Below are 72,089 nucleotides of genomic sequence, written 5' to 3'. Positions count from 1 at the left end.
AATAAAATCGTGAATGAAAGAGGAAAGATCACAACCAACACCAAAGACATACAAACAATTATAAGAACATATTATGACCAAATATATGCCAGCAAATTAGGTAATATGAAGAAATGGATGCATTCCTAGAGATGTATCAACTAACAAAACTGAACCAGGAAGAAATAGAAAACCTGAACAGACCTATAACCACTAAGGAAATTGAAGCAGTCAGCAAAAATCTCCCAACAAAAGCCCAGGGCCAGATGGCTTCCCAGGGGAATTCTACCAAACATTTAAGAAAAATTAATACCTATTCTTCTGAAACTGTTCCAAAAAAAATAGAAATGGAAGGAAAACTTCCAAACTCGTTTCAGGAGGCCACCATTACCTTGATCCCCAAACCAAAGACCCCATCAAAAAGGAGAATTACAGACCAATATCCTTGATGAACATGGATGCAAAAATTCTCACCAAAATACTAGCCAATAGGATCCAACAGTACATTAAAAGGATTATTCACCATGACCAAGTGGGATTTATCCCTGGGCTGCAAGGCTGGTTCAACATCCGCAAATCAATCAACGTGATACAATACATTAACAAAAGAAAGAACAAGAATCATATGATCCTCTCAATAGATGCAGAAAAAGCATTTGACAAAGTACAACATCCTTTCTTGATCAAAACTCTTCAGAGTATAGGGATCGAGGGTACATACCTCAATATCATAAAAGCCATCTATGAAAAACCTACAGCCAATATCATTCTCAATGGGGAAAAGCTGAGAGCTTTTCCCCTAAGGTCAGGAACGCGGCAGGGATGTCCACTCTCACCACTGCTATTCAACATTGTATTAGAAGTCCTAGCCACAGCAATCAGACAACAAAAAGAAATCAAAGGCATCCAAATCAGCAAAGAGGAAGTCAAACTCTCACTCTTTGCAGATGATATGATACTGTATGTAGAAAACCCAAAAGACTCCACCCCAAAACTGCTAGAACTCATACAGGAATTCAGTAAAGTAGCAGGATATAAAATCAATACACAGAAATCAGTGGCATTCCTATACACCAACAACAAGACAGAAGAGAGACAAATCAAGGAGTTGATCCCATTTACAATTGCACCCAAAACCATAAGATATGTAGGAATAAATTTAACCAAAGAGGCAAAGGATCTGTACTCAGAAAACTATAAAATACTCATGAAAGAAATTGAAGAAGACACAAAGAAATGGAAAGACATTCCATGCTCATGGATTGGAAGAACAAACATTGTGAAGATGTCAATGCTACCTAGAGCAATCTACACATTCAATGCAAACCCCATCAAAATACCATGCACTTTTTTCAAAGAAATGGAACAAATAATCCTAAAATTTGTATGGAACCAGAAGAGACCCTGAATAGCCAGAGGAATATTGAAAAAGAAAAACAAAGCTGGCGGCATCAGAATTCCGGACTTCCAGCTCTATTACAAAGCTGTCATCATCAAGACAGTATGTTACTGGCACAAAAACAGACACATCGATCAATGGAACAGAATCGAGAGCCCAGAAATGGACCCTCAACTCTATGGTCAACTCATCTTCGACAAAGCAGGAAAGAATGTCCAGTGGAAAAAAGACAGTCTCTTCAACAAATGGTGTTGGGGAAATTGGACAGCCACATGCAGAAGAATGAAACTGGACCATTTCCTTACACGACACACAAAAATAGACTCCAAATGGTTGAAAGACCTAAACGTGAGACAGGAGTCCATCAAAATCCTAAAGGAGAACACAGGTAGCAACCTCTTTGACCTCAGCCGCAGCTACTTCTTCCTAGAAACATCGCCAAAGGCAAGGGAAGCAAGGGCAAAAATGAACTATTGGGATTTCATCAAGATAAAAAGCTTTTGCACAGCAAAAGAAACAGTCCACAAAACCAAAAGACAACCGACAGAATGGGAGAAAATATTTGCAAGTGACATATCAGATAAAGGGCTAGTATCCAAAATCTATAAAGAACTTATCAAACTCAATACCCAAAGAACAACTAATCCAATCAAGAAATGGGCAGAAGACATGAACAGACATTTTTCCAAAGAAGACATCCAAATAGCCAACAGACACATGAAAAAGTGCTCAACATCACTCGGCATCAGGGAAATCCAAATCAAAACCTCAATGAGAAACCACTTCACACCTGTCAGAATGGCTAAAATTAACAAGTCAGGAAACGACAGATGTTGGCGGGGATGTGGAGATAGGGGAACCCTCCTACACTGTTGGTGGGATTGCAAGCTGGTGCAACCCCTCTGAAAAACAGTATGGAGGTTCCTGAAAAAGTTGAAAATAGAGCTACCATATGATCCAGCAATTACACTACTGGGTATTTACCCCAAAGATACAGATGTAGGGATCCGAAGGGGTACGTGCACCCCGATGTTTATAGCAGCAATGTCCACAATAGCCAAACTGTGGAAAGAGCCAAGATGTCCATCGACAGATGAATGGATAAAGAAGAAGTGGTATATATACACAATGGAATATTATGCAGCCATCAAAAGGAATGAGATCTTGCCATTTGCAATGACGTGGTTGGAACTGGAGGGTGTTATGCCTAGTGAAATAAGTCAATCAGAGAAAGACATGTATCATATGACCTCACTGATATGAGGAATTCTTAATCTCAGGAAACAAACTGAGTGTTGCTGGAGTGGTGGGGGGTGGGAGGGAAGAGGTGGCTGGGTGATAGACATTGGGGAGGGTATGTGCTATGGTGAGCGCTGTGAATTGTGCAAGACTGCTGAATCACAGATCTGTACTTCTGAAACAAATAATGCAACATATGTTAAGAGAAAAGAAAAAGAAGAAGATAACAGGAGGGGAAGAATGAAGAGGAGTAAGTCGGAGGGGTAGACAAACCATGAAAGACAATGGACCCTGAAAAACAAACTGAGGGTTCTAGAGGGGAGGGGGCTGGGGGGATGGGTTAGCCTGTGATGGGTATTAAAGAGGGCACATTCTGCTTGGACCACTGGGTGTTATTCACAAACAATGAATCATGTAACACTACATCAAGAACTAATGATGTAATGTATGGTGATTAACATAACAATAAAAAAATTTAAAAATATAATGAAAAAGGAAAAAAGAAAAAATTAGTATTGACTGTTTCATATATGCTAGACATCATGCAAAAATGTAAATTATCTCATTTAATATTTTTTAGAAAGAGTTATATGTGGTTGAAAGGTTTCTCCTTCTATTGTACAGATAGGAAAATTGCGACATGGAGAAGGAAAGCCTTGTACCTCAGGTTATACAGTTAGTGAGGAACAGACCTAAAGATATAATTCAAGTCCATCTGGCCTCAAGTCTTGATTTTGACCTTGGCCCCATATTACCTCCCATGTGAAAACTTACCAAGGCAATGAGCATGGTCCTCAGTTAACATCCATCTTTAAACAAAGGCTTTAAGAGGACTGATTCTCATTCTAAGTTGTGGAGACATTAACAAATAGGCTCAAAAAACACTTGGGAATTTGAAATACATCAACTTTTGCCTCTGAGAATTTCCCATATGCTCTCTCTGGAGAATTTTTTTTTTCCCCTCTGGAGAATTTAGAATTACTATTCCTACTTACCTTGTCAAATCAGTTAATAACATATTACTGTCCCTGTCCATTTCTAATTTGCCCTAAATTCACTATCAAAAGGTAATATCATATATCAAGCACTTACTATTTACAATCCTTTCATAGTTAATCTCAAAATAACCCTAGAAGTTGAATATATTTTCCCAACTCATAGAAAAACTGAGGTTTAGAATGATTTATTTCACTTTTCCAGGATAGTGTAACTAGTAAGCAGTAGAACCAAAAGCCAGTTTCTGCTCTTTCAGTTCCACAGTGTTATCTGCCTGATTTAAGAACTCTCCAAAATCAAAAATCCCTGAAAAATGTTGTACCATATTTGACTATAAGAAGAATACTAATCTTGGATTTCATATTAGGAGAGTTTTCTGAAAATTCAAGTACATGGAAGTCAGAATTTGATCAATCTATAATCTTAAGCAATGGGAATTGAATTAGTTATTGAAGAGTATCCCATTCATTTTTTTTTTATTTTTCATATGAAGAAACTGAGACCCAGGAAGGAAAAAAACATTTCCAACATTACACATTCAAATGGTGACAAATTAAAGATAAAAATTTAGGTCTGATGGTGACAAATTAAGGATACAAATTTAGGTTTCTTAAATCCCAACCTATTTATCTTTTACTGCATGGAATAGCTGATATTCTCACTTATTGCAGAGTAACCCAAACAAAAGACATTGTTCTGCTTGCCTAATCGGTCTATATAATTACTTCAGTGAGGCTCAGTTTTCCAAGTGAGACCTGTCTAAGGAAATGAGGATGTTGAGAGATCATAACCAAATACATCCTTTTGACTCTACAGGATTTTCTCATATAAAGGCAAATCACAAAAAGTAAATATTAATGATACCAGATTTTATTTTAAGCTTCCATTTTCCATACACATTTAGCCTGTCTCTCCATTTTGTTCCCAAACCAAGCAAGTAAATTAAGTGGAAAGGTGGTAAGACTCACTCCTTACATCTATCAAATCTCTTTGGTAGCCCAAAAATATGGTACTACTTTTTGCTTAATATTTTGGAAAGAAAGATTAGTTTTAAATACTTCTATTCAGTCCTTCCTTCATTCCATGAAACTATACTCCAGTGATCAGGGACCCAAAACAGAAATGTATTCCTGTAGAACACATGGAAGTCTAAAAATATATGCAGAACCAGCACATTGTAATAGCTTTGCTCTTTCTTTCATCTTTGGTCTGCTTTCTGACCACTGGACCACAGGAATGAGCACTAGTTTGCAACATATTTCTAGTAATCTCCAGAAATGTTTGAATATTTCTCTTTCCAGAGCACAGTTGTCCTGGCAAATGGTCTCAGATGCCTTAGAGAAAGGTTAGGATGAAGATATACACCCTTTATTCATGGTAATATCACAGACTATTCAAGGATACCTGATGATTCCTTCATTCAAAAAATTTTAGCTTTAGAAATTATTCACATATGGTGATTCGCTGAGGAACTATGACTTTCCTGAACTGAATTATGGTGATTTAACTCAGGCCTTTATTCACCAAATCTAGATTATTTATCATCATTATCATTATCATCATCATAAGTCTGCTTGAACTGTCATAATAAAATACTACAGACTGGGAAGGTTAAACAGACATTGATTTTTCCCACAGTCCTGAAAGCTGGAAGTCCAAGATCAAGGTAGCAACAAGGCTGGTTTCTGGTGAAGCCTCTTTTCTGGGCTTGTAGATGGTCCATCTTCTCACACTGTTCTCTCATGGTCTCTCCTCTGTGCACACATTTGAGAAAGAGAACTCTAATGTCCCTTCCTCTCCTTATAAGGACACCACTTCTATCACTTTAGGGTCTCTCCCTTATGATCTCAAGGAGTAACAGTTGTTCTAGTTCCCACTGTTCAAGATTTGAAAGTCTAGGTACAAGGCACGTGAGTAAAGAAACTTTTCAGATGACCTCAAACTCAGCCCATTTCTGCCTGCAACTTCGAGAGGCCCTAAAGTAGAAGTACACCTAAGAAATGCTCCCAAATTCCTGACCCACTGAAACCATCTGAAATGATAAAGTGATTGCTGGTATTTTCAGCTACTAAATATTGGGATGATTTTTTATATTGCAATAGTATCTGAAACATTGCAGCACTTTAGATATTGTATTATTATTCATGGATCAACTAATTGAACAATATAGAAAGCTAAGAAATAGAAGAACAGATATATAGATATTTTATATATGAAAGTAGAGGTGTTGCAGGGTAGTGGGAAATTCAATGATTTTCAATAAATGTGCTGGGAAAGTTTGTTCTTATGATAAAAAGGAAAGTATATTTCTACTTCACATCATACCTGAAAATTTATATCCTATATGGGTTAAAGATGTAAATGTAAGAAGCAAAACCTTAAAACTTTTTTTAATTATATTTTTTAAATCAGGACTGGGAAGGACTTTGAGAAGTATATGCACAGACCTTTCATTCTGAGTCCAGGTTCCTCATCTCTGCATAACAACTTAGGTGGTAAATCCTTGATCCCAACTGCATTCACACCAGTATCCAGGTGTCAGCTCCTCCAATTCTGGTCATTTTGAAGTATTTAATCCACTGTGTTGGATTTCTTTCTAATTAAAATATCTAGGTTACCTTTTATTTCCTTCATTAAAGAATAAACAAAACTTCATGGCTAGCACTTATTCAATACATATTAAATAAGTGGAAGCATTAATATTGCTAAATACACTAACTGGATCCAATTATAAATTGAAAGAAGGATGAAGGCAAAGAATACCAATTTCATATCCAATCTGTGTTGTGAGTTGACCTCTCAACAAGGTAATGCATAATGCCAGGGCCTTCAAAAATGATCTTTGTAATACAGTAATCAACCTCCAAAATTTTTATAGAGAAATTGTAAAGAGAGTAGTCACCTTTGACTTATTACTTAAGTCAAGAACACAAAGTTTACAGAGAATGAGAAAGGCAGTCATATGTAAAACAAAACATATTCCCAAAATGTTTAACATTTATTACAACTTTAAAAAATGTATACCCAGAGAGTTTAATTTAATATAGGTAGACTCTGACGCTCTACTGTGATATGAGAGACTTAAATATGTATTTCAACTCCCAGAAAAGGTCATTTGATCTAGATATACACAATGAGTTGAACAATTTAATTTTTCTGTCCAAAACTTAATTAGGATATACAAAATCAGCCATATGCTACCATCACAGTATAAAGCTAATAAAGTTCACTTCTCATAGATCTATCCTCAGCTATGAACATGTGCTGTGAAATTTCAAATTAATTAATTTGACCAGGACATTTATTTTTACTGTTAGATTAAGTTTTTTTAACAATGTGAATTTTTAATTTTAAAATTTCATTCTCTTGGACTAAAAGGGAACAAGTTCTATCAGGCAATATTTTTATGAAGCATGGAGCTACCATACCCCACAAACAAGAACTTGAAATAAAACAAAAAAATTGTTGCCCACTGAAGAATCTTAACACAGTATGATTACATGTATCAGGGATGAAATTTATACAATTATCTTATCCTCTAAGGGTTATAACATACTCCATTTAGATAAATATTAATTTATATAGCTGCTTCAGAATAAATAGGCTAACTAACCCAAAGGATATAATTTTTAAGATGTAATCACTGATAGTGAAAGTAGTCTTTGATTCTGTGAAAGAATGAATATCATATTCTGCATGAGCAATACAACCCTCTGCCAACTAAGGTCACATTTTTACTCCAAAGTTTCCATATGGCATTTTTTATTTCTGCATTTCTCAGGGTGTAGATTAAGGGGTTCAGCATGGGAGTTATGAATGTTAAAACCACAGTCATTAATTTATCAATGGGAAAGGTAGAATTAGGCCTTGCATACAAGAAGATACAGGGAACAAAGAATAAAATGACCATAGTTATATGGGATGCACAGGTGTGGAAGGCTTTGTGTTTCCCGTCCAAACCATGAGTCTTAAGGGAGTGTAATATGATCCCATAGGAAACTAGGAGAATGAAGAAGATGGCAGTGCAAATGGCTCCTCCATTAGCTATCACAGAAATTCCAATGAGGTAGGTATTGGTACAAGCAAGTTTCAATAAGGGATATATATCACACACAAAGTTGTCAATGACATTGGGGCCACAGAAAGGGAGATGATAAATAAAGAGAAATTGAACCAATGAGTGCAGAAAGCCTCCAGTCCAGGCCACCAGCAGCATAAGAACACATGCCCTCCGATTCATGATGATTAGATAATGAAGTGGTTTATAGATGGCTACATATCGGTCATAGGCCATCACCACCAGAAGAATGACTTCAGCACCCGCAAATAAGTGATCTAGAAAGACTTGACTCATACAAGCCTGGAAGGAAATAGTCTTCTTCTCATATAGCAAGTCTACAATCATCTTGGGAGCGATGACAGTAGAATAGATAGCATCTATAAATGATAAATAAGCTAGAAAAAAGTACATGGGAGAACCCAGTGACTGGCTGGCCATAATGGTTACCATGATAAGCAGATTGCCCGCTATTGTCGCAATGTAGATGAGTAAGAATGGGACAAATAGAACTTTTTGCCCTTCAGGGTCCTGTGTGAGCCCCAGGAGAACAAACTCTGTCACGTTGTTTCTATTTCCCATATATTCTTTGGAAGGCATTGAACGCAGGTGTCAGAGGCTGCAAGAAAAAGGGCCATAATGAATTTGAGAGGATCTCAAGCTTTACGTCAAAAACCGCTGCCTGGCTCAACCACATTTGCCCCACAGGGCCTCACACAGGGTGACTTTCTAGAAAATGAGAGTTTAGAATCTCCACCCACAGTTTCTGCTTTCATTTCCACAAATTTCTTGCATTGACTACAATGAGGAGACCAGTTTTCCACCTGGGAGGTACATGCGAGTGGGCATACCAAACAAGAAAGCAGCTTTCTCCAAAATCTTGCTCACAGAGACTTCATTTTCTACTTTATATGTCATTTCTTCTTTTCTTGAATGTTTTTTGGCCTTCGGAGATTGACCATGAAAACAATCTCATCTCTAATAGCCTTATTTACATAATAATACCTAGTGCATGGAGCATAAAATGATAACCTGACACTTAGATAACTGCCTTTCTGAGTTACTTCACTATGAGCTCCAAATATTGAAAAATATGTCACTGCAGCAGTGAATCAGACACACCATGAGTGCCCTTTAAGTGCTTGTTAAACTTTATTTAATTCAGCTGAATTTTAAACATGTAAGAAACCAACTGAGAAGAGGTAAGTATACTAAATTGTTCCCTTCGGTGCCTGGGTGGCTCAGTCAGTTAAGCGTCTGCCATCGGCCCAGGTCATGATTCCAGGGTCCTGGGATCCAGTCCCACATCCAGCTCCCTGCTCAGCAGGGAGTCTGCTTCTCCTTTTCCCACTCTCCCTACTTGTGCTCTCTCTCTCCCTCTCTTTCTCTTTCTCTCTAATAAATAAATAAAATCTTTAAAAAATAAAAATAAATTCTTCCCACTCATGAAAGTACAATGAAAACAACATTTTGTTTGAAAGTACACACACATATGCACACAAATGAAAATGGCATTTATTACAACCTAGGTTATAGAGGAGAAAAATTGATAGTACAAATCTAAGTAAATGGGTACTACATAGACATTTCCCCTACTTTCCAAAACTGTTTAGAATTGATTATTGCTGTAGCTCAATTCAGAATGCCAACATAAAGATTTTAGACAGAATCATGGTATAGTAGAAAGAATTCTATTCTAAAAATATCAAAATGTTAATTGATTTTGTTCAGTCATCTTGGGAAAATCATGTCCCAACTCATGTTCTTTTTGGAAAGGTTATAATCTTCCCAGATGTATGAATTTCTGAATTCTAGTCACTGAAAATTTTATCTTAAATGACATGAAGCACTTGCTGGTAGACCATCTTTATAATAATCAGGGTGAATTAGCAAGTGTTAAAGGTTATTTAATTATTAAATTGATAAATAGATTACACCAGATATTTTGTTCATATTGTTAGTTCTTGATTATCCAAGTCTGTATGGAGTACAAGATATTCCTTCTCACTTGAGGAAAATAAATTATACATGAGGTCTATCAAATACAATCCAGGGCCAGTTGTATACGTAATGTGTGCAACTTTGTTTTGGCAGAATTATTTTAAATGCGCTCCATTATAACATCTACATTTGTAAATCATCATTTGTGAAGGAAAGAAGATTATTTTATCCTTTCTGCTTCTAGACAAGCCAATTTGTACTCAAAAACAGAGGGAGAATAAAAATGTAAGAAAGAGAAAATAAAAGAAAACAGAAAAGGCAGATAGGAGTCAGCAAAGACCGTAAACTGAATGAAATAGGCTTTGAAATGATCGAGTTTGGTTTGGGGGAACTGAATTGGAAGTAGAGGAATTTCAGATTTCCTGAGCTTTCAATCCAGAGTTAGACCAGAGGGTAACCTAGGATCAATGCCAGGACTTGCCCTTCAGAATTTTTGTTTCCAGAAAACCAAAATCTGAACCTTAAGATATATCAGAAGAGACCAGCTGCTTAAAGGAATTCCATCTTTGGGCCTTCCAGCAGTTCATCACATACATATATAATTAAATATCTTCACTCACAGTTATGAAGCTATGTCTGCATTTTTAATGGCAAATACTCACAATGCATAGGGGTTGTGTGAGCATTCAAGAGAGAAGTTCCAGTATGAGGGTCCAAACCCCTTGCCCTGTACCACTCATTTATTTATAGCTGTGCTTTCCCCAGTCATCTGTTAGATCTGCCAAGAGAGCAAACACTTTTTAATAATGGTATCACCAAAATCTATATGTGTGTTATATGCCTTTTAAGGGATCAATAAATATTTGACTATTAAAAATGTGCTTATGAACATAATTATTACCAAATTATTATGAACATAATTATAGAAAACTAGTGATTTGACTCAGTGATACAAAATTCTATACTTTGCCAGTACAGTATTTTATTAAAAATAAATATATCTGTTTCCAATATTTGTGAGATACTTCAAATTTCTTAACACACTCAATGAGAACAAATAAATCACTAAGGAATGCTCCAAAAACTTAAATCGATGATAACTATCCCACAATGAGAATTTATCTTATTTTAATAAGATAAATTAAGATCTACACTATGCCAAATTCAACAACATAAGGCAGAAAAACAACCCAGGCATATGGTATGCAAGGTGTAAAACACTGGGAAAGACTTTCAGATTAGCAGGATACTGGAAATTATAGACTCTGAAATTGTGAATTTCAGTCCAGATCTTTTTGAAACATATGATCACAATGCATATCTGAATATGTTTCTATTTAATAGTCCGTATAGGTAAATCTGTTCCCCACATAAGCAAGTGCTTTTTTTAGTGATTGAAGCAGTGACCATAAAAATGATGCAGCAAAAATTTTGAGGTCCTATTAAACACCTAATCAGATCACCAGATAAAAAACAAAGATACATTTTAGGGGGCACCTGAGTGGATCAGTCAGGTAAGCATCTGCCTTCAGCTCAGGTCATCATCCCAGGGGAGACTCCCTGCTCAGTGGGGAGCCTGCTTCTCCCTCTCCCTCGCACCCTCCCCCGACACCTCCATGCCCCCTTGCTCTCCCCCAACCTTGTGCTTGCCCTCTTGTGCTCACACACTGGTGCTTGTGGGCTCATGTACTTTCTCTCAAATAAACAAATAAAATCTTTAAAAAAATTTTTTTTTAATTTTAAAAAGATACATCTTAAAAAACTATCACATTTTCCAAGTCAGTTACTTTATAGTGAAGGAAAAATGCTACCTCTAAAACCTGAATGTGGTTGAACAGATTTTGGGGACAAACACAGAGTAACAACAATGAGAGAGGGTGGATTGCCTATCCCAAATATAGACGTTGTGAGTTTCATTTTGTTTTGTTTTATAATTTTGCAGGGGTGGCCCTAGATGCCCACGGTGTACTTTATAAGAACTCAGGTTCTATATTCTGGTTTGGAATCTAAGCCTCAGAATCCATACTTACCAACTGTGTGACCTTGGGTAAACTACTCACATCATCTGCATAATGAAACATAATGGCATCTAACACATAGGATGGTTTTAAAGATTAAATACAATAATCCAATAAAGCTCTCCAAAAACTATCCGACAGGTAATAAGCACTAAATAAATTCAAGATATTATTTACCTTTGTTTCCCCATGTAACTTTAGTGCCACATCTCTATAATTAGTTTTACATGAGTTTACATGAGTCACTATCTTCTCTCATAACACAAAGGGACATTCCCTGAGGGATGGATGGATTGACTGGGTCATTGTCATATACAATTACAGAAGCTGTCCTTTCTTTATGATTCACATCACTGTGTGTAAATGCCCTCTCTCTTTCTCCACATCTCATTCTCCTCTTTGCAATGTAGCGTTAAATCTAAATTCAATCAAAGGGGTCTTTATTATAAATAAGAGGTCAACTGGGTGCATAATACAATGTGTCCATTTTATTCATAATATTTTAAGACCCAAAAAATAAGAAAGTATCCATGTAATTAACCCATAGACGGAAATTGATACTGGCATTTTCTTTAAGATTCTATAGATCTCATATCTAATAAAATTCGTGAATTCCATTTTCACAGACACTAAAATTCACTTTCTAATAAGGTATACATATTATAGGTCAATGAATCTAACAAGTAACTAAATTTCTCTGACCTCAACTTTCCACATTGTAAGTTTTAAATTTCCCTTTGTAATAAAGGTTATTAATTTAAATATCAAACTGTTATTTGAGGTATATACACACAAGAATAGAAAGCAGAGATTCAAACTGTCATTTGTACACCAATGTTCATAGCAGCATTATTCACAATAGCCAAAAGGTAGAAACAATCCAAATGTCCAAAAACTAATGAATGCATATAGTGTGGTATGTATAAGACAATGGAATAATATTCAACCTTAAAAAGGAAAGAAAGTCTGATACATGCTATAACATGGACAAAGCTTGAAGACACTATGCTAGGTGCAATAAGCCAGAAACTATAAAATAGTTTCCCTTTTATAAGGTATATATAGTCATAAATAAACAGTCATAATCGCAGTATAGCAATGTTTACCAGGGACCAGGGGAAGGAGGAAATGGGGTGTTATTGTTTAATGGGTACAGAGTTTGAGTTTGGAATGATGATAAAGGTCTGGAAATGGATGGTAGTGATGAATAGACAATAATTAATTATGTATATTTTAGCTTAATAAAAAAATACCAACAAAATAAAATGTCCACACAGGGCCAGACATTTAAAGATACTATATACGAAGTAACAATTTATAAAGGGCTATAGTAATCCTTACTACTATCCAACATATTAAGATACAAAATAAATAACTGTTGGATTCTTCAAATTATATAAAGCAATCTTAAAAAGTTATTTTGAAGATCATATATATGTCAAGTTTATTGCTATGAGGTGATTTATTTTTCTTAGTATATATTTAAGTAATTCTAATATAAAATATTGGAGAAAATTACTGCCACCATACTTATTCCAATAATATTTTATAAAATAGAGAAAATGCATGTACTTACTATCTTATTCCTGGAGTACCTGGCATAAAATATTTTAGATCAAATGGTAAACCTGTTCCTTAAGAAAGACACATGATTTATTACAAGTCTATTTTGCCCTATTCTCATAGCAGTGAAGAATTTTTCTGAATATGATACCTGGGTTTTCTGTGTCCTCTTTGGTCACTTGTTCCAAACCCACACTTCTGAAATTCTATCTTTGGTCCTGGGAGATAACGGCTTATTTGGATGAAGATAAATCAGGATTGCCACCACATCAACCCTGGTGGGATGCAGAAAAAATGTCAGGACACACTTTGTCACTGCAGCCAGAAATGCTTTGTCACATGAGGATTTTTCTCTCTCTGCCTGCACAAAGCATGAACTTCCATAAAAATCTAACAGTTTGGATTATGGAATTATCCAGAGTTGATTTCAAGAATGTACAGTTGATATGATTGACAAATCATTGAATTTGAAAGTCATCATTGACATATGTACCAAAAATCAAATGTAAAATTCCATTATTATGTGTAACTGACCAAATTAATTTAATAAACATTTAATACCATTTTGTGTCCATAATGCAGAGATCTGGGTAATCAAAGAAATGGATATTTTGGATTGTTTGGGATATTTCTGAAAGCATTCACATGACTGTTTTAATATGGTCCATGCCCAATATTATGTAATGGGTTTTTTTTTTCCCTCCTGACAGCAATATTAATCCCCAAGGAGAAACCTTCTTCCAGGTAAGGAAAGATATGATGGGGCACTAAATTAACAATGAACAACAAATTACTTTGCTGAATTATTAAAACAGTTTGTCCCCAAGGCTGTTTGTTCAAAATTAAACTCACTGAGGATTCATGCTCTTGAGAACTGAGGTTTTCCACATGACCCATATTTTCAGAGGCTTCTCCTGGCCAATCACTTCAGGAGAATTAAGTGGGGGAAAAAAACAGCAATCTAACAGCAAGGAGAACGTAACTTACTAATAGCAAAGATATAAGGTTGCATGAATAAGAATTCTTTATTTTCAATTAACCAGCGTATATTTGAAATTCTCAAGTTGAAGAGGGTACTGAAGTAAAAAGCCTAAGTCATTGTATATAAAAGACATATTTAATAAGAATAGCACAGGATTATTGGTAATCAATACACTAAAAGTTTCCATTTAACTCAGAGGGGGTAACACCCACATACAAAATTCCAGCTCAGAAGTTTTGCACAAAAGAAGAGAGTCTTTCTTAAAAAGAAATACAGAAACAGGTAATTAGGATGTATGATTTGAAAGCAATTATTGCAAAGTAATATAAGGAAAAAAAACATAAAGACTAAATCCAGAAATATTTGACATTTGATACTCAGATGTCTTTTATAAAACGTCATATCTGAATCTCTCTACAAATGTTCTGAAAAACATAACATTTCTTTATTTTTTTAATTTTATTTTATTATGTTATGTTAGTCACCATACAATACATCATTAGTTTTTGGTGTAGTGATCCACGATTCATTGTTTTCATATAACACCCAGTGCTCCATGCAGTACACGCCCTCCTTAGTACCCATCAGTGGGCTAACCCATCCCCTACACCCCTCCCCTCTAAAACCCTCAGTTTGTTTCTCAGAGTCCCTAGTCTCTCATGGTTCATATCTCACTCTGATTTCCCCCCTGCATTTTTCCCTTCCTTCTCCTGATGTCCTTCATGCTATTCCTTATGTTCCACGAATAAGTGAAACCCTATGATAATTCAGTTTCTTTGCTTGACTTATTCCACTTAGCATAATCTCATCCAGTCCCATCCAGGTTGATGTAAAAGTTAAGTATTCATCCTTTCTGATGGCTGAGTAATATTCCATTGTATATACGGACCACATCTTCTTTATCCATTCATCTGTTGAAGGGCATCTCGGCTCTCTCCACAGTTTGGCTATTGCAGACATTGCTGCTATGAACATTGGGGTGCATTTGGCCCTTCTTTTCACTACGTCTGTGTCTTTAGGATAAATACCCAGGAGTGCAATTGTTAGGTCATAGGGTAGGTCTATTTATAATTTTTTGAGGCACCTCCACACTGTTTTCCAAAGTGCGTGTACCAACTTGCATTCCCACCAACAGTGTAAGAGGGTTCCCCTTTCCCCACAACCTCTCCAACATTTGTTGTTTCTTGCCCTGTCCATTTTTGCCATTCTAACTGGTGGTAAGGGGGTATCTCAATGTGGTTTTGATTTGAATTTCCCTGATGGCTAATGATGATGATCATTTTTTCATGTGTCTGTTAGCCATTTGTATGTCTTCTTTAGAGAAGTGTCTGTTCATGTTTTCTGCCCATTTTTTGACTTGATTATTTGTTTTTTGGGTGTTGAGTTTGAGAAGTTCTTTATAGATCTTGGATACCAGTCCTTTATCTGTAGTGTCATTTGCAAATATCTTCTCCCATTCTGTGGATTGCCTCCTTGTTTTGTTGACTGTTTCCTTTGCTGTGCAGAAGCTTTTTATCTTGATGAAGTCCCAAAAGTTTATTTTTGCTTTTGTTTCACTAGCTTTTGGAGATGTATCTTGAAAGAAGTTGCTGTGGGAGATGTCAAGGAGATTGCCGCCTGTGTTCTCCTCTAGGATTTTGATGGATTCCTGTCTCACATTGAGGTCTTTTTTTCCATTTTGAGTTTATCTTTGTGAATGGTGTTAGAGAATGGTCGAGTTTCATTCTTCTGCATGTGGCTGTCCAATTTTCCCAGCACCATTTATTGAAGAGACTGTTTTTTTCTATTGCATATTTTTTCCTGCTTTGTCGAAGATTATTTGACCATAGCGTTGAGGGTCCATATCTGGATTCTCTATTCTGTTCCATTGGTCTATATGTCTGTTTTTGTGCCAGTACCATGCTGTCTTGGTGATCACTGCTTTGTAATATAGCTTGAAATCGGGCAACGTGATGCCCCCAGCTTTGTTTTTCTTTTTCAACATTTCCTTGGCGATTCGGGGTCTTTTCTGATTCCATACAAATTTTAGGATTGTTTGTTCTAGCACTTTGAAAAATGTCATTGGAATTTTGATTGGGATGGCATTGAAGGTAGAGATTGCCCTGGGTAGCATAAACATTTTAACAATGTTTATTCTTCTGATCCATGAGCATGGAATATTTTTCCATCTTTTTATGTCTTCTTCAATTTCTTTTATGAGTGTTCTGTGGTTCCTAGAGTATAGATACTTCACCTCTTCGGTTAGGTTTATTCCAAGGTATCTTATGGTTTTTGGTGCTATTATAAATGGAATTGTTTCTCTAATTTCTCTTTCTACAGTTGCGTTGATAGTGTATAAGAAAGCAACTGATTTCTGTGCATTGATTTTGTATCGTGCCACATTACTGAATTGCTGTATGAGTTCTAGTAATTTGGGGGTGGAGTCTTTTGGGTTTTCCGTAAAGTATCATGTCATCTGCAAAAAGAGAGAGTTTAACTTCTTCTTTGCCAATTTGAATACCTTTTATTTCTTTTTGTTGTCTAATTGCTGTTGCTAGGACTTCTAGTACTATGTTGAACGGGAGTGGCGAGAGTGGGCATCCTTGATGTGTTCCTGATCTTAAGGGAAAGGCTCTCAGCTTCTCCGCATTGAGGATGATATTCGCTGTGGGTTTTTCATAGATGGATTTTATGAATTTGAGGAATGTTCCCTCTATCCCTATACTCTGAAGAGTTTTAATCAGGAAGGATGCTGAATTTTGTCAAATGCTTTTTCTGCATCAATTGAAAGGACCATATGGTTCTTCTCTCTCCTCTACTAATGTGTTCTATCACATTGATTGATTTGCGAATGTTGAACCACCCTTGCATCCTGAGGATAAATCCCACTTGGTCGTGGTAGATGATCCCCTCTTAATGTATTGTTGGATCCTATTAGCTAGGATTTTGTTGAGGATTTTGGAATCCATATTCATCAGGGATATCATTCTGAAATTCTCTTTTTTGATGGGGTCTTTGCCTGGTTTGGGGATTAAGGTAATGCTGGCCTCATAGAATGAGTTTGCAAGTTTTCCTTCTGTTTCTATTTTTTGAAACAGCTTCAGAAGAATAGGTATCATTTCTTCTTTGAATGTTGGTAGAATTCCCCAGGGAATCCATCAGGCCCTGGACTCTTGTTTTTTGGGAGGTTTTTGACCACTGCTTCAATCTCGTTACTGGTTATTGGCCTAGTCAGGTTGTCAATTTCTTCCTGTTTCAGTCTTGGCAGCCTATAGGTTTCCAGGAAGGCATCCATTTCATCCAGATTGCTTCGTTTATTGGCATATAGTTGTTGATAATAATTTCTAATAATTGTTTCTATTTCCTTGGTGTAGGTCATGATCTATCCCGTTTCATTCATAATTTTATTAATTTGGGTCCTTTCTCTTTTCTTTTGGATAAGTCTGGCCAGTGGTTTATTGATCTTATTAATTCTTTCAAAGAACAAGCTTCTAGTTTCATTGATCTGACCTACTGTGTTTCTGGTTTCTAATTCATTGATCTCTGCTCTAATCTTAATTATTTCTCTTCTAATGCATGGCTTAGGCATCATTATCTGGCAAGGCTGCCATTTAGAATGGATGGAGAGATGCCCAGCTTCCAAGACCGGCAGAAATTGAAAGAGTATGTGACCACTAACCTGCCCTGCAAGAAATAGTAAGGGGGGTTCTATAAAAGGAGAAAGACCCCAAGAGTGATATACAACAGAAATTTATAGGGACAACCTATAAAAACAATGTCTTCACAGGCAACATGATGACAATTAATTCATGCCTTTCAATAATCACTCTCAATGTGAATGGCCTAAATGCTCCCATAAAATGGCACAGGGTTGCAGATTGGATAAAAAGACAGGACCCCTCCATATGCTGTCTACAAGAGACTCATTATGAACCTAAAGATACATCCGGACTGAAAGTGAAGGGATAGAGATCCATCTTCCATGCCAGCGGACCTCAAAAGAAACCTGGGGTATCAATTCTTATACCAGACAAATTAGAGTTTTAAACTAAAGTCTGCAGTTAGAGACACAGAAGGAGACTATATCATTCTTAAAGGGTCTATCCAACAAGAAGATCTAACAATTGTAAATATCTATGCCCTCAACATGGAAGAAGCCATCTACATACGCCAACTATTAACCAAAATAAAGAGTCATATTGATATCAATACGTCAACTGTAGGAGACTTCAATACTCCAGTCTCAGCAATAGACAGATCATCTAAGCAGAAAACCAACAAAGAAACAAGAGCTTTGAATGATACATTGGACCAGGTGGGCCTCATAGATATATACAGAACATTCCACCTTAAAACAACAGAATACTCATTCTTCTCAAGTGCACATGGAACTGTCTCCAGAATAGACCTCATACTGTGTCACAAATCAGGTCTCAACTGATAACAAAAGATTGAGATTATTCCCTTCATATTCTCAGACCACAGTGCTTTAAAACTGGAACTCAATCACAAGAAAAAATTTGGCAGAAATTCAAACACTTGGAAGCTAAAGAGCCCTCTGCTCAAGAATGTTTCGGTCAAACAGGAAATCAAAGAAGAACTTAAACAATTCATGGAAACCAGTGAGAATGAAAACACATCAGTCCAAAACCTATGGGATACTGCAAAGGCGGTCCTAAGGGGGAAATACATAGCCATCCAAGCCTCACTCAAAAAAATGGAAAAATCCTGAATTCACCAACTAACTCTACACCGTAAAGAACTAGAGAAAAAGTAACAAATTATGCTTTTGTCAATTTTTTACCCAGTTTCTTGTTTTGATTTGTTTTTTCTTATTTAGTTGTATATGTTCTTCATACATTTTGAATAGTAACCCCTTATAAAATATATGACTTGCAAATATTTTCTCCCATTCCACAGACTGCCTTTCCATTTGGTGCAGAAGCAGTCTGGATTTAGAACTTGAGATCCTGAACTTCAAGCTCATGACAGGATGGGATGAGATCTTAACTGGCCCAATCCCTTCTGTGTCCTCCCTCTGGGAGCCCTGAACTGCCATTTTACAAGTCTGACATACTCACTGGAGAGACAGGCTACATGGAGAGGAGAAGAAGCCAGAAGATCCCAGTCTTCTAGCCATCCCTGCCAAGGCACAGCTCACATGAGTAAAGTCATCTTAAACACTCCCTAATAACCCCTAATCAGCTGAATACCAGAGAGGAATCTCAGTCCATGCCACATGGGACGGAAGAATTGTTCAGTCAAGTCCTCAACAAGTTTATATGCAGTCAGATAAAGATTTGTGTATGGCAATATATAGCCATGTGTGTAGACAGATACAGGCTTGTGTGTGATGATATAAAATACTTATATATACATATATACATTCATATGGGTAGTCAGATACTCACCCTGTGTTGTCAGATACAGATCTCTGTGTGTCCACATATAGACACACATTTGAAGTTGGATACAGACCTACAGATCATTGAATATGTACCTAAAAGTGGTTATACAGAGCTACATGAGGTCAGATACAGATCTCTGTGGTCGGATACCTACTTGTATATTGTCAAATGTAGGCCAATGAACAGTTGCATACAATCATACACCCATGCCTTTGAGGACTGTGCTGTAATTCATGCCAGCAAAATACACAGAGCCCTTTCTGATCAGCTCATTGAAAATGTGAACAAACTGAGGGTTCTGGAAGGGGAGAGGGGTGGAGGAATGCGGTAACTGGGTGATGGGCATTAAGGAAGGCATGTGATGTGATGAACACTGAGTGTTATACACAACTGATAAATACATCTGAAACTAATGATGTACTATATGTTGACTAACTGAATTTAAATTAAAAAAAAAGAAAATGTAAATCAAATGTAAATAAGACAAGCTGCTTTTTAATTAAGAAAACCAAAAGGCAAGATTTATGTACTCTATGGAAATGATTACAAAGTTTTATTGAGACATTGATCAAGGCTTCACTGTATATGTCTCATTCCGGATAGGAAAACAAGATATGAAAACATGCCATTTTCATCAAAATCAATGTGAAGGGTCATGAAATTCTAAATATAGTTTTATGGAAAGGTTTCACACTTCACAAAATAATCCCAAAGTTTATCAGGAAAAATAAGTATTTAGAAATTGCAAGAGACTTGAAAAGGCTGAGTAATTAAGGGCAATTATTCCTACAGGGAATAATACATGTTAAAATCCTTGACTACTGACGTAGAATGTTAGTGGTAGGGAAATACACCAAAGGAAAAAGGAGGAGCAGGGGGAGGAGGAGGTGAAGGGAGCAACAGAGGAGGAGGGGAAATGGGCCCCAAATCAAACATACTAATTGTATAAAATTTGACATATTAAATGAAAAAAATTTTTTTAAGATTTTATTACTTGACAAAGAGAGACACAGCGAGAAAGGGAATACAAGAAGGGGGAGTGGGAGAGGAAGAAGCAGGCTTCCCGTTGAGCAGGGAGCCCGATGTGGGGCTTGATCCCAGGACCTTGGGACCATGACCTGAGCCAAAGGCAGACACTTAACCACTGAGCCACCCCGGTGCCCCATATAGAAATTTTAAATTACTACTGAAATTAATAACCTTTGCAGATTATTTTTCTTGTTAGAGGAAAACAGACTTAAGATATGTCCTCATCACAAACAAAAATAAATCCTAGATCATTTAAAAAGAAAACTTTTGGGGGAGTTATTTTTGAAAAAGATATTAAAATTTATAAATTCACTGAATGACATTTTCCAAGTGATGTGCTAAAAGAAATCAAAAAGTAAAGGAACATTAAAAGATAACATCTTTATATAAAAACACCCATAATTATAACAAAACAACATATTGTAGCAAATATCAAAGAAGACTAAATATTTGTTGCAAAAACACATATTTAATGAAGAAAAGACTCAAAATTCTCACTCCAGTAGTTCAAGAATTTGAGAATGTAAGTAACTGACAAAGTTCATGGAATGGATTCTATGTCCCAGACATTGTGCTAATACAGAGTACAAAAGCAATTAAGTAATGTTCCCTGCCTCAAGGGAACTTATAGACCAATGAACATAGACAATTAACCAGGATTTTTATCTCATCACATGAAATAACTATACAAATTTGGAGATTAACTAAATGTCTATCTAAGTCCATTTGGGTTGCTATAACAGAATACCATGGACTGGCTTCAACATCATTTACTTCTCATAGTTCTGGGGACTGGGAAGTCTAAAATCAAGACACTTGCAGATTTCATGTCTGGTGAGAGCCTGCTTCTTAGTTCACAGTTTACTGTCTTTATTCTGTGTCCCTACATGGCAGAAAAGGCAAGTGAGGTCTGTAGTGTTTCTTTTTATTTATTTTTTAAAATATTTTATTCATTTATTTGACAGAGAGTAAGAGAGAGAGAGAACGAGCAGAGAGCATGGCAGGCAGAGGGAGAAGCAGACCCCTCGCAGAGCAGAGAGCCCCATGAGGGACTCAATTCCAGGGCCCTGGGATCAGGACCTGAGCCAAAGGAAGACACTTAACAGACTGAGCTGCCCAGGCATCCCTGTGGTATCTCCTTTTAAAGAGACACTAGTCCCATTCATGAGTGCTCTACCTTCATGACCAAATCACCTCCCAAACACGCCACCTCCAAATACCATGTATTATATATGATTTAACTCATTAATTTTGGGGAAAACACATATATCGAATCTATAGCAACATCCAAAAGATGACTTAATTACATAAATTTGATAAAATCAAATGTTTATTATCATTTAATGAATAGTGTCATTTGGGGGAAGACTTTGAGATGACATAAGATATCTCCATGTAATAATAACTGGGATAAAAATTGGGATATAAAGCTTTTCATACAATGTTACTTACCAATGAAAAGGCTCCATTCCACATAGCCTGAGCACCTCATGAATCCAGACAAAATAAGGGAGGCAAAACCATGAGTTTCTTTGACCACATGCTTCCTACACAATTAGAGGCAGATAATATTTTCTTTCAAACCTCATTCAGAGAGAGGGAGGCTTATGAAAGAGGTCTCCATTAAAGAAATCAATATATATTATGGCCTCTTAATTGCCTAATAATCTGCATTGCATTAACAGCAGAGGTAAGAATGGCATGCCATATTATCAACATCTTTCTTAGCAATGATATCACCCAAAATATCTGGTGTCGGGTTCTGTATTGCATACTTGAAGCTTATGAATTATGCATTATAGTAATTTCACATATGAAAGGAAGGGCCTAGGTCCCTAAAGAATACTATAAAACACTGTAAGCAAGAGTAGAGAGGGGGATTTCAGATCTCTGAAAAATGGCAGAGATATTATCGATAGTCTAAACTATCAGGGAAGATTAATGGATCATATCAATGATAATATAACACCAAACAAAGCTTCTCCACATGAGGAGATAATAGAATTCCCCACTCAGAAAAATAAGGAAATCTAGCTTATATCTACATCTTTTGTTCAGATTTTTTTTTCTTCACTTAACTTCTTTATGATTAATATTATAACTTGGAAACAACATTCCTTTTCAATCTTATATGCTAAACAATAAACAAGATTATATAATTAAATAACTTGCAAGTGCAAAAATAAGACATATACTTCAAGTATTAATAGGGGCTGTCTTTGTATGGAAGGAGTGAAACCTAGTATTTATGTCACACTTCTTAATTTTTTTCTCAGAAATATATAATGAGCATTATTAATTCTGAAAAAGTACAATTATGTGAGAGAGAAAAATGTGAAAATAGTCTAGTAATGAAAAAAATGTACAGTATTGACTATAGCATAACTCATCACATAGAACATAAACCTATAGTTTCAACAAAGACATTTTATACTCAAAAACTACAAACATATTTTCCTAACAATTTATGAAAATTTTGGAAATCTATTTTGATCATTGGAAGATTTACATCTTAAATGCTTTCATCATACACAAGTTCATTAAACCTGGAGATAAATTTACTACAAATATATAATCCTTTCCTGCATGGAGCAGCTCTTCATTGAAAAAAGGTGACACATTTCTCCTTGGTCTCATTTTCTTCTGGTCCACAGCTTTTTCATGGCATTTTTCATCTCTCCATTTCTCAGTGTATAGATTAGAGGGTTTAACATAGGGGTGATAACTGTGTAAAACACAGTCAAGAATTTATCAATGTGTAAGGTAGAAGGAGGTCTCACATACATAAAAATGCAGGGGACAAAGAAGAGGACCACCACTGTAATGTGAGAGCCACAGGTGGATAAGGCTTTGCGCCTCCCTTCCTGACTATGGGTCTTCAGAGAGTGCAGAATAACCCCATAGGAAATGAGTAAGACTGTAAAGATGAACACACAGATTGTCCCATCATTGGCAACCACAGTGAGGCCAATAATGTAGGTGTCAGTACAGGCAAGTTTTAATAATGGGTACATGTCACAGATGAAGTGGTCGATGACATTGGGACCACAGAAGGGAAGGTTGTAAACAGAGAGAAGTTTAACTACAGCATGCAAAAAACCTCCAAACCAGGCCAACAGCAGCAAGAGAACACATACCCGTTGATTCATGATCGTCAAATAATGCAAGGGTTTGCAGATGGCCACGTAGCGGTCATAGGCCATGACCACCAGGAGTAAAATCTCAGCACCACCAAATAAGTGCCCTATAAAGAGCTGGGACATGCAAGCTTGGAAGGAAATGGTTTTCTCCTCATAGAGTAAGTCTATAATCATATTTGGAGTAACCGTAGTAGAATAAACAGCATCCAAAAATGATAAGTAACCAAGAAAGAAATACATAGGGGTATCCAGGGTTGGGCTGACCACCACAGTCACCACAATGAGTAAGTTGCCCACCATTGTCACAATGTAGATGATCAAGAACACAACAAATAATATTTTCTGACCTTGGAGGCTCTGGGTGAGCCCCAAGAGGACAAACTCAGTCACATTGTTTCTGTGTTCCATATGTCCTTTTGCATGTCCTTATTTCACAGTTCAAGACAAAATTAGCTATAAATATAATGATTACTGGTGATTTCCTGAAATCTTAACACAATTTCTTTTTTCTTTCAACAAATAGGTGTTATAATTTCTTATGTTCCAGTATTTTCAGAAATTATAATACAAGGCTGATTAAAACAAGCTCCCTAACCTCAGCAGTCTTGCAGACTAAAGCAGAGATAAGTCATTAAAGACATTGTGGGAAAAGGACACATTAATAAATAGATGGGTTGCCACAACCAGCTTTTCAACTGGAAGCTAGTAAAATTATACATATGGCGAATTCCTCAGATAAAAATTTAAATGGATTAAGGTTAATGAAAAACTAAAGCAAGATTTTTGTTTACTTCCCAGTTAATAAAAGAGATGGCTTTATAACTTCTAGAATGCTCTTAACTAATAAATGAAATTGATATATTTTACAATATCAAAACATCTCAAGGACTTTAAAAAAATACCATGACATCAATAGATATATGTAGATGGGGGGAAAGATTTACACTTCAGAGGACATACACAGAGTTAATATCAAAATAGACACAGAGCTCTAAGCAAATTAGAATACAAAGAAACCAATGGCAAGTGGGTAAATCATATAAGGAAGCATTTATAGGAATAGGCAATATACATATGCTGTGATGCTCACCTGTGAACAGAAACATAAGAACTGAAGTAATTGCTTGCTTATGAAAGTGTGACCTTGGTTTCTTCAAAATCATTCATTCAAGTCTGTGGATGCTACACCATCCTCTAAACTTTCACCGATCAGCAAACAATGCTCAGAGAACATATCAACTGAAACCATCTGTAGAGTTAGAAGTATCTTGCCCATCAAAATATCCCTAAACCTGAAACTAGTTTCTAAAAACACTGATGTTAGAGAAAGTATATTTATTCTGTATCTTTATATATGAAAATAGCCAAAATGAGTATTACAGAACTGAGCTAATTCCCATATATTCTAGTAACCATAAAGAATCCCTAATATGGCTGATTATCAGATTCACGCAGGAGAACTTTTAAAAGACTGAATTCCAGCACCACCACCATGTAAAATGTAAAGTCTATTTTGGAATCTTACATCTGATTACACTTCCTGGGTTACCTGCATGCTGAAACACCATTCAATCCAGGGTTGCAGTCCCTTCTCCCTTCTCTTTTGTGCGCTGATGCCATCTCTCTGCACACAGACCAAGAAAACACATGCACCATCACTGGACCTTGAACTGTTTCCATGTGAACAATGCTTTCCATGTTTGCAGAAGGTTGTATTCATTTCAGTCTTTCAGAAAAAGGTTACCTCTTAAATTGCTGGGATTTTCAAAATGAGTACAAATGTCCGGTAATCTAAACAAGTCTGAATATTGGCTGTGAACAAAGAGACCCAAAATCTTCATTGTTGGCATAATTTGCACTAACAAACAAATGCTAAACCAATATCTTGAGGTTAAAAAAAACACAACTTTATTGGAGAAAAAATTGTGAATTCTTTAAATAAAGATTGTGTGGTTTCTTTTTCATGCCAATATAGGTAAAATAGTGAGATAGCCTTTATGACAGTCAATTCTCAATCATTTATACTGGTTTGTCTTCATGAAGCATAGTTAAACCTTGGATTCCCTGAATGATGGAGAATAACTTCACATAGATACTTCACTATGTTCTGAGTCCATCATTTGATTTCTGAAAAAGCCAGTCATATGAACACAGATACAAATACTCTCTGAGGTCAAGACAAAGGTGTGTAAACATTTTATCTGCATTTGAACGACAACAAGCACTACTGAGTCATTTCATTGGTGCATCTCCAAGAGTGATTCTTCCCTAATTAAATTCATTGAAACCTTCATCATAATTTTGAGGGTAGACCTACATCTCCAGAGATACCAACAGGATAATCACCATGTACAATAGGAATTGAAGAAATATGTCCTCTGGGTGTCAGAGAGGGGGAACATGGAATCCCCAAAGAAAAACTTGAGATTGAATCACCAAAAGAGAAATGTCCAGTGTGGACAGAATAAAATATGTAAAAACTCTCTTCTTTCAAGCATGACTTCAAAATAGGCAAAGCTATTTCAGTTAGGTTTAAGTTATATCTTTGCACATGGACACCTGAACTGACTTCCAGAACATCATGAAAGCAAATTTCGTACAACCCATTTAAATTGTTGTCTCAAATGTAGACAAAGCAAGCTTCTTCCCTAAGGGGAAGAGTCTTGAGTGTGAAACACAATGGCACACAAGCAAGTAGATAGAACCTGTGTTAGTATGGGAGTGGGGAGGGAGAAAACACTGTGGGAGGATTCCACTTATCTCAGAGTGTTCAAGGAACGTTCACCAAAAGAGACACTACCCTCGGCCAGAACACAAGTTGGAATGCATTTCAAATGACTTAAATCAAACAGAATATATATAATGGAATTCAACCCAAATATAACAGTGTTTCCCAATTATTTAAAGGAGTGTGTAGAATGAAATTTGTAGCTTTAACTGCAAGTATTAGGAAACAAGATAGATTATAAGAAGTGAACTAACATTCCATCTCAAAAAGTTGAAAACAGTAAAACAAAATAAACCCAGAGAACACTGTAGAAAGGAAGTAGTAAATAAAAGACAGAAATCATTTAAATTGAATTTTATTCAAAAATAGAGAAAATACATAAATCTAGGAATTGGTTCTTTGAAAGATTCATAAAATTAATGTTCCTAGCAAAATGGATGAAGAAAAGCTAAGAGAAAGAACAAAAGATCAGAATCAAGAATGAAGAGGGTGTTATCAATGTAGTCTACAGATCTGAAAAAGATAATAAAAGAATATCACCAATGAATTTATGACAGTATACTTGCCCATTTAGAAAGTGGAGCTCTGCTATGAAAGACACAGCTTTCTGAAGAGACACAGAAAAATAATAAAACCTGGAATTACCTAATACTTTTAAGTAAATAAATCATTTACTATTTTAAACAAAATTCCACTATATAACATTATCAATGATACTGAATAAAAATTAATCAAAATGTAGTACCAATCATAAATAAGCAGCTCAGGGATGGGGGGAATTTAAAATACTTCCTGACTCATTTTATGCACCCAGTATAACTTAAACCAGAATGAAACAAGAGCATCACAAGAACAACAATCAGACCAATCTCTCATGTTAGGAGAGATAAAATTCTAAACAAAACATTACTTTCTCTTGGATGTTTTCCTTGGGGATTTTTTTCTTTATTCTTACTGTTATGGCTTATTAGGCAGGTTTGGAACAGTGCTCAGTGTAAGGCTAATTATGTCCCACTACTGAGGCAAGATCTTCCTAAGTCCTCAGCCAGTGTCCTGCCCTTTGAACCAGAACCTGCCCAGGTTGTCCAGCTGGGGAAAGAGGCACTGTGCCTGGCCCAGGGAGCACTGGGCACTCATCCTTAATGCATCCTGGTAAATCTCCACCCAGACTCAAGTAGTTTCCCCAAAAGCACATGCACACACTGATCCCTACTCTGATGAACAATCTAGGAGGATCCTTGAAGCCTTTCAGCATTGATTCTTTCCTTCTCTCTCTCTCTCATTGTCTCCCACATAGTCCCACTCATTCTCTCTCATGCTTTTTCTCAAGTCCTGTCTCATACTCTGTCTCTCTTATTCTCTTCCCTTTCCCCCCTCTCTTCCTTACCCTGCCTCTCTCTCTCTCTCTCCCCTTCCCTTTCTCTGTCCCTTACCTCCTCGCCCCTCTCCTTCTTCCTCCTCCATCCTCCTCCCTTCCTCTGTTTCCTTCTCTCTCTCCTTGTACCTCTCCCTTCTCCCTCCCCCACTCTCCTCCCTTATCTTCTTTACTCATCACCTCCTCGCTCTCCTTCCCTCTCAAGCCCCCTCCCTTCTCTCTCTCTCTCTGTCCCTGTCTCTCTGCTTTGGCAGCTCTATCCTCTCTAGAATATCACCCTCCGAACTCTAGCTCCCTTTGTGCCTTGCTATAGGACTCTCAGTTCCATGTCGTCAACTCAGAAGGTCTACAAGGATTTCCTATATATCCCTGTCTGTGTCACAGCATGAAACCTTTTATTTTTTTAAGGAATTTGAAACCGCATTTATTTTTTTTATTATGTTATGCTAGTCACCCTACAGTACATCATTAGTTTTTGATGTAGTTTTCCAAGATTCATTGTTGGCATGTAACTAACACCCAGTGCTCCATGCAATACGTGCCCTCCTTAATACACATCACTGGGCTAACCCATTCCCCCATCCCTCCCCTCTAAAATCCTCAGTTTGTTTCTCAGAGTCCATAATCTCTCATGGTTGGTCTCCCCTTCTGATTTTCCCCCCTTCATTTTTCCCTTCCTTCTCCTAAGGTCCTCCATGATATTCCTTCTGTTCTACAAATAGGTAAAATCATATAATAATTGACTTTCTCTCCTTGACTTATTTCACTTAGCATAATCTCTTCCAGTCTCATCTATGTTGATGCAAAAGTTGGGTATTCATTTTGTCCAATGGCTGAGTAATATTCCATTGTATATATGGACCACATCTTCTTTATCTATTCATCTCCTGAAGGGTATCTCAGCTCTTTCCATAGTTTGGCTATTGTGCTATGAACATTGGAGGACATGTGCCCCTCTTTTCACTATATCTGTATTTTTGAGGTAAATACGGAGTAGTGCAATTACTGGGTCATAGGTTAGCTCTATTTTCAACATTTTTGAGGCACCTCCACACTGATTTCCAAAGTGACTGTACCAACTTGCATTCCCACCAACAGTGTAAAAGGGTTCCCCTTTCTCTACAACCTCTCCAACATTTGTTGTTTCTTGCCTTGTCAATTTTTGCCATTCTAACTGGTGTAAGGGTGTATCTCAATGTGGTTTTGATTTTTGAACTTCATAAGATAAAAAGCTTCTAAACAGCAAAGGAAACAGTCAACAAAACAAGGAGGCAATCCACAGAATAGGAGAAGATATTTGCAAATGACACTACAGATAAAGGGCTGGTATCCAAGATCTATAAAGAACTTCTCAAACTCAACACCCAAAAAACAAATAATCAAGTCAAAAAATGGGCAGAAGACATGAACAGACACTTCTCTAAAGAAGACATACAAATGGCTAATGGACACATGAAAAAAATCATCATCATCATTAGCCATCAGGGAAATTCAAGTCAAAACCACATTGAGATACCCCCTTACCACCAGTTAGAATGGCAAAAATGGACAGGGCAAGAAACAACAAATGTTGGAGAGGTTGTGGAGAAAGGGGAACCCTCTTACACTGTTGGTGGGAATGCAAGTTGGTACAGGCACTTTGGAAAACAGTGTGGAGGTGCCTCAAAAAATTAAAAATAGAGTTACCCAATGACCCAGCAATTGCACTCCTGGGTATTTACCCCAAAGACACAGATGTAGTGAAAAGAAGGGCCATATGCACCCCAATGTTCATAGTAGCAATGTCCGCAATAGCCAAATTGTGAAAAGAGCTGAGATGCCCTTCAACAGATGAATGGATAAAGAAGATGTGGTCCATATATACAATGGAATATTACTCAGCCATCAGAAAGGATGAATACCCAACTTTTACATCAACATGGATGGGACTGGAGGAGATTATGCTAAGTGAAATAAGTCAAGCAGAGAAAGTCAATTATCATATGGTTTCACTTATTTTGTGGAACATAAGGAATAGCGTGGAGGACATTAGGAGAAGGAAGGGAAAAATGGAGGGGGGTAATCGGAAGGAGAGATGAACCATGAGAGACTATGGACTCTGAGAAACAATCTGAGGGTTTTAGAGGGGAGAGGGGTGGGGAGATGGGTTAACCCAGTGATGGGTATTAAGGAGGGCACATATTGCATGGAGCACTGGGTGTTACATGAGAACAATGAATCGTGGATCACTACATCAAAAACTAATGATGTATTGTATGGTGACTAACATAACATAATAAAATTAAAAAAAAAAATGATGTGTAGTCTTGAAAACCAGTATTTCATATATTTTTCTGGCTTGTTTGATGTTTTAGGCAGAAGGGTAAATCTAGACCCTTTTTCCCCTTCTTGTTCAGAATGAACCTTCCCAGTACAATGATAATCACATATTTTTAAATTTATCTATATTGCATGAATATAGGTCATAGAAAAAAAAAACATGATTGTATTTATAGGCTCTTAAATATAGTTAACTAATTCTATCTCACTTTCTAAAAATGTTGTGGGAATTCTAGTGCTTGCCTAGATAATATTTAGTAAACATATGTCCCTGGATGAGACTAGTTGAAAAGCAAAGAAGGAGTGTCCTGAAAACTTGGCGCCTTTTAAGGTCTCTGGGCTGAACACAACCAGATCCTTGTTGTGGCTCAATGCACTCATCCAGAGAGTAAATGCCTGACTTAGGAGAAAAACTTTTATCTCTGTAGTTCACACAGTCCAGGCACTCCCTGTCTACATGCTCATCAGGAGCACAGCTTGTTCTATTCACAGGATACTCCAAATGCCACTGTCTTGATTATTACAGCTTCACATTCCTTCTTGTCTTTCTTATTCCCTTGTTGTGTTGATAGCATTCACAATAGAAGTGGAGGCAGAGTCTGTTCCCCAGGCCCTCTCCTTTCTCCTAGTATGGTGTCTGGAGTATCTTTTCATTTGCTACCTCAGGGTTTGCTGGCCAAACCCGACAAAATGTATTGTTATATTATGAGGATAGATGGATTTTTTCTAACACACAATAAAAGTTTAAGTCTTAAATCCAAAATCAGTATGATGCTGAATAAAGAAATGCTAAAACTACCTTACTTATTCCAGGATGGTTTTAAAAGTAGAATTTTCCTCCTCTTTATGTGATGCTTTTATGTCATAACAGAAATACAACATACAGTGAGAATAGTAATGTTCAAGACTACCTCTGACACCTGACCCCCCCACTCCAGGACTGGTAGTGAAGAAAAGACATGAATCCTAGCCAAAGAGCAGAATCAAGGGCATCTTCATGGCTCAATTGGTAGGGTGTCCAACTCTTGATTTCATCTGAGGTCATGATCTCAAGGTCATGGGATCAAACACTGCCTCAGCCTCTGTGCTCAATGTGGAGTCTGCTTGGGATTCTCCTTCTCCCTCTCCCTCTGCCCCTCCCCAAAATTAATTAATTAATTGATAATAAATAAGTAAATAATAAATAAATAAATAGAATCTTTAAGACAAAAAAGCAAAATTATAGGATAAATTCTCGCAACTGTCAGCATAATGTGTCTGCTTCCACTGTGGGAGGTGAGGATAGGGGCTAATTCTGAATACCTGCAGTGCTCCTGTCTCTTCTCTGGCCAACATCTCTGCTAGAAGTGCTAGCACTCACAAACTGCATGGTACCACTGCCTGTCCTATTATTTTACTGTGTTCAGGAGGACAGTTGACTCCTTGGGGGCAAACGTCAGTTGAAACTAGAGAAAGATAAAACCTGGGCTGTACAAATTTGTAAAACCCTTGACCCTTTCTAAACTTCTCATTCAGATTTTGGAATAAACAGGGCTGCATAAATCTGAAATTATGCCAAACTTACCATGCTTTTAAATTAAAAAATTATAAATAAGATATAACTCCAGGCACAGCAAAAAAAAATGAATCACCAGATACTAATTACTCAATTTATGCAAATAATGTTGAGGACCTGAGTGAAATGGACAATTATCTAAGGAAATATAATTTACCTGGACTAACAATGGCAGAGAAAGAAATATCAATGGATTGATGTCTTTGAGAGAAATAAATAAAGTGGATGAAAAACTAATGATCAAGGAAATACCAACCTGAGATGCTTTTGTGGGAGAATTCCACCAAAGAAGCGGCTGTAGAGCTGTGATTAATAACCCAGGCTAGAGTCCAGGAATTGATTTTCGCATTGACACTCTCTCAGGGTGGTGGCCATGGGGAAGCTACTTAACCCCCATGAACTATACAACCATAAACATGTCCAATTATAGTATCAACATCATAGTGTCATTTGAGGAACAAATGGATAAACACACATAATGTGCTTACAAAAATTTCAAAAAAATTATAAACAATAAATGTTAGGTGTAATTTTCCTTACAAAATTTCCAAATAAAATAGCACCCAATGCTACCTAAACTGCTTAAGAAAATGCATTATTTTTTAATTAAATTTTTTATTATTATTATGTTATGTTAATCACCATAACATCATTAGTTTTTGATGTAGTGTTCCATGATTCATTGTTTGTATATGACACCCAGTGCTCCATGCAGAATGTGCCCTCTTTAATACCCATCACCAGGCTAACCCATCCCCCCACTCCCCTCCCCTCTAGAACCCTCAGTTTGTTTCTCAGAGTCCATAGTCTCTCATGGTTCGTCTCCCCCTCCGATTTCCCCCCCTTCATTCTTCCCCTCCTGCTATCTTCTTCTTTTTTTTTTTTAACACATAATGTATTATTTGTTTCAGAGGTACAAGTCTGTGATTCAATAGTCTTACACAATTCACAGCGCTCACCATAGCACATACCCTCCCCAGTGTCTAGCACCCAGCCACCCCATCCCTCCCACCCCCCACCACTCCAGCAACTCTCAGTTTGTTTCCTGAGATTAAGAATTCCTCATATCAGTGAGGTCATATGATACATGTCTTTCTCTGATTGACTTATTTCGCTCAGCATAATACCCTCCAGTTCCATCCACGTCATTGCAAATGGCAAGATTTCATTCCTTTTGATGACTGCATAATATTCCATTGTATATATATGCCACATCTTCTTTATCCATTCATCTGTCGATGGACATCTTGGCTCTTCCCACAGTTTGACTATTGTGGACATTGCTGAAAATGCATTATTATAAAAAGTCAGATTCCTAATTCTCTCCATAAAGTATTCATTCAATTATTTACCATGCCCAGCACTAACATAACTGCTAAGAATCCAGCAATGAACTTACATCCTAGTGGAAGAACGGGTAATGAAACAAAATTTTAAAAGTGAAATGTATAGTATGTTAGCTGGTCAAAAGTGCTACCATAGAGAAAACAGTAAGTCTAACAGAGAGATGAGGAGTGGCTGGGGGTAGGGATTGTTAAAGGGTGGTCTCATAAGGCTCCATTTATAAACTGATATCAAAACCTAAAAGTATTGCACAAAAACAGAATCTATAGACTATTTTAATTTATGAAAATCAATGCAGAAATGCTATAAAAATCCCATACAATAAAACCCTGCAATGTAGATAATCACATTTATAAATTTAAGGAAAAAATAGGGTAAACATCTCAATAACTGCTGGAAAAACAACACCATTCTTGACTTTTTGAAATATTACCAAATTACAAACTGAGGGAAATTTCACCTACCCCAACCATTATATTTGATATTATACTGGGTGTAACACCACTGCAACTCAACAATAGAAAGGAATGAAAGGAGTTAGAATTTGGAAAGCAAGAAATGTGGAAGACAGTGCAGATGGTGTACTGTATACCTAACAAAACAAAAAGTGAAAAAGAAAGCAATTCCTAAAATTTGAAGACAAACCAAAAATTGAATATAACTTACATAAAATTGGTGACATAACAACATGACAGATGGATAATTTAAGTGAATTTAAAACATAATTGCCCTCATTGTAAATCTCTACTGGAATATACTCTAAAGGCATAAAGAACCACAAAGAAATATTAAGCTGCATTGACTAGGAGTCATATTTTATTGGTGATAGTATTATTATTACTTTAAAATTATATAGGTATACTGTAGGATAAAACAAATAAGGAATACTGAAATAGATTCATGAACTAAGATTTGGCATACTAGAAATTAAATAAGTTAAATAAAAACTGTGAACTAAAAATATCAATATAAAAAAATCAATATGAAAAGTCACATTTTATATTTATTTCTAACCCTATCCACTGAAAAGGTCTAGAACCAAGAAAATCTAGTGCCAATATGGAAATCGATGTTCAGGTTATGAAACCATTCATAACTAAAGGAAATCAGTGCTCTTGAGAAAAAATGCTTAATTCCAGGCACAGTGCAGAGGATGTAAAACGTGAGGCTTGGACATTTTGTAGTGTCAGAAAGCAAGGAAATTCTTAAACACTAAAATTGCCTTGTCAAAAGGACACAGGAAGGGTTCTCACTAGACTAAGGTGAGTCATTGTACAGCAAAAAGAACAAATGAGTACAGTGAATTAAAATATATCCAATAGATGAGATACTAAACCCACTGGTTACTGCTCGAAACTACCTGGGCACCAAATAATTACTCTGAAATCTGCTAAATAAAGTGAAAGAATTAAGAATCCATCTTGTCGGGGCACCTGGGTGGCTCAATTAAGTGTCTGCCTTGGGCTCAGGGCCCATAATACACAGCGTCCTGGGATCGAGCCCACATCAGGCTCCCTGCTCACTGGGAGCCTGCTTTCCCTACCTTCTCACTCTCCTGCTTGTGCTCTCTCTCTCTCTCTCTCTCTCTCACTTGCTCACTCTCTCAAATAAATAAAATCTTTATTTAAAAAAAGGAATGCTTTTTGTTTTTCCTGTATGCACTTTCTTTCAGAGGCAGTCATAAAATATGAGCAAAATCCCTTTTTAAAGAAGAATGCTGGCCAATAAGAGGAGAAATATTAGAATTAAAATATCACCATTTGAAAACTCCTCAGGACATAACGGATGTAAGCAATATAACTAGTGGTTACTGATACTGGGTTAAGGTTAATGGAGAACTTTATCATGGAGAAATAAGCCTGACACAGTCTGAACCTACAATTCAAACTTAGCATCAATTTGTACCTCTACTGTGATGTAATAGGAAGTACTCATTAACATATAAAAAACTCTTGCTACTAAAAGCTAAACCTGAATCCATTCAAGCCTTTAGTTCTAGCTCCACTCATCAGAAAGACCAAGAAGTGAGGAACAATTTAAACATTTAGACTGAACCAATTTCAAATTTTGAATATCCTAGAAGACGAGAGATCTGGTATCTCTAACAAAGCAATAGTGGTGTTTTTTGTTTGTTTGTTTTACTTTTTTTAATGTTATTTTATTAAGTTATGTTAATCACCATACATTACATCATTAATTTTTGATGTAGTGTTCCATGATTTATTATTTGTGTATAGCACCCAGTGCTCCATTCAGTATGTGCCCTCTTTAATACCCATCACCAGGCTAACACCCCCACCCTCCTCCCATCTAGAACCCTCAGTTTGTTTCTCAGAGTACATAGTCTCTCATGGTTCATCTCCCCCTCCGATTCCCCCCTTCATTTTTCCCTTCTTACTATCTTCTTTTTTTTTTGAACAAACAATATATTATTTGTTTCAGATGTACAGGTCTGTGATTCAACAGTCTTACACAGTTCACAGCGCTCACATTAGCACATACTCTCCCTAATGTCTATCACCCAGCCACCCATCCCACCCCTCCTCACCACTCCAGCAACCCTCAGCTTGTTTCCTGAGATTAATTCCCTATATCAGTGAGATATGATACATGTCTTTCTCTCCTTGACTTATTTCACTTAGCATAATCTCTTCTAGTCCCAACCATTTCGATGTAAAAGTTTGGTATTCATCCTTGCTGATATCTGAGTAATAATCCATTATATATATGGACTACATCTTCTTTATCCATTCATCTATTGATGGACATCTTGGCTCTTTCCATAGTTTGGCTATTGTGGACATTGCTGCTATAAACATCAGGGTGCACGTACCCCTTCAGATCCCTACACTTGTATCTTCGGGGTAAATACCCAGGAGTGCAATTGCTGGGTCATGGGGTAGCTCTATTTTCAACTTTTTGAGGAACCTCCATACTGTTTTCCAGACTATCTGCACCAGCTTGCATTCCCAACAGTGTAGGTGGGTTCCCCTTTCTGCACATCCCCACCAACATCTGTCGTTTCCTGACTTGTTAATTTGAGCCATTCTGACTGGTGTGAGGTGGTATCTCACTGAGGTTTTGATTTGGATTTCGCTGATGCCGAGTGATGTTGAGCACTTTTTCATGTGTCTTTTGGCCATTTGGATGTCTTCTTTGGAAAAATGTCTGTTCATGTCTTCTGCCCATTTCTTGATTGGATCATTTGTCCTTTGGGTGTTGAGTTTGACAAGTTCTTTATAGATTTTGGATACTAGCCCTTTATCTGATATGTCATTTGCAAATATCTTCTCACATTCTGTCAGTTGTCTTTTGGTTTTGTTGACTATTTCCTTTGCTGTGTAGAAGCTTTTTATCTTGATGAAGTCCCAATAGTTCATTTATGCCCTTGCTTCCTCTGCCTTTGGCAATGTTTCCAGGAAAAAGTTGCTGCAGCTGAGGTCGAAGAGGTTGCTCCCTGTGTTCTCCTTTAGGATTTTGATGGACTCTTGTCTTATATTTAGGTCTTTCAACCATTTCGAGTTTATTTTTGTGTGTGGTGTAAGGGAATGGTACAGTTTCATTCTTCTGTATGTGGTTGTCCAATTTTCCCAACACCATTTGTTGAAAAGACTGTCTTTTTGCCATTGGACATTCTTTCCTGCTTTGTCGAAGATTGGTTGACCATAGAGTTGAGGGTCCATTTCTGGGCTCTCTATTCTGTTCCACGATCTACGTGTCTCTTTTTGTGCCAATACCATACTGTCTTGATGATTATGGCTTTGTAATAGAGCTTGAAGCCCAGAATTGTGAGGCTACCAGCTTTGCTTTTCTTTTTCAACATTCCTCTGGCTATTTGGGGTCTTTTCTGGTTCCAAACAAATTTGAGGATTATTTGTTCCATTTTTTTGAAAAAAGTGGATGGTATTTTTATAGGGATTGTGTTAAATGTGTAGATTGCTCTAGGTAGCATTGATATCTTCACAATATTTGTTCTTCCAATCCATGAGCATCCAATGTTTTTCCATTTCTTTGTGTCTTCCTCAATTTCTTTCATGAGTATTTTATAGTTTTTTGAGTACAGATTCTTTGCCTCTTTGGTTAGATTTATCCTAGATATCTTACGGTTTTGGGTGCAATTGTAAATGAGATCGACTCCTTAATCTCTCTTTTTTCCATTTTGTTGTTGGAGTATAGGAATGCCACTGATTTCTGTGCATTAATTTTATATCCTGCCTTTTTTCTGAATTCCTGTATGAGTTCTACCAGTTTTGGGGTAGAGTCTTTTGGGTTTTCCACATAAAGTATCATATCATCTGCAAACAGTGAGAGTTTGACTTCTTCTTTGTGCAGTGGTGATACTGGACATCCCTGCTGCGTTCCTGACGTTAGGGGGAAAGCTCTCAGTTTTTCCCCATTGAGAATGATATTTGTTGTATGTTTTTTAGATGGCTTTTATGATATTTAGGTATGTACCCTCTATCCCTATACTCTGAAGAGTTTTGGTCAAGAAAGGATGCTGTACTTTGTCAAATGCTTTTTCTGCATCTATTGAGAGGATCATATGATTCTTGTTCTTTCTTTTGTTAATGTATTGTACCACATTGACTGATTTGCGGATGTTGAACCAACCTTGCAGCCCAGGGATAAATCCCACTTGGTCGTGGTGAATAATCTTTTTAATGTACTTTTGATCCTACTGGCTAGTATTTTGGTGAGAATTGTGCATCCATGTTCATCAGGGATATTGGTCTGTAATTTTCCTTTTTGATGGGGTCTTTGTCTGATTTGGGGATCAAGGTAATACTGGCCTCATATAATGAGTTTGGAACTTTTCCTTCCATTTATATTTTTTTGGAACAGTTTCAGAAGAATAGGTATTAATTCTTCTTGAAATGTTTGGTAGAATTCCCCGGACAAGCCATCTGGCCCTGGGCTCTTGTTTGTTGGGAGATTTTTGATGACTGCTTCAATTTCCTTAGTGGTTAAAGATCTGTTCAGGTTTCCTATTTCTTCCTGGTTCAGTTTTGGTAGTTGATACATCTCTAGGAATGCATCCATTTCTTCCAGATTATCTAATTTGTTGACATACAGTTGCTCATCATATGTTCTTATAATTGTTTGTATTTCTTTGGTGTTGGTTGTGATCTCTCCTCTTTCATTCATGATTTTATTTATTTGGGTCATTTCTCTTTTCTTTTTGATAAGTCTGGCCAGGAGGTTATCAGTCTTGTTAATTCTTTCAAAGAACCAGCTCCTAGTTTTGTTGATGTGTTCTACTGTTCTTTTGGTTTCTATTTCATTGGTTTCTGCTCTGATCTTTATTATTTCTCTTCTCCTGCTGGGCTTAGGCTTTATTTGCTATTCTTTCTCCAGCTCCTTTATATATATATAACTCCTTTATATAACCCTATATATAACTCCTTTATATAACCCTATACCTTTAGGTATAGGGTTAGGTTGTGTATTTGAGACCTTTCTTGTTTCTTGAGAAAGGCTTGTCTTGCTATATACTTTCCTCTTAGGACTGCCTTTGCTGTACCCCAAAGATTTTGAACAGTTGTGTTTTCATTTTCATTTGTTTCCATGAATTTTTTTAATTTTTCTTTAATTTCCTGGTTGACCCATTCATTCTTTAGCAGGATGCTCTTTAACCTCCATGTATTTGAGTTCTTTCTGACTTTCCTCTCGTTATTGAGGTCTAGTTTCATAGCATTGTGGTCCAAAAATAAGCAGGGAATAATCCCAATCTTTTGGTACCAGTTGAGACCTCATTTGTGACCTAGGATGTGGTCTATCATAGAGAATGTTCCATGGGCACTAGAGAAGAATGTGTATTCTGTTGCTTTGGGATAGAATGTTCTGAATATATCTGTGAAGTCCATTTGGTCCAGTGTGCCATTTAGTCTTTATTTCCTTGTTGATCTTTTGCTTAGATGATCTGTCCATTTCAGTCAGGGGGGTGTTAAATTCCCCCACTACTATTGTATTGTTGTCAATGTGTTTCTTTGCTTTTGTTATTAACTGCCTTATATAATTGGCTGCTTCCATCTTACAAGCATAGATATTTACAATTTTAGATCTTCCTGTTGGATAGATTAAGTATGATATAGTGTCCTTCTCATCTCTTATTACAGTCTTTGGTTTAAAATCTAATTTCTCTGATATAAGGATCACCACCCCAGCTTTCTTTTGGTGTCCATTAGCATGGTAAATGGTTTTCTACCCCCTCACTTTCAATCTGGAGGTGTCTTTGTCTCTAAAATGAGTCTCTTGCAGACAGCATAATCTGATAGCCTGTGTCTTTTGATTGGGGCATTTAGCCCACTTACATTCAGGGTAACTATTGAAAGATATGAATTTAGTGCCATTGTATTGCCTGTAAGGTGACTGTTACTGTATATTGTCTGTGTTCCTCTCTGGTCTATGTTATATTTAGGCTCTCCCTTTGTTTAGACGACCCCTTTCATTATTTCTTGTAGGGTGATTTTGTGTTTGCGAATTCCTTTAGTTTTTGTTTGTCCTGGAAGCTTTTTATCTTTCTTTCTATTTTCAATGACAGCCTAGCTGGATAATGTATTCTTGGCTACATATTTTTCTCGTTTAGTGCTCTGAATATATCATTCCAGTCCTTTCTGGCCTGCCAGGTCTCTGTGGATAGGTCTGTTGCCAATCTAATGTTTCTACTATTGTACAAAGCAATAGTTTTTAAATGGCATTAAATTAACCATTTGGAGATAAAAAAGAAATTAAGTCATTCAAATAGATTAAAATGAGAGAGATGAATATTACAAAATAAAATGATCTAAAAAACTACCAAACAAATGTATTGTCTGGAGTTTTAAATATGGTAATACAAACTACAAACTGTAAAAAGACCACTTTGAGAAAATGAGATTAATAATTCTATTAAATATAAATGGTTCATTCAACAAATAAAAGATAAAGACTGTTCATATTGGGTAAGAAAGCCAGACACCACCATATGCTTCCTGTCTACAAAAAGAAAAAATGATTTTAAATATAAAGACATATCTATGCCAAGTGAAAGGATGGACAACAATATACCATGCAAACGCTGATCAAAACTAAACTGGTTTAAATATACCGATAAAGCAGACTAAAGAAAACTAAATATTAGCAGGAATAAAGGGCACCAAAACATAATGACAAAGGAGTCAATTTACCAAGAACCCAGAGAATCAGGAAGGTAATAGATGGCAATGAAAAAGCACTATTAACCAACTTGTCTTTCATGACAAAACAACATAATAGACATTCTCTCCTAATACATATGTAATACACACCATTCAGAAGATAAACCATATCAGGACCAAAAAATAACAAAAGCAAAATAAAAAACAAAAAAAAAAAACAAGAATTCTTAAGAATTGTCATCATGCATGCCATATCCCTTAGCAAAAAAAGAAATTAAATTCAAATCAGTACCAAAAAAAATTCTATAATATCTCCTGAATATTTGGAAATTAAATGACCAAAAGAATACATAGCTTTTATCAAATGATCACAGAACCTTCCCTAAAATAAACTATGTTCTGGATCATTAAAAATACTTTATAATAATTAAATATATAAATACATAAACAAATAAATAAGCAATCAAACTTTAACAAATGCAAAAGTATTCAAGTCTTACAGACTTAGATATTAATGAAATTGAACTAAAAGCAAAAACAGAAAACTATCAGGAAAAAAATCAAATATTTAGAAATTAAGCAGATAATTAACTCAAGGGTCAAAAAAGAAGTCACAAGTGAAATTCAAAATATATTTTAAATTAATTAAAACATGAAAGAAAAACATTTCAAATTTTGTGGGATGCAGCTGAAACCATCCTTCCACATAAATTGCCATTACACAGTGAGTACATGTAAATTAGCATTAAATGCATACATTAGAAAAGAAGAAACATTTCAAATCAATATCTAAGTACGTATCTAAAAAATCTGGGGAGAGGGGAAGCACAAATTAAATTCAAGTAAATAGTTAAAATGAAAGTAAAACAAATCAATAGAAATTAAAACACAAAAAGGATAAAGAAAAACAGAGGTGATGAAGAGCTGATTCTTTGAAAAAAATCAAGAAAGCTGATAAACTCCTAGCCAGACTGATCTAGAAAAGTAGAACACACAAAATTACAAATATCAGAAATGGAAAAGAGGACATAATACAAGCCTACAGACTTTAAATGAATAATAAAGAAATACAGATGCTTATAAATGTGACAACTTAAGACTTAAAGATATTCTGCACACTATAAAATATCAAAAACAAATAACAAGCTGTAAAAAATAGTAATTACACATAAATGGTAAAAGGGATAATTTCCTTGGTGTAATATTAAATCATAATCACTATGGAAAAGAACAGTAATCCACTAAAACGGGTAAAAGTCATTAATAGGAAATTCACCAAAAAAAAAATAGAAATCATTTTAAGGGTGAATAGATGCTCATATTCAACAATATTTATTGAGTTTCAATTAAAGTAAGCAAATGAAACACAATTTCCTTTAACTATTTGATTTTTAAATCCGGTAAATATTTGTCAAGCACTGAATGTTGAAAATGTGCACAAACAGGTATTTTCTAGACTGAGAAGCAGTGTCATTTGATACAAACTCATAGACAGTATTTGGGCAATAACTACAAACATCAACATTTAAATACATGTATGATTTGATCCAACAATTCCACTTCTAAAAACTCATACTTACAAAGTTTCAAAAGGACTTTATTGTAGTTATTGGTTACAAACAAGTAAAACTGGGGAAAACATGACACAGACTGGAAACATGAATTTTACTGTATCTTCATAAAGAAGATTTAAGCACTTTGAGGAAGCTGAGAATGAGTTACATCTATATAGAATAATATGGAAAGATCTTCAGGAGGCTGAATAGTAAATGCAAAAGTTATACACAGATACATAAACAGAACACATATATTCTATTAGCAAAGATTACTAACTGAACAATCTTAGAAACAATAACAATCTTTTTTTGGAAGAAACAATAACAATCTTAATACAATAACTACATATGGAAGAATAACAGAGATTCTGGTGAGGGATGGGTAAAGGTTTATTTTACAATATTTCTCACTTTGTATGGATTCCATTTTTAATATTTATTACAATCTATTATACTTTCATTTTTATTTAAAAATGTAAAATACACTAAGAATTTCATATGTAATGCAAACAAAATAGAATAAAGATAGTCTACATAGCATTCAGTATGTTAATTAACTACTGCAATAAATAAAAACAAAGATGAAACACAGGAATCTAAAGGGCTAATATCCAAAATATATAAAGAACTTAAAAACTCAACACCCAAAAAACAAATAATCCAGTTTTAAAATAGGCAGACTACATGAATGAACATTTCTCCAAAAAGACATATAGATGGCCAGCATGAAAAGATGTTCATCATCACTTACTCAGGGAAATGCAAGTCAAAACTACAATGAGATATCACCTCACACCTCTCAGAATGGCTAAAATCAACAACACAAGAAACAGATGTTGGTGAGGATGTAGAGAAATAGGAAGACTCATGTACTGTTGCTGGGAATGCAAACTGTTGCAGCCATCTGGGAAACAGTATAGAGGTCCCTCAAAAACTTAAAAATAGAACTAGCCAACAATCTAATAGCACTACTAGGTATTTACCCAAAGAATACAAAAACACTAATTTAAAAGGATACATGCATCCCAACATTTGTGGCAGCTTTCTTTACAATAACCTGATTATGGAAGCTCCCAAGTGTCCATCAATTAAAGAAGTGATTATATATATATATATATATATATATATATATATATATATATATTTAATATATTATATATAAATACATAAAATGGAATATTACTTCAACCTAAAATGTAGGGAAATCCTGTCATTTGCAACAACATGGATGGAGCTAGTGAGTATAGGGCCAAGCAAAATAAGTCAGTCAGAGAAAAACAAATACTATATTATTTCACTCACATGGAATTTAAGAAACAAAATAAAAGAGCAAAGGTGAAAAAAAAAGATAGACATCAAGAAACAGACTTTTAATCATAGAGAACAAACTAATGGTTACCAGAGAAGGGGAGTGGGTTAAATAGATGATGGAGATTAAGAAGTGCACTTGTTGTTATGAGCACTAGGTGATTAACAGAATTGTTGAATCACAATATTGCACACATGAAAAAAAAATAGGAACCCAAATAAATATAAAAATAAGAATGAGACTATAAGTAATAAAAGTTAATATAGCAATTAATTAAAATTAGAGTAACTATAAAAATTCATCAATAACCAGTACATATGGAGATTAAGAGTATACTTATTATGACCACTAAGTATATAACTGTTAACTCATGCTATTGAGCATATGACACTAATATGAGGGTATATTAATTTTATCTGAATGAAAAAATTAAAAATAAATAACAGTGCATGTAACTATAAAACTTCCATCGATTACTTCATTACAAATTATTTTTTAAATATTTTATTTATTCATTTGAGACACAGAGATACAGAGAGAGAAAGCATGAGCAAGGAGGGAGGGCAGAGGGAGAAGCAGGCTCCTTGCTGAGCCAGGAGCCCGATGTGGGCTTGAGCCCATGACCCTGGGATCATGACCTAAGCCAAATGCAGGCGCTTAACCATCTGAGCCACTCAAGTGCCCCTTCATTACAAATTATTGACTCAGACTGTAAATGCATTTACACTAAAATGGACTTTACCATTTGAAGATATTGGCTCTAATGATAAATTAGGATCTTGATGATGCACTTATTTACTACTTGATATGACATTTCTCCTCCAGAGCTTCTTCATGGCATTTATCATCTCAGAATTTCTCAGAGTGTAGATCAATGGGTTCAACATGGGGGTTATGACTGTATAAAACACAGTCAATATTTTGTCAATGGGAAAGGTGTTAGCAGGTTTTGCATAATGAAAGTACATGGAACAAAGAAGAAGACGACCACAGTGATGTGGGAACCACAGGTCTGGAGGGCTTTCTGCCTCCCTTCTGGACTTAGATTCTTTAGAGAGTGCAAGATGACACAATAAGAGGTGAGCAAGAACACAAACATGATACTGCAGAACATCCCTTTATTGGCCACCACCAACAGGCCAACAACATATGTGTCAGTACAGACCAATTTCAATAAGGAGTACATGTCACAGAAAAAATGATCAATGATATTGGGGCCACAGAATGGGAGCCCATAAATAGTATTAACTTGAATTACTGAATGCAGAAAGCCTACAGCCCAGGACATTACTAGCAGCACAACACATACCCACTGCCTCATGATCACCAGATAAAGCAAGGGCTTACAGATGGCCACATAGTGGTCATAGGTCATCATCCAGCAGAAGAAAGACCTCTGTTCCACCAAAAAGGTGCTCTGTAAATAGCAGGGTCATACAAGATTGGAAGGATATGGTATTTTCCCCAAACAAGAAGTCTGAAATCAATCTGGGGAAAATAGAAGAGGAATAAATGACATCCATACATGATAAGTTACCAAGAAAAAGGTACATAGGTGAGCCCAGGGTCTTACTGACAGTTACAGTCACCACAATGAGCAAATTGCCCACCACAGTGAAAATATAAAATGGTAAGAACATAACAAAAAGGATCTTCTGTTCCTTTGGATCCTGGGTGAGGCCCAAGAGGACAAAGTTACATTGTTTCTTGGTTCCATCTAGTCTGCATAGGAGCTGACTTCACATATTAGAAGCAGGTTTCCTACAAAACAAGGGGCAAAACTTTTAAATGCATTATAAAATTAATCTTTAATTGACTCATTCAATTAAAGAATGTGACAGGAGTACCTGTTTGTGTCACAGACGTTGTGATTCCCAAGTTGAATAAGCTACACTCAGTGATAGCATACATAATAATGACCAATGTAAACCAATGTGTCTTTATAAAAACAGTTGCACAATGTGAAGGTCAGGGATAGGAATATGTCAAACAAACAGCAATCAGAGAAGGCTTCCCAGAGAAAGCAATGCTTTCACTGAGTTTTAAAGAAAAAGTGGAAGGACAAGAAAAGAGGGCAAGGGAATTCCATGAAAAGGTACACAATTTATAAAGTCACAAAAGTGGGTGTCTGGGTGGCTCAGTCGGTTAAGCATCTGCCTTAGGCTTGGGTGAGATCCCAAGGTCCTGGGATCGAGTCCCACATTGGGGTCCCTGCTCAGCGGGAAGTCTGCTTCTCCCTCTGCCCCTTCCCCCACTCGTGCTCTCTCTCTCTCACAAAAATAAATAAAATATTACAAAAATAAATAAATAAAATATTTAAAAATAAATAAACAAAAATAAATAAAGTCACAAAAGTGAAATACTTGAGACTGATTACAGGTAATTGACATTTTAAAACCTACTGAATCAAAGTAGGAATGGACGATCACTGTCCTGGATTGTCTATTCCCTCACCGAGACCTCTTTCTTAGGATCTCTGGCCAGATATGCCCCCCTTTCCTGACCAATAAATGTGGAACCATTCCAATGTTGAGTTTCTCCCTTAATATTTAAACTTAATATATGCAACATTTCCAACTCTGAACATCTCCAATTGTATATTTATTCAGAACTTATAAAACTACATTTTAAATTTTCAGCAACAAATGTAGGTGTTTTCCATCTCACTAAATGGTGCTACCTTCCAAGTCATTACTCAGACAAGAAATATCATCATGCCTTTCTTGCTCTCGTATCACATAGTGATACCTTTAACAAATCTTATTAACCCCCTTTTAAAATAGATCACAAACTTGATCATTTTCCTCACACCACCACTTCTCCAGCCCACTACACTAGATTCTTGCCACATCTCTCCCCTTTCATTCTGGCTGCCATCAATTTGTTCTCATGAGGCAGCTCAAATCATCTGTTTATAAATATGATTCTGATCTATCACTCCACTGTTCACAATGCCTACAGCGGATTCCAATCACATATTCACAACTCAATGAGTCACATTTCATATTTACAGTAAGAACTGTCATCCCCATTTCATAGTTGAACAAACTGAGGCTAGAACATCTAATTCATTTTCCCAAGGTCACCCATTTTTAAGTGATTAAACTGGAAGGGGAATCTAAGTTTGCTTTATTTCAAAGTAATTTAATTTTCACACAATAAAAAAATTCACACACTTTAGAAGCCTGGTTCCCAATATTTACTGTTAGTCTTACCTTGTGATGGTATGTCCAAAAGCTGAAAAAAGACTTTTTATTCATTCCTGGGACTGGAATTTTTCTTTCATCCAGTATGACAAGAGAAAGCAAAAGCTGCATTATTACCTGATGGTATATTTTCTTTCATTTGGCTATCAGTCCATTTTCCTCATGGGGTTCCTTGATTTTTTTTAGGAGATTGCTTTTATTTGCACTGTAAATTATGTAAAAGGAATTCCATGGTCCACACAGAAAATAAAACTTTACTACCTTAGGATAATTTCTCTAAAAGACAAGCAATATAATTTTACATAAGAAGATAGCAACCAGCCATTTCGAAGGAGATTTTTCTTGGGTAACTTTTTTCCTACTAACTTCAAAATAGAAAAATAACATTACACTTGGTTAGTCTTCTCATTCTATCATGCTGGTACGACCACACCAGTTGAGTTCAAATTTTGAGGAGAGACATTCTTGTGCTTTTTTGGGGGGGGGGGGTGTTATGCTTTCAGCCTAGCAAAGACCTCCTAAATATTTATCAGCTCTTAAAAGGATAGTATCTTCTTCCCAATAGGGCAGAGATCACAAGACATTTCATCCCTTCTGACCACCATATGTTATTAAGTCAGAATTGGAAAGTGTCCAAGACTGATTCTTGCTTAATTAAATTCACTGGGATTGTCCAAAAAAATTTTTTAATATCTATAGGTACTAGCACTGCTAGACAAAAACACATTTTTAAGGTCTAAAGGATGTAACATGAAGGGAAAAAATAACTTTGGAACAATTATGAGACTATTGCCAGTCAAGAATAAAATACCACTGAAAGCCTTTTATTCCAGTGAAGATTAATTTATCATGTATTTCCCCACTTGCCATAGCAAGTTTTCCTTTCATTTCATTTAACATTCATTTTATTGTCAGCCTTGAAGTGTGAACTGATATATTAAGTATTTATTTACCTAACTATTCAATTATTAATTATTCTTTTATATTAGAGGACCTATTTAATGCCAGGAACCATGGTATGAGCAAGGACACAACAATTAAGAAAACAGCGGAAGATCAATGGAACAGAATTGAGAGCCCAGAAATGGACCCTCAACTCTATGATCAACTAATCTTTGACAAAGCAGGAAAAAATGTCCAATGGAAAAAAGACAGTCTCTTCAACAAATGGTGTTGGGAAAATTGGACAGCCACATGCAGAAGAGTGAAACTGGACCATTTCCTTACACCACACACAAAAATAGACTCCAAATGGTTGAAAGACCTAAACGTGAGACAGGAGTCCATCCAAATCCTAAAGGAGAACACAGGCAGCAACCTCTTCGACCTCAGCCGCAGCAACTTCTTCCTAGAAACATCGCCAAAGGCAAGGGAAGCAAGGGCAAAAATGAACTATTGGGATTTCATTAGATAAAAAGCTTTTGCACAGCAAAAGAAACAGTCCACAAAACCAAAAGACAACCGACAGAATGGGAGAAAATATTTGCAAATGACATATCAGATAAAGGGCTAGTATCCAAAATCTATAAAGAACTTATCAAACTCAACATCCAAAGAACAAATAATCCAATCAAGAAATGGGCAGAAGACATGAACAGATATTTTTCCAAAGAAGACATCCAAATGGCCAAAAGACACATGAAAAAGTGCTCAACATCACTCGGCATCAGGGAAATCCAAATCAAAACCTCCATGAGATACCACCTCACACCAGTCAGAATGGCTCAAATTAACGTCAGGAAACGACAAATGTTGGCAAGGATGCGAAGAAAGGGGAACCGTCCTACACTGTTGGTGGGAATGCAAGCTGGTGCAACCCCTCTGGAAAACAGTATGGAGGTTCCTCAAAACGTTGAAAATAGAGCTACCATATGATCCAGCAATTGCACTACTGGGTATTTACCCTAAAGATACAAATGTAGGGATCCGAAGGGGTACATGCACCTGAATGTTTATAGCATCAGTGTCCACAATAGCCAAACTGTGGAAAGAGCCAAGATGTCCATCGACAGATGAATGGATAAAGAAGATGTGGTATATATACACAATGGAATATTATGCAGCCATCAAAAGGAATGAGATCTTGCCATTTGCAACGACGTGGATGGAACTGGAGGGTGTTATGCTGAGTGAAATAAGTCAATCAGAGAAAGACATGTATCATATGACCTCACTGATATGAGGAATTCTTAATCTCAGGAAACAAACTGAGAGTTGCTGGAGTGGTGGGGGGTGGGAGGGATGGGGTGGCTGGGTGATAGACACTGGGGAGGGTATGTGCTATGGTGATCGCTGTGAATTGTGCAAGACTGTTGAATCACAGATCTGTACTTCTGAAACAAATAATGCAATATATGTTAAGAAAAAAAGAAGAAGAAGATAACAGGAGGGGAAGAATGAAGGGGAGTACGTCGGAGGGGGAGAAGAACCATGAGAGACGATGGACTCTGAAAAACAAACTGAGGGTTCTAGAGGGGAGGGGGTTAGGGGGGTGGGTTAGCCTGGTGATGGGTATTAAAGAGGGCACATTCTGCATGGAGCCCTGGGTGTTATGCACAAACAATGAGTCATGGAACACTACATCAAAAACAATGATGTAATGTACAGTGATTAATATAACAATAAAAAAATTAAAAAAGAAAACAAGGGAGAAAATCACCTGAAAGTTCCTTCCCATATGGACCTTATTTCTCATAGAGTCACACAGTAAATATAAGGACAATTATATAAAGTAAATATAGTTTCTTCAGATGACTGTGTAAGAACTAGCCTAATTAGTAGAAATTAACTTGGCCAAGCATATTATTTGTTCCAATTTTTTTTTAATCTCAAATTAGTTATTTGAATGTATCTCTTCGAAGGAGATTTTTCTTGGGTAACTTTTTTCCTACTAACTTCAAAATAGAAAAATAACATTACACTTGGTTAGTCTTCTCATTCTATCATGCTGGTATGACCACACCAGTTGAGTTCAAATTTTGAGGAGAGACATTCTTGTGCTTTTGGGGGGGGGTGGTGTCAGCACAATTAGGCAACCAAAAAGTCCTTTACTTATATCCTTAGGATAGCAATTGTGTCCCTGGACATTAATCTGTCTTTGCCTAAAAAGACAAATTCTGGAATTTAACTACTGGGAAAACCAATGACTGAGCAATCTTTCAGGTATTAGGAGAACTCTTTACCTGTTCATCACTCAAAATATATCCCTAAGTCCACTTCCTCCCTAATAGAAGCCATGTTTCTACCTTTCCCCAGCTTTATCTCAGGGATTTGGACACTTCCACATGTTTGTACAAGCAATGAAGGATGTCACACAGGAAAATATACCAAGGAAACATCTAGGGGATGAAGAGAAACTCCAGCCTGGAAGATATTTGAATTCTCAGAAATCTCTTGGGCCATTATATCAGGAAAATAATCTTTCCATTTATATGTGCGGACACAGCCTATGGCTTTCTACATCACTACTGTTTTCAATGAAAGAGAATGCAAGGCCATTACAGATTAGCTTATGAGAATATTTGGAACAAATTCAAATAAAGTAACCTCCGCTGGACAGTGTTTTCCCCTAGAACAATGACTAGAGAAAAAAAAGACTAGGTTCTTGCCGAGAAAGAGTGGCAGACAGCCAAATATGTGAAAACTTCTAATTTGAACAGAAAAAAAATGTTAAATAACAAATTGTGAGTTTCATATAAGAAAGCATTTGGGTAAGGCAAGTCATATTTAAGCCAAGGTAAAAGGAGAACCAGTCTCGGGTTCACTTATGCAATCATGTCCTCAGCCAAGGAAGTCCTATCTCTAGCTGTTAGCATCTCTGCACAAGAGGCCCTGAGGTTCAGAGACAGAAGACCTTAGGATGAGGGAAGTTACTGGGTTGAAGTTGCAATTCATAAAAAGATAGGTAGTCACAGTTCTGTCGTTCTGTGTTGGAGTGAATGTTGTTGATCAAGGCCTGAATCTATGTCAACTGACACCATAATGATTTTCTGTTCATTAATTCAATCCCTCAATTTTCAGTCTAGTATCAATTGGGTGACTGTTTCTACGAGAAACAAATTATCTTCCAACCAGAACCTGTTTCTACATCAAGTCTCTGAAGGCTTCCACTCTTATTCATTTTCCCATGGCTTATGATGGGCTCCATTGAGCATGTTCATCTCCACGTGTTTGGTTGTCTATTGTATCTTCTAGGTCATAAGGATCATAGATAAAGAGTCAAATACCTGTATGAACTAGCTGAAGATCTTTCTTATGTGCTAAGCCACACAAAAGTTACTTGTTTTCAACTTACATAAAGGTATGCATAGCTTTATGCTTGTGTTAAAAATAAAGCTCTAAAAGAGCTAAGCTTTTATCTTAAGTCAAAGAGGATTAAATTAATGTCAAAGTAAAAAAAAAAGATGCAATGAAAAGATCAGAAATAGATACAATATAAAGCATTAAAGTAAACTAAAACAGCCAAAATTTAGTACTATTATGCTACAACTGATAACTTTCTAGCAGTATACATTCCCACCAACAGTGTAAGAGGGTTCCCCCTTTTTCCCCATCCTCACCGATATTTGTTGTTTCCTCTGTCGTTAATTTTAGCAATTTTAGTGTGAGGTGATATCTCATTGTAGTTTTGATTTGTATTTCCCTGAGGATGACCGATGTTGAGCATCTTTTCACGTGTCTGTTAGCCATCTGGATGTCTTCTTTGGAAAAAATGTCTATTCATGTCTTCTACCCATTTCTTCACTGGATTATTTTTTGGGTGTTGAGTTTGATAAGTTTTTTATAGTTTTTGGATACTAACCTTTTATTATCAGATATGCCATTTGCAAATATCTTCCATTCAGTAGGCTGCCTTTTGTTTTCTTGCTTGTTTCCTTCACTGTGCAGAAGCTTTTTATCTTTTTTTATTTAAATTCAATTAGTCAACATATAGTACATCATTAGTTTCAGATGTAATGTTCAATGATTCATTAGTTGTATATAACACCCAGTTCTCATCACATCACATGCCCTCCTTAATGCCCATCACCCAGCTACCCCATCACCACACCCACCTCCCTTTCCCCAAACCTCAGTTTCTTTCCCAGGGTAAAGAGTTTCTCATGGTTTGTCTCCCTCTCTGATGTCTTACCATTCAGTTTTCCCTCCCTTCCCCTATGATCTTCTGCACTATTCCTTATATTCCACATATGAAAGAAACCATATGATAATTGTCTTTTTCTGATTGACTTATTTCACTTAGCACAATACCCTCCAGTTCCATCCATGTCAATGTAAGTGGTAGGTATTCATCCTTTCTGGAGGCTGAGTAATATTTCATTGTGTTTATGAACCACATCTTCTTTATCCATTCATCTGTCAATGGAAATCTTGGGTCCATCCACAGTTTAGCTTTGTGGACATTGCTGCTAAGAACATTGGGGGACATGTGCCCCTCTTTTCACTACGTCTGTATCTTGGGGTAAATACCCAATAGTGAACTAGCTGGGTCACAGGGTAGCTCTATTTTCAACTTCTTGAGGAACCTCTATACTGTTTTCCAGAGTGGCTGTACCAGCTTGCATTCCCACCAACAGTGTAAGAGGGTGCCCCTTTATCCACATTCTTTCCAGCATTTGTCCCCTGCTTTGTTAATTTTAGCCATTCTGACTGATGTAAGGTGATAACTCATTGTGGTTTTGATTCGCATTTCCCTTATGATTAGTGATGTTGAGCACCTTTCCATGTTCCTCTTGGCCATACGTATGTCTTCTTCAAATGCCTATTCAGGCCCATTGCTCATTTTTTAATCAATTTTTCTTTTGATTTGCTTTTGCTATTTAGTTGTATAAATTCCTCACACATTTTGGATATTAAACTCTTATGAGGTATATGACTTGCAAATATTTTCTCTAATCCCATAAATTGCCTTTTCATTTGGTGCAGAAGCAGTCTGGATTTAGAACTTGAGATCCTGAACTTCAAGCTCATGACAGGATGGGATGAGATCTTAACTGGCCCAATCCCTTCTGTGTCCTCCCTCTGGGAGCCCTGAACTGCCATTTTACAAGTCTGACATACTCACTGGAGAGACAGGCTACATGGAGAAGGAGAAGGAGCCAGAAGATCCCAGTCTTCTAGCCATCCCTGCCAAGGCACAGCTCACATGAGTAAAGTCATCTTAAACACTCCCTAATAACCCCTAATCAGCTGAATACCAGAGAGGAATCTCAGTCCATGCCACATGGGACGGAAGAATTGTTCAGTCAAGTCCTCAACAAATTTATATGCAGTCAGATAAAAACTTGTGTATGGCAATATATAGCCATGTGTAGACAGATACAGGCCTGTGTGTAATGATATCAAATACTTATATATACACATATGCATTCATATGGGTAGTCAAATACTCACCCTTGTGTTGTCAGATACAGATCTCTGTGTGTCCACATATAGACACACATATGAAGTTGGATACAGACCTACAGATCATTGAATATGTACCTAAAAGTGGTTATACAGAGCTACATGAGGTCAGATACAGATCTCTGTGGTCGGATACCTACTTGTGTATTGTCAAATGTAGGCCTATGAACAGTTGTATACAAACATACACCCATGCCTTTGAGGACTGTGCTGTAATTCATGCCAGCAAAAAACACAGAGCCCTTTCTGATCAGCTCATTGAAAATGTGAACAAACTGAGGGTTATGGAAGGGGAGAGGGGTGGGGGGATGCGGTAACTGGGTGATGGGCATTAAGGAAGGCATGTGATGTGATGAGCACTGAGTGTTATATGTAACTGATAAATACATCTGAAACTAATGATGTACTATATGTTGACTAATTGAATTTAAATTAAAAAAAAGAAAATGTAAATCAAATGTAAATAAGACAAGCTGCCTTTTAATTAAGAAAACCAAAAGGCAAGATTTATGTACTCTATGGAAATGATTACAAAATTTTATTGAGACATTGATCAAGCCTTCACAATATATGTCTCATTCTGGGTGGGAAAACATGCCATTTTCCTCAAAATCAATGTGGAGGGTCATGAAATTCTAAATATAGTTTTATGGAAAGGTTTCAAACTTCACAAAATAATCCCAAAGTTTATCAGGAAAAATAAGTATTTAGAAATTGCAAGAGACTTGAAAAGGCTGAGTAATTAAGGGAGATTATTCCTACAAGGTATAATACATGTTAAAATCCTTAACTACTGATGTAGAATGTTAGTGGTAGGGAAATACACCAAAGGAAAAGGAGGAGCAGGGGGAGGAGGAGGTGAAAGGAGCAACAGAGGAGGGGAAATGGGCCCCAAATCAAACATACTAATTGTATAAAATTTGACATATTAAATAGAAAATTTTAAATTATTACTAAAATTAATAATGACCTTGGCAGATTATTTTTCCTATTAGAGGAAAACAGGCTTAGGTATGTCCTCATCAGAAACAAAAATAAATCCTAGACCATTTAAAAAGAAAACTTTTTCAGAGTTATTTTTATTTTTATAAAAAGATGTTAAATTTATATTCACCAAATGAAAGTAAATGAAATTTTCCAAGAGTGATGTGATAGAAGAAATCAAAAGTAAAAGGATATGAGAACATCATTATAGAAAAACACCTATAATTACAACATGAATAAAATAAATATTTTGAGCAAATATAAAAGAAGACTATTGTAGCAAATATACATATTTAATGTAGAAAGAGTTCATCAAAATTCATCAGTAAAAACTCTCCAATAGAGGGGCGCCTGGGTGGCTCAGTTGGTGAAGCATCTGCCTTTGGCTCAGGTCATGATCTCAGGGTCCTGGAATTGAGCCCTGCATCAGGCTCCCTGCTCGGTGGGGAGTCTGCTTCTCCCTCTCCCTCGGCCCTCTGCCTCTGCCCCTCCCTCTGCTCCTGCTCTTTCTCTCAAATAAATAAAATCTTAAAAAAAAAAAAAACCTCTCCAATAGATCAAGAATTCAAGAATGCAAGTACCTGACAGAGTTCGTGGAGTGGATTCTATGTCAGACATTGTGCAAATACAGAGTACAAAGACAAGTAACTTTCCCTGGCTTAAGGGAACGTACAGAATAATTAACATAGAGAATTAACCAATATTTTTATCTAATCACTTGAAATAACTACACAAATTTGGAAATTAAGTAAACGTCTAAGTCCATTTGGGCTGATTGGCTTCAACAAAAGTCAATTTCTCACAGTTCTGGAGTCTGGGTAGTCCAAGATCAAGACACTTGTAGATTCTACGTCTAATGAGAGCCTGCTTCTTAGTTCATAGATAACTGTTTTTTGCTGTGTCTTCACATGGCAGAAAGGGCAAGTGAAGTCTGTGGTGTCTCTTTTTAAAAAGACACTAGTCCCATTCATGAGAGCTCTACCTTCATCACTTAATCACCTCCTAAACACCCCACCTCCTATTATATAGGATTTAATGAATTTTGGGAGGAACACAAATATTCAGTCTATAGCAACATCCAAAAGTAGATGACTTAATTATTTAACTTCTGTTTACTATTATTTAATGAATAGTGTCGTGTTTGGGATGACTTTGAGATGACATAAGAAAATTCCATGTAATAATTGGGATAAAAATTGGGATGTAAAGTTTCTCATACACTGTGACTTATCAGTGAAAAGGCTCCATTCCCCATAGCCAGGGCACCTCATGAATCCAGACTAAATAAGGGAGGCAGAACCATGAGTTTCTTTGACTGCAGGCTTCCTACACTATTAGAGGCAGATATTATTTTCTTTCAAACCTCAGTCAGAGAGGAGGCTTATGAAAAAGGTCTCCATATTATGGTCTCTTTATTGCCTAATAATCTATATTCCATTAACAGCAGAGGTAAGAATGGCATGCCATAATGTCAACATCTTTCTTAACAATGATATAACCCAAAATATCTGGTGTCTGCTTCTGTATTGCATACTGGAAGCTCATGAATTATGCATTATAGTAATTCCATATTTGAAAGGAAGGGCCTAGGTCCCTAAAGAAGGCTATGAAATACTGTAAGCAAAAGTAGAGATGGGGATACTGAAAAATGGCTGAGATACTATCAGATATTCTAAACTATCAGGGAGGACTAATGGATAATCTCAATGAAAATATAACACCAAAAAAAGCTGCTGCATGTGAGGAGATAATAGGATTCCCCACTCAGAAAAATAAGTAAACCTTACTTATTAAATCTACGTCTTTAGTTCAGATTTGTTTTCTTCACTTAACTTCTTTATGATTAATATTATAACATGGAAGCAGCATTCCTTTTCAATCTTTTGTGCTTAGCACTGTGAATAAAATTATATATTTAAATATCTTGCAGATACACAAATAAGATATATACTTCAAGTATCAAATGAGTTGACTTTGTATGGGAGGAGTGAACCAAGGGTTTATGTCCCATTTCTTAACTTCTCTCTCTGAAATATGTAATGAGCACTATTAATTCTGAAAAAGAACAATTTTGTAAAAGAAAAGCATGTGAAAATTGTCCACTAATGAAATAAAGGTCCAGTATTGACTATAGCATAACTCATCATATAAAAAATAAATCTATAGTTTCAACAAAGACATTTTATGCCCAAAAGCTACACATCTATTGTCCTAAAAATTTACGAAAATCTTAGAAATCTTTTGTGATCATTAGAAGTATTTACATCTTAAATGCTTTCTTCATACGCAAGTTTATTAAATCTGAGGAGAAATTCATTACAAATACATAATCCTTTCCTGGATGGAGCAACTCTTCATTGAAAAAAGGTGACACATTTCTCTTCGGCCTCATTTTCTTCTTCTTGTCCACAGCTTTTTCATGGCATTTTTCATCTCTCCGTTTCTCAGAGTATAGATTAGAGGGTTTAACATAGGGGTGATAACTGTATAAAATACAGTCAAGGATTTATCAATGGGTAAGGTAGAAGGAGGTCTCACATACATAAAAATGCAGGGGACAAAGAAGAGGACCACAACTGTAATATGAGAGCCACAGGTGGATAAGGCTTTGCGCCTCCCTTCCTGACTATGGGTCTTCAAGGAGTGCAGAATAACCCCATAGGAAATGAGTAAGACTGTAAAGATGACCACACAGATTGCCCCATCATTGGCAACCACAGTGAGGCCAATAACATAGGTGTCAGTGCAGGCAAGTTTTAATAATGGGTACATGTCACAGATGAAGTGGTCGATGACATTGGGACCACAGAAGGGAAGGTTGTAAACAAAGAGAAGTTGAACTACAGCATGCAAAAAACCTCCAAACCAGGCCAACAGCAGCAACAGAACACATACCCGTTGATTCATGATCGTCAAATAATGCAAGGGTTTGCAGATGGCCACATAGCGGTCATAAGCCATGACCACCAGAAGTAAAATCTCAGCACCACCAAATAAGTGCCCTATAAAGAGCTGGGACATGCAAGCTTGGAAGGAAATGGTTTTCTCCTCATAGAGTAAGTCTATAATCATATTTGGAGTAACTGTAGTAGAATAAACAGCATCCAAAAATGATAAGTAACCAAGAAAGAAATACATAGGGGCATCCAGGGTTGGGCTGACCACTACAGTCACCACAATGAGTAAGTTGCCCACCATTGTCACAATGTAGATGATCAAGAACACAACAAATAATATTTTCTGACCTTGGAGGCTCTGGGTGAGCCCCAAGAGGACAAACTCAGTCACATTGTTTCTGTGTTCCATATGTCCTTTTGCATGTCCTTATTTCACAGTTCAAGACAAAATTAGCTATAAATATAATGATTACTGGTGTCTTCCTGAAATCTAAAATAATCTGTTTATTCATTTACCTAATAGGCATTATAGTTTCTTATGTTCAAATTCTTTTAGAAATTACAAGAATACAGGCTGATTAAAACATGCTCCCTAACCTCAGCAACCTTGCAGACTAATGGAGAGATAAGTCATTAGAGGCATGTGTGAAAAGGAAACATTATTAAGTAAATGGGTTGCTACAACCAATTTTCCATATGGAAGCTAGTAAAATTATACATATGGCGAATTCCTCATACAAAAATTTTTAAATGGATTACAGTTAATGGAAACCTAAAACAAGATTTATATTTACTTCCCAGTTAATAAAAGAGATGACTTTCTAACTTCTAGAATAGAATCCTCTTAACTAATAAGTGAAATCCCAAATTGATATATTTCACAATTTCAAAACATCTTAAGGATTTAAAAAAGATATCATAACATCAATAGATAAAAGTAAATGGGGGAAAAGATTTGCATTTCACAAGACATACACAGAGTTAATATCAAAATAGACACCGAGCTCTAAGTAATTAAATAAAAGATAAATGAACCGATGGCAATGTGAGTAAGTCATATAAATAAGCAATTAAAAAGTGGCCAAAACACATATGCTATGATACTGAAACTCACCTGTGAACAGAAACATAGGAACCAAATTAACAGATTGCTTAGGAAAGTGTGACCTTGGATTCTTCAAAATCATTCATTCAAGTCTGTGGATGCTACACCATCCTCTAAACTTTCACCGATCAGCAAACAATGCTCAGAGAACATATCAATTGAAACCATCTGTAGAGTTAGAAGTATCTAGCCCATTAAAATATCCCTAAACCTGAAACTAGTTTCTAAAAACACTGATGTTAGAGAAAGTATATTTATCTGTATCTTTATATAAGAAAATAGCCAAAATGAGTATTACAGAACTGAGCTAATTCCCATATATTCTAGTAACCATAAAGAATCCCCAATATGGCTGATTATCAGATTCACGCAGGAGAACTTTTAAAAGACTGAATTCCAGCACCACCAACATGTAAAATGTAAAGCCTATTTTGGAATCTTACATCTGATTACACTTCCTGGGTTACCTGCATGCTGAAACACCATTCAATCCAGGGTTGCAGTCCCTTCTCCCTTCTCTTTTGTGCGCTGATGCCATCTCTCTGCACACAGACCAAGAAAACACATGCACCATCACTGGACCTTGAACTGTTTCCATGTGAACAATGCTTTCCATGTTTGCAGAAGGTTGTATTCATTTCAGTCTTTCAGAAAAAGGTTACCTCTTAAATTGCTGGGATTTTCAAAATGAGTACAAATGTCCGGTAATCTAAACAAGTCTGAATATTGGCTGTGAACAAAGAGACCCAAAATCTTCATTGATGGCAGAATTTGTCACAATAACAAATGAATGTTAAACCAGCATTTTGAGGTTAAAAAAAAAAGGAAAAGGTCAACTGGGCACCTGGGTGACTCGGTCAGTTAGGTGTCTGCCTTTGGCTCGGGTCATGATCCCAGGGTCCTGGGATCAAGTGCTGCATAGGGCTCCTGGCTCAGAGGGGAGGGGTTTTGATTCTCCCTCTGCCTCTGCCCCTTCCCCCTGCTCATGCACTTATTCTCTCTCTCTCTCTCTCTCTCTCTCTCTCTCTCAAATAAATTAAAAAAATCTTTAAAAAGATTTTGTGGGAGAGAAAGTTGGGAATTGTTAAAAAAGTTTACGTGGTTATGTGGTCAGTTTTACTGGTCTGTCTTCACAAAGCATAGTTAAACATTGGATTCCCTGTATGGAGAATAATTTCATGTACATACTTCATTATGTTCTGAGTCCTTCATTTCAATTCCTCACACCAGTCATTGAATACTGATCCCAACACTCTCCTAGATCAAGACAAAGTGTGTAAACATTTAATCTCCATTTGAAATATGACACGGATTGTTGAGTCATTCAAGTGGTACATCTCCAAGAGTGAGTCTTCCCTAATTAAATTCATTGGGATCTTCATCATAATTTTGAGGGTAGACCTGCATCTCCAGAGATGCCACCAGGATAATCACTGTACAACAGAACTTGAAGAAACATGTCTTCTGGGGGTCAGAGGGGAGGACATGGAATCCCCAAAGAAAAACTTGAGAGTGAATCACCAAAAGAGAATTGTCCAGTGTGGACAGAAATAAAATATGTAAAAACTCCCTTCTTTCAAGCATGGCTTTCAAAATAGGTAAAGCTATTTCAGTTAGGTTTAAGCAATGTCTTTGCACACGGACACCTGAACTGACTTCCAGAACATCATGAAAGCAAATTTCATACAATCCATTTAAACATTGTCTCAAATGTAGATAAGGCAAGATTCTCCCCTAACGAGAAGAGTCTTAAGTTTGTCACATAGGGGCACACAGGCAAGTTGATAGAACCTGTGTTAGTATGGGAGTGGGGAGGGAGAAAATACTATGGGAGGATTCCACTTACCTCAGAGTGCTCAGAGAACATTCACTGAAATAGACACTACACTTGGCCAGAAAACAAGTTGCAAAGCATTTCAAAGGACTTAAATCATACAGAATATATATAATGAAATTCAACATAAATATGTTTCCCAATTATTTACAAATTAAATAACATAAATTCAAATTACCGTGGATTAAAGAAGAAATATCAGTGAACAGTTTTTATTTATTTTTATTTTTTAAAGATTTTATTTATTTATTTGTCAGAGAGAGAGTGCGCAGCAGGGGGAATGGCAGGCAGAGGGAGAAGTGGCTCCCTGCTGAGCAAGGAGCCCAATGAGGGACTAGATCCCAGGACCCTGAGATCATGACCTGAGCCAAAAGCAGATGCTTAACCAACTGAGCCACCCAGACATCCCAGTGAATAGTTTTTAAAATAAAGTTTCAACAGAAAGATAATGAAAGGGATGTGTGTGTGTGTGTGTGTGTGTGTGTGTGTGTGTGTGTGTGTGTGTGTGTGTACTGGGTGCAGTTAAAGGAGTGCTTAGAAAGAAATGTATAGCTGTAAATAGAAGTATTAGGAACCAAGAGACATGACATGAAATGAAGTAAGCCTCCATCCTAAGAACATTAGCAGAGGAAAAACAAAATAAACCCTAACAGAACACTGTAGAATGGAAATATTAAATAAAAGGCAGAAATCATGGAAAGAGAAACTAATTGAATAGAAATTGGAATACAAAATAGAATAGAGAAAATATATAAATCCAGAAAGTGGTTCTTTCAAAGATTCATAAAACTGATAAGTTCCTAGCAAAATGTATTAAGAAAAACTAAGAGAAAGAACAAAGGATAAGAATTAAGAATGAAGAGAGCTCCATCACTCCATTCTACTGACCTGAAAATGATAATAAAAGAGCATCATAAATGAATTTATGGTGGCATACATGCCATCTAAGAAAGTGGAGCTCTGTTATGAAAGATACAACCTTCTAAAGAGACACAGAAAATTAATTAAAAACTGGAATAATCTGGGGTGCCTGGCTCGCTCAGTCAGTGGAGAATGTGACTCTTGGTCCCGGGGTCATGAGTTCAAGCTTCATGTTAGGTGTAGAGATTACTTAAAAAATAATCATAATATTTTTAAACTGGAATAATCTAATACTGTTAAATAAATAAGTTCTTTAAAATCCTTCCTCCAAAACAAAAATTTCCTTCCCATACACCTTTATCAATGATTCCATATAAAAATTAATCAAAACATAGTACCAATCTTACATAAACATGTTCAGAAATAAGGGGAAATTAAAATACTCCCTGACTAATTTTATGCATCCAGCATAACCCCTTACCCCAGAATGAAACAAGAGCACCACAAGAACAATAATCAGACCAATCTCTTAAAATTACCCTATTCACAGACAAAATAATTTCATGCCTAGAAAATCTCAAAGAATCTATAAAAACAGTTACTAGAATTAATTAGTGAGTTTAGTAAAGTCATGGGATATATACATGGTAAAAAAAAATTAATCATGTATCTATAAACTAACAAAAAACAACTTGAAATTGAAATTTTTAAATGTGCCATTTAAACTAACAATAAAAATCATTAAATCCTTAGGCATAAAATGCATAAATATATGCTGTAATATACTTAAACTATAAAATACTAATGAAAAATGTCAAAGGAAAACTAAATATGTGGAGAGATATACCACAGTCAGAAACTGGAAGGCTCATTACTGCTAAAATTTTAAATCTCTTCAAAATGATCTATAGATTCAATGCAACTCTCAACAAAATCCCACTAAGTTTTCTTGTGTGTGTAAAAAGTTGATTCAAAAATTTATTTATAAAGGTAAAATAACAGGATACCTGTGTGGCTCACTTGGTTAAGCATCTGCCTTCGGCTCAGGTCACGATCCCAAGTTCCTGGGATAAAGCCCCACGTCGGGCTCCCTGCTCAACGGGAAGCCTGCTTCTCCCTCTGCCTGCCACTCCCCCTGCTTGTACTTTCTCTCCCTCTCTCTCTCTCTCTCACACACACACACACAAATAAATAAGTAAATAAAATATTTTTTAAGAAAGAAATGTAAAATAATAGAATAGCCAAATTTAATTGATTAAACCTAAAACTATAAAACTTCTCTAATGAGAACATCAGAGATCTTTGTGACCTTGAATTAGGCAAAGATTGCCTAGGTATAACAATAAAAGCATAATCAATTAAAAAATGATATATTGAACTCCATAACTGAAATTCTGCCCTTTAAAGGATATTTTAAACAAAATGAAAAGATAAGACACAGACTGCAAGAAAATATTTGCAAATTATATATCTGATAAAGTACTTGTTTTCAAAATACATAAAGAACTCTTAACTTTCAATAATAATAAACAACTCAGCATACAATGGTCAAAGGAACTGAACAAACATTTCACCAGAGAAGATACATAAATGGCAAAAAAGCACATGAGAATTGTTCAACATCATTAGCTATTTGGGAAATGCAAATGAAAACTACAACAAGATATCACTACTGACCTACTCAAAGGGCAAAATTAAAAACTTGACAATACCAATTTCTGACAGAGATAGAGAAAACCTAGAAATGTCATTTGCTGCTAGTAATATGCTATACTTTGGAAACAGTTTAAATAAAAGTGTTTTATGAAATCATACACCTACCATAAAAATCCATCTCTTCCACTCCTAAGAATTTATCCAATTGTAATGGGAGTTTATATTCATGCAAAAACCTATACATGAATATTTATAGTAGTTTCACTCATTATTTCAAATATCTAAAAATAACCAAAATATCTCTTGATTGAAAAAGGGATAAATAAACCTCTCATATATCCATAGGGTGGAATAGTATTCAGCAATAAAAATGAATGAACTACTGATACACAATACGCATAAGTCTCAAATGCATAAGTCTCAAGAAGCCAGATTTAAAATACTACATAGTGGACATGATCTTATATATAAATAACCCTAAAGTCTCCACCAAAAACTGTTAGAATTAATTAAAAAAAAAAACTCAACAAATTTGCAAAATACAAATTCAACATACAAAAACCATTTGTATTTATACATATCAACAATAAACTATCCAAAAAAGAGATTAAGAAAATAATCTCATTTACAATGCCATCAAAAAGAATAAAATACTTAGGAATAATTTTAACCAAGGAAGTAAAAGATTTGCACCCATAAAATTATGACACTGATGAAAGAAATTAAAGATATGAATAAAGGGAAAGATACCCTGTGTTCATGGACTGAAAGAATAAATTAAATTAATTTAATTTAATTAAAATTTCCATACTATCCAAAGTAATCTACAGATTCAATACAATCCCTATCAAAGCTCCAATGGCATTGAAAAAAGATAATAAAATTCATATGGAACCAACAAAAGACCCTAAATAGCCAAAACAATCTTGAAAAAGAACAAAGCTAGCAACATCACAAAATACATTACAAAATTAGAGTAATAAAAAGAGTATGATTCTGACATAAAAACAGGTATGCAGACCAATGGAATAGAATAGAAATAATCCCGTGCATATGTAGTCAATTTATCTCTGAAAAGAGGGCCAAGAACATGCTATGGAGAAAGGAAAGTCACTTTGTTGTGCTAGGAAAACTGGATATTAATAAGCAAAAGAATGGAATTGGACCTGAGCTACTGGGGAGCTGTTTGCATTCCTCAAAATTCATATTTTCAAACCCTAATGTCTGATGTAATGGTATTAGGAGGTGTGCCTTTGGAAGGCAGAGCCCTCATGAATGAAATGAATGCCCTGATAAAAGAAGCATATTGGTGAGGACGTAAAAAAGTTGAAACCCTGTATGTTGTTGGTGGGAAGGTAAACTGGGGTGACCACTATGAAAAACAGTATGAAAATTCCTAAAATAGTTAAGAGTAAAACTATCCTATGATACAGCAATCCTACATCTAGGTATATGTCCAAAGGAAATGATACAGGTACTTTTAAGAGATAACTGCACCCCTATGTTCATTGAAGTATTATTCACAATAGCCAAGATACAAAAACAACCTGTCTACTGATGATGAATGGACAAAGAAATGGGGCATGTATAAACAATGGAATATTATTCAGCTATAAAAAAGAAAATTCTGCTTTTTGAGACATGGATGAACCTGGAGGACATTAAGTGAAATAAGCCAGATACAGAAAGGCAAATGATCTCATTTATATGAGGAAGCCAAAAAAAATTCAACTTCATAGATGCAGAGAAGAGAATGATGATTGCCAGGGAGTGGAGGTTGGGGAAATGTTCAAAAACTACAAACTTTCAGTTATAAGATGAATAAGTTCTGGGGCACCTGAGTGGCTCAGTCAGTTAAGCATCTGCCTTCAGCTCAGGTCATAATCCCAGAGTCCTGGAATCAAGCCCCACATAGGGCTCCCTATTCAGTGTGAAGTCTGCTTCTCCCTCTCCTTCTCCCTCTGCCCCTACCCCCTGTTTGTGCTCTTTCTCTCTCTCTCTCTCTCTCATGCTTGCTATCTCAAATATATAAATATTTTTTTAAAAGATGAATTAAGTTCTAAGGATCTAATATACAGCATGGGGGCTCTACTTAATAATACTGTATTGTTTACTTGCAATTTGCTAAGAGTACATTTTAAGTGATCTTACCATAAAGAAAAAAATTATATGAGGTAATCGATGTTCTCATTAGCTTGATTTTGGTAACCACTTCACAATGAATATATTTATCAAATCATCACATATTACATCTTAAATATATACAATTTCAATTAGTCAATTATACCTCAATAAAGCTAGAATAAAAAAGAATTTTATACTGTATGATTCAATTTATATGACATTCTGGAAAAGATAGAATGCTAGGAATAGAAATGGATCAGCATTTGTCAGCACTTAAGAGTCTAGGGTAGAAGGGGACTACAGTGATGCATGGGGAATTATTTTTTGGTGATGAAACATAAATTAGCTGTGATGGTGGTTATATAACTATATGTATTTGTCAAAACATGCAGAACTTAGACTAAAAAGGATGAATGATATACTGTGAAGATTATATCTTATTTAAAAGTGGAAAAAGGCAGATTTTCTACATTGAAACAACAGACACTTGGAAAGTAGAAGGTAAGATTCTATTTGCAAAACAACATAAAATAAATTTACTCAAAAAGACAAATTTACGTCTATATGAACTTCAAAGAAAGCTTGTTAGGTGAAAAGACCTACCCAATTTTTGGAAAAGAATTCTCAATTCTCTAAAGATATTAACTCTTTCTAAATCAAATCATACAGAAAATATTAACTAAACATAGTTTTTACTAGAGTAGCCTATTAAAATTTTATTTTCAAACATAAATATGAAAGAATAGATATGGTTCTAATAAGGAATAGTAAGGAGTACTAGGCTTATCAGATACAAAGTGTCTTATAAATTAACTGTAATTACACTATGTCTTAAATGGCACATGAGTAAAAAATAAATAAATGGAAAACAACAGAGGCCTGAATTTGATCCAAGCATATGCCATATTTTAGAATACAAACTTAGGATATCAAAGCAGTGGGGAAAAATAATTATACATCTCTACAAATGCCCACCTAGAAAAATAAATAAAATTTAATCCCTAATTAAGTCTTTACATCAGTAGATGGATCAAAAATTTAACATAAAATATTAAACCACAAAACAATTAAACACTGGAAAGCATGTGGAAGAATATTTTTTAACATTGAAATAGGGAAGTCTTTCTGAGCAAGATACAAAAGTCAAAGAAAGTATTAATAGATTTGATTATGCATATGTAAAAACATTTCTACATGGCCAAAAATATTCTGCACAATATAAGAACATCCAAACTAAATCATAGGCTAGAAAAATAATACTTACCCAATGGTGAAAGGGATAATGTCTTTACTGCGCAATTAAATCATAAAAATTCATATGGAGAAGATCAGCAATCAAACAAAACAGGTAAAATTCAATAATAGATAATTCACAAAAGACAAATACAAATCATTTTAAATATGTGAATCAAATTCAATTATATTTATTGAATTTCAATTAAAGTAAACAAATGAAATACAATTTCTTTAACATTCAGATTCTCAAACACCACAAATATTCAGCAAGAACTGGTTGTTGAGAATGTGCACAAACTAAGGGAAGTAGCATAGTTTGGTACAAACTTGTGGACGGCATTTGGGCAATAACTATGAACATCAACAATTTTAAATATACCTACCAATTGATCGAACAATTGCACTGCTAAAAACTCATATTTAGAAAATTTCAAAAAGGTTTCACTGCAGAGCTATTTATCATAGAAAAGGATTCAGGAAAAGATGACAAAGACTAGAAACACTAATTTAACTATATCTTTATAAAGAAGTTTTAGGCAGTAGGAGGAACCTAAGAATGAGTTACATCTATAGACTGGTATGGAAAGATCTTCAGGAGGCTGAGTAGTAAATGCAAAAATTATACACAGACACAAAGGCAAAAACACATACATGAAAATATGATTTTATTAGCAGAGATTATTCATTGAACAATCTTAGAAACAATACAATCTTAGTATAATGATGCATATAGAAGAACAGGGAGACTCTGGTGAGGAACAGGTAGGATGTTCATTCCACACCATTTCTACTTTGTAAGGATTCTATTTTTAATATTTATTATTATCTACTTCATGCTCAAATATATCTTAAAAAGTAAAATGTTAACACAAAAAATTTCATATGAAAAGAAACTAAATATAGGAGTCTATATAGCAAGAAATATTTTAACAATGAAAAGAATGAAGATAAAAGACAAGAAACTGACCAGAAATAAAAGTATGAATGAGACTAGAAGTAAATGTAATTTACAAAAGTAAATGCAGCAATTAATTATGAATTAGTGTAACTCTATAAATATTTCATTGACTGTTTCACTACACATTATTTATTGACTCTGACTGTAAATGCATTTACAGAAAAATGGACTTTAACATTTGAGGAGATTGGCACTCATGTTAAATTGCTTCCTTCAAGACAGATGATGCACTCATTTACTACTTCATGTGACATTTCTTCTCCAGAGCTTCTTCATAGCTTTTGTAATCTCAGAATTTCTCAGAGTGTAGATCAGTGGGTTTAGCATGGAGGTTATGACTGTATAAAACACACTCAATGATTTGTCAATGGGAAAGGTCTTAGCAGGTCTTGCATACATGAAAATACATGGAACAAAGAAGAAGACCACCACAGTGATGTGCGAACCACAGGTCTGGAGGGCTTTCCACCTCCCTTATGGACTAAGGTTCTTTAGAGAGTGCAGGATGACACCATATGAGATGAGCAAGGGCACATACACAAAACTGCAGATCAGTCCTCCATTGGCTGCAACTAAGGGGCCAGTGACATACGTGTCAGTACAGACCACTTTCAGTAAAGGGTACATGTCACAGAAAAAATGATCAATGACATTGGGACCACAGAATGGGAGCCCATATATAGTGCTAACTTGAATTACTAAATGCAGAAAACCTCCAACCCAGGATACTCCCAGCAGCACAACACACACCCACTTCCTCATGATCACCAAATAATGCAAGGGTTTGCAGATGGCCACATAGGGGTCATAGGCCATCACCCAGCAGAAGAAAGACCTCAGATCCACCAAAAAGGTGATCTATAAAGAGCTGAGTCACACAAGAATGGAAGGATATGTTATTTTCCCCAAACAACAAGTCTGAAATCAATCTGGGACAAATGCAAGAGGAACAAGTGACATCCATAAAAGATAGTGGGCAACAAGTACATAGGCGAGCCCAGGGTCTTACTGACAGCTATAGTCACCACAATGAGCAGGTTGCCCACCACAGTCAAAATATAGACGAGCAAGAACATAACAAAAAGGACCTTCTGTTCCTTTGGATCCTGGGTGAGGCCCAAGTGGACAAAGTAAGTTACATTGTTTCTTGGGTCCATCTAGTCCGGATAGGAGTGACTTCTCATATTAGAACCAGGTTTCCTACAAAACAGGGGAGAAAACCTTCAAATGCATTATAAGATTAATTTTTTATTGATTCATTCAATTAAAAGATTGTGGAAGGAGTACCTGTGTGTGTCACAGATGTTGTGATTTCCGAGTTGAACAAGTCATGGTTTCCCACACTCAGTGACAGCATACATAATAATCCCTATGTAAGTGCCAATATAAATAAGTGCTGTATAAGTGCCAATATAAAGATAGTCACACAACGCAAAGGTCAGGGGTAGGAATATATCAACCAAACAGCAATCAAAGAAGGCTTCCCAGAGGAAGCAATCCTTCCTGAGTTTTAAAGGAGAAGTGGAAGAACAAGAGGCCTAGGGCATTCCATGCAAGGGTGCACAGTTTATAAAGTCACAAAAGTGAAATACTTGAGACCCATTTAGGGGAATTGACATATTCAAAGCGAGTGGATCAAAGTAGGAATGGAAAGCCACTGCCCTGGGTTGTCTCTTCCGTCACTGAGACCTCTTTCTTAGGGTCTTTGGTTGGATATCCCCCCTTTTCCTAACCAATAAATGCATTCAGAGACCTCCAGAGTTGTCTCTCTCCCTTAATTTTTAAGCTTCATATATGGAACATCTCCAACTCTGGATATCTCCAATTGGATATCAATTCAGTACTTATAAAGGTAATTGTTTTTAATTTTTCACCATAAACATAGTGTTCCACAATTCATTAAATAGTACCACCTTCCATGTCATTTCTCAGGCAGGAAATATCACCATGCCTCCCACACATTTCTTGCTCTCATATCACATATTGATACCTTTAACAAATCTTATTAACCCCCTTTAAAATAGATCACAAACTTGCTCATTTCCCTTCCTCCCTTCCTTTCCCTTCCCTCTTCTGGCCCACTGCACTAGCCACCTACAATGTCCGTTCCCTTTCATTATGGCCTCCACCAATTTGTTTGGATGCAGCCCAAATGATCCTTTTTAAATCTGATTCTGATCTGATCACCCCACTGCTCACAACATGTACAGTGGATTCTAATCACTCACTCACAACTTAATGAATCATACGGCATATTTAAGTAACAGGAACTGTAATCCCCATTCCACAGTTGAACAAACTGAGAATCTGAACATCTTATTAATTTTCCCAAGTTCACTCTAAGTGATAAAACTAGAAATTGAAATAGTGTTCGCATTATCTCAAAGTGATCTAACTTTTACATGATAAAGATAGTTACACAATTGCAAATCCTGGTTTCCACTATTTACTGTTAGTTTTACCTTGTGTAGGCATATCCACAATCTGAAGGAATACTTTTTACTCATTCATAGGGACCTTGAATTCTTCTGTCATTCAGTTCGACAAAAGAGGACAAAAGGCTGCGTTATTACTTGAGGACACATTTTATTTCATTTATTTCATGTCTGTCCATTCTTCCCATGCAGTCTTCTCATTATTTAGATTTGGCTTTTATTTGCACTGCAGATTACTTCATAGGAATTCCATAGTCCACACAGAAAAACAAAGTTTATCACATTAGGAAAGTTATCAAAAAGACAAGGAAATCTTACCCTTACATAAGGAGATAGCTAGCCACCAGCAATTTCCCAGGAAGATAGTTCTCAAGTAACTACTTTGCTACTAATTTCTAAATAGACAATGCCATTCAATTGCTTAGTCCTTCTCATTCTATGGTTTTGGTTTGACCAGAATAGTTGACTTGAAATTTTGAGAGAGTCTCGTGCTTTTTCTTAGGTAAAGTTTTAAGCCTATGAAGGACCTCCTGAAAATTTTATCAGTTTAAGGGATAGCATTTTCTTCCCTACAGGGTCAAATATGAGTAGACATTTCATCCCTTCTAATCACATTTATCATTAAGTCCTAGAGTTGGAAAGTGTCCAAGACTGATTCTTGCTTAATTGCATTCACTGGGATTCTCATAAAAATTCGAAAGTACATCTAAATGTAAAGACAATACCAGACTAAATCATATAATGAAGGCCCAAAAGATATAACATGGAGAAAAAAATAGTTTTCAAGCCATTATCAGACCTTTGCCAGTCAAGAATAAAATTTCAGCCCAGTCATTTTTTCTGGTGGAGTTTATATTATCATTTATTTCCCCACTTGTCATAGTAAGTCTTTCCTTCATTTTATTTAATACTCAATTTACTCTGCCTAGTAGTGTGGTTACATATTTTAAATATTCACAAATTTAAATGTAATGTATCTGCAAGGTTTTGTTCTTGTTTTTTACCATTTTTTTTAATATGGAGCACCTATTTAATGTCAGGGAATGTGTTATGAGTAAGGATACGGCAATTCGCGACAGGAAAAAAAATCACGTACCAGGTCCTTCCTGCAGGAATCTTATATTCTCATAATAAAGTAAGACAGTAAATAAGAGGACAATTTGATAAACTAATTATAGTCTTCATCAATGCTAACAATAGGGCAAACAGGGTACTCACGGAGAATTCTGTGGAGAAGGTGATAAGGGAAGGCATTTCTTCAAAGGTGAAGCTTAAGCTGATCCACAGGAGAGATAGTGGCCACCATCAGAAACACTGTTACAGCTAGTAATTTTAAGTAAAAATTAATTTAGTAAAATGATCTCACTTCACTGATGGCATGACCTATATGTACAAATGGTTAAATTTCACATGGATTTTTATTCTAGTGCTATTGTGAAATAGAGTAGTGAGTATGGACACTCTGATCTTTTTCTTGATTACAGTGGGAAAGCTTTCAACCTTTCCCTGCTGAGTGTGATATTTGTTGTGGATCTGTCATATATGGCCTTTATTATATTGATGTATATTCCTCCTATGCCCAATTTGATGAGAGGTTTTTTTTTTTTATCATGAAAACATATTGAATTTCTGTGCTACCAATTAATAATCCACAGAGGATTCAGAAAACAATTTCTTTTACTAGAGCATCAAAAGGAACAAAATACTTAAGAATAAGCTTAAACACGGAGCGAAAAGTCTTCTACACTGAAAAACTACAGTGTTGCTGAAAGATTTCTAGAAGACGCAAATAAAAGGGAGGAGAGACATTCATGAACTTATATGGTTCATGTTACTAAGTTGTCAGTGCTACCTAAAGTGATAAACAGATTCAATGCACTCCCTAACAAACTCCAAAGAAATGTGTTTTTTGCAGAAGTAGAAAATTCCATCCTAAAGTTCAGGTGGAAATTCAAGGTGCTCCAAGAGCCAAAATAACCATGGGGAAACAAACCAACAGTTGGAGGATGTCCTGATTCTAAAACTAACTACAAAGCTACAGTAATCAAAACAGTGTGATATTGGCACAAAGACAAACACAACAATGGAATAAAATACAGATCCTAGAAATAAACCTTTGCCTATGTGTTCAAATGATTTTCAGCAGGTGACAAGGGCATTCATTGGGAAAGGACAGATGATACAAAAAATACTACTGTGAAACTGGATATCCACATGCAAATAAATGAAATTAAACCCTTAATAACACACACCATACACAAAAATTAACTCAAAATGGATCAGAGACCTATACTACCACCTGGAACTGTGAAACTCTTAGAAGAAAACTTCATAACTTTGGATTTGGTAATGATTTCTTGGGTAGGACACCAAAACCACAGGCAAGAAAAGAAAAAAAAATACATAAATTGCACTTTATCAAATTTAAGAACTTTTGTATATCTAAGGACACTATCAACAGAGAGAAAAGGCATTCCACAAATGAGAGAAGATATCTGCAAGTGATTTATTTGGTGGTGTATCAGTATCCAGAATATATAACGAGCTTACACATCTCAAAAACACACATACAAAAAAAAAAAAAAATCCTGATTAAAAATGAGCAAAGGACGTCAATAGACATTTCTCCAAAGAAGGATATGTGAATGCCCTATAAGCACATGAAAAGATGCTCAGTGTCACTAATCATTAGGGAAATGCATTTCAGAACGATAATGCAATACTACTTCACATCCAATAGGAGAGCTACAGCCACAAAATGTAAAAATTGCAACACATGTAAGACAGTGGAGAGATCAGAACAACTGTGCACTGCTGGTGGGAATGCACAATGATGTAGCTGCTATGGAAAATGTTATGGTACTTCCTAAAAAATTAAGCAAAAAAATACTATATGATCCACAATTCCACTTTGGGATATATACACAAAATAATGGATATCACAGCCTCAAACAGATATTTCTATACCCATTTTCATGGCAGTATTATTCACAATAGGCAGAAAGTAGAAGCAGCCAAAGTGTGTACTGACAGATAAATGTATGAACAGAATGAGGGTACATGGACACAATGGATTATTATTCACCTTTAAAAATTAAGGAAATTCTGGCATGTGTTAAAAAATGCATATCCTACAATGCACTGTGCCAAATGAAATGAGACAATCCCAAAAAGACAAATATTGTATGATTCCATATTCATAGGTACTTAAAGTAGCCAAATTTGTAGGCAATAAGAAAACAGAATGGTGGCTGACTAAGGCTCCGAGAGAGGGAATGGGGAATTAATGTTTAATGAGTGTGAAATTTCAGTTTGGGAAGATGAAAAAGCTCTGGA

The 72,089-nt window shown here is 36.0% G+C and overlaps 3 protein-coding genes and 2 pseudogenes across 4 annotated transcripts; all 5 read right to left on the bottom strand.

Annotated features, from left to right (window-relative positions):
- Positions 1–7,298: 7,298 nt before the first annotated feature.
- LOC113913587 (olfactory receptor 4A15-like) lies at positions 7,299–8,270 on the bottom strand. The gene has a single exon (XM_027577876.1). The coding sequence runs from the start codon at positions 8,268–8,270 to the stop codon at positions 7,299–7,301; it is 972 nt and encodes a 323-aa protein (XP_027433677.1).
- Positions 8,271–18,314: 10,044 nt separating this feature from the next.
- On the bottom strand, positions 18,315–32,104 carry LOC113914463 (olfactory receptor 4A15-like). Of its 2 annotated transcripts, none has more exons than XM_027579699.2 (2): positions 23,243–24,138; positions 18,315–18,327 (listed from the first exon to the last, which is right to left on the bottom strand). In XM_027579699.2, the coding sequence occupies exons 1-2, from the start codon at positions 24,136–24,138 to the stop codon at positions 18,315–18,317; spliced, it is 909 nt and encodes a 302-aa protein (XP_027435500.1). The 2 variants fall into 2 exon arrangements, with proteins under 2 accessions (XP_027435500.1, XP_027435499.1); XM_027579698.2 differs by lacking the exon at positions 18,315–18,327 and adding an exon at positions 32,094–32,104 and having other exon boundaries at positions 23,224–24,127.
- An 11,739-nt stretch (positions 32,105–43,843) lies between these two features.
- On the bottom strand, positions 43,844–44,769 carry LOC113914847 (annotated as a pseudogene).
- An 11,266-nt stretch (positions 44,770–56,035) lies between these two features.
- LOC113914438 (olfactory receptor 4A15-like) lies at positions 56,036–56,959 on the bottom strand. The gene has a single exon (XM_027579659.1). The coding sequence runs from the start codon at positions 56,951–56,953 to the stop codon at positions 56,036–56,038; it is 918 nt and encodes a 305-aa protein (XP_027435460.1). The 5' UTR covers positions 56,954–56,959.
- Positions 56,960–66,561: 9,602 nt separating this feature from the next.
- On the bottom strand, positions 66,562–67,475 carry LOC113914897 (annotated as a pseudogene).
- Positions 67,476–72,089: the final 4,614 nt, after the last annotated feature.

Source organism: Zalophus californianus, chromosome 11 (assembly GCF_009762305.2).
Source record: "Zalophus californianus isolate mZalCal1 chromosome 11, mZalCal1.pri.v2, whole genome shotgun sequence".
Classification (NCBI taxonomy): domain Eukaryota; kingdom Metazoa; phylum Chordata; class Mammalia; order Carnivora; family Otariidae; genus Zalophus; species Zalophus californianus.
This window is presented reverse-complemented; position numbering and strand designations above follow the sequence as displayed.

Coding starts and splice junctions, on each gene's coding strand:
- LOC113913587 (XM_027577876.1), bottom strand. CDS start 8,270: ATGCCTTCCAAAGAATATATGGGAAATAGAAACAACGTGACAGAGTTT.
- LOC113914438 (XM_027579659.1), bottom strand. CDS start 56,953: ATGGAACACAGAAACAATGTGACTGAGTTTGTCCTCTTGGGGCTCACC.